The sequence below is a fragment of the Mustela nivalis genome (assembly GCF_964662115.1).
Source record: "Mustela nivalis genome assembly, chromosome: 2".
Classification (NCBI taxonomy): domain Eukaryota; kingdom Metazoa; phylum Chordata; class Mammalia; order Carnivora; family Mustelidae; genus Mustela; species Mustela nivalis.
The window spans coordinates 183,581,307-183,653,395 of record NC_139021.1 but is presented as its reverse complement, the minus strand read 5'-3'; positions in this window follow the sequence as shown (position 1 = coordinate 183,653,395).

Here is a 72,089-nt window from a genome sequence, read left to right as displayed (position 1 = left end):
CAAAGTACGAGAGGAGAGTCATTTAAGACACCGAACCTGGCACCCAGCAGATGCTCAGGCCCTGCTTCTCATGGTGATAACTCTTGCTATCGCTTTGTGTTCTTCAAACGGTCACTTTGTTTCTTGAATGTACATCTTGCCTCATTTTCTCCAGCATCAAGAATGTCCTCTTGTTTTGAATAACCTTTGAACAACCAGTGCCTCCAAGCAGGTCCCTTGCAGCCTGGGCTTAGGATTATCTAGTAGCTGGTAATAACGGGTCATGGACATCTATCCTAGGGGGTTGATTAACTGGGAATCAGCTGAGCATTTTGTATTTCTTTACTGTAAGGCTTTTTGGAGGTAATTCCAACCATCATTAGAAAGGCAAATTTGGCCGTCCACCAAGAACCTCTGCCAAAACCATCTTTTCCATCAGGACACTTTGCATGAGCCTGCATTGCTGTCTCCTGGGGGATGGGAGGAAGTCCCTCTGTGGGTCTCAGCTTAAGGTGAGGACCTAGTCACACGTGTGCACGTGTGAGTGTGAGTGTGAGTGAGAGCGCATGCGATTGTGGGTCTTCATAATGATCAGGGCTTGAGGAGTCTCATTTTCGTCCCTGTGTTCAGAAGCACCATTCTGCTGTATTCTGGAAACTTCCTCCTGGTGAACATGGAGGCAAATGCTCTCATTGTTAGGTTGAGCTCATGCGGATACCTTTCTCCCCAGGAAACCAGGACTCTTTCACTTTAAAACACCTACTTTTCTTCTGATACCCGGGACTGTGTCTTTAAGACAATAATTGCTGAATTGAAATTTGAGACTGTTATCTTAATAACCAATTACTCAAATAACTTTGAAATTGGCTTAAATTGGCTCGTCATGCTACATTTACCTGAATCTTTTTATGGGAAAGTTAGGAACAAGAAAAAAAAAAAAAATTCTTGGCGGTCTCATTTGTTTGGTACTGCTGAAGGGCCTTATTTGCAACAAGCAAGTGGTGCTGGGTGGCCTTGGCCCAGACCCCTGCCTCCTACGTGGGAGTCGACCCCGGTGGGTTCTTCTTCAAGCTCTGTCCACTCAGCGCGGCAGCCCCCGTGTGTTCTCATCGCCCTTTCTAAGCCAAGGCACAGTTAGCCGTGAGAGAAAAGATATTTACGGGTGTCATACTCATTAAATAAATTTTCCTCTTCTTTGCAAAAGATTTAAATTTTGTGGATTTCTTTTTCCTTTTGGAAAGTAATAGATGGGGTTGTGTAGCTCTAATTCTCTCCCTTCCAACAGTTATGAAAGCTTAAAGGTGAGAGTCACAATCTTTAAACTAAAAGAATTCACCATTTATTAGTGGCTTGAACAGAGGAGGATGGGTGGCTGGGAGCAGTGTACTAGGATTTTATATATAGCTATAAACCCAGTAATAGAATATTACATCTTTTGCTCTAATATCGTCTTATATGCCCTCATTTTTCTCATAGTCTAAACTCAAGTAATGGGAATTCGTGATGCTTTGCACGATCGTTCTACCCTTTTCTGCCCTGTTAAAAATCTTGCTTCTGCAAACATGCCGCTGATTATAAGTAATTCTGGCACAAGTAAAGGTAAAAGGGAATGGGGAAAAAATCAGGGACCAACCTTCTGGAAAGCCCAAGGACCAACTCTGTTTGACCGACTCCACGGACCCCGTCTCCTCGCTTTGATACCGGAAACCCCCAGTGGCTGGATGGAAATTTAGGACTCCCCACCCCCACCCCACTACCAGTCACAGACCAGCTTGTCCCCAACCTGGGTCTAAGGGTTTTGACTTAGCCTCTTCCTCCCTGACTACAGAGAGGCTGGACTTTTCACACTGGAAGTCACAACCTGGATGTGCTTTTATTTTAAGGTATCGGAAGAAAGGCAGGAAAAGCGCAAGGGATGATTTCCAGGCATGATATTGATCTCCACGCATGCTAAAACCGATGTCTCTGTCGACATGCCACTGTTCTCAGGGGCAGGAGAGATCAGAGTGGTGGAGTGCAGCAGGGAGCCGAGACTCTGGAGCCGTGGCCTTGGAGCTCGGGCCTGGGTTCCTGAGCTTCTACAAGTCACTGCCCAGGTGCTCCCGGTAGTGGTCCCAGGGATTTCTGGCTCTTGGAGTCCTTGTCTCCGACATAAGGGGCTGGATGAAGATATCTCAGCTTGTGTCTCCACTGAGAGTTGTGGGACAAATATTAGGAATTGGGGGAATGGCTGGCTAGTGGGCAGAGCACTGACCCCAAAACAGAGACCCATTACCTGAGGGACCCTGGCAAGACACTTGGTTGATTAGACTCTTTATTTCTTATCTATGTGGCAAAAAGTGGTATGTTTCCCACCTCCCCTCATGTGTTTGGGAGGATGAAATGAAAAAAGTATGAAATGGAGTTTGAAAATTGTAAAGCACTCTATATGAACATGAAATATTAGAGCTTTCATGATGCAACAAGATTTTCAACCTCATAATTTACGTCGAACTCCGGGAGGAAGTCACCTTGTCATAAAAACATCTTGAAATGGTAATCCATTATTTTCCTATACTGGGAGAACATTCAGAGAGGTTTCCAAAAGAACGAGATTATAAAACTGTAAAAGAATTTAAGTTCAAAAGCCCTTGGAAACTGCTGGACTGAGTCTTAATATTTAAACAATTCTGCCAAAGGTTTTCTTTCTCATGGAATAAAAATGTTTTTTTGACAAACCAGATAATGTGTCAGAAAAAGCTCGGGCGGGATCCAGAAAGCGCGGAGCCGAGCTTTCTCCCACTTGTGATGTTCCCTTCTGGGCGCCGGGCCGGGTTTCCAGGATGCGGGGGCCGCGGGGAGCGTTCAGCCGGCCCGAGTCTCCCCCCGGCCTTCCGTCAGACCCTCCTCATTCCCACATCTCTCCTCCTTCAGCTCCTCTCCCACCGCTTCCTCTTCTCTGGCTGATGTCATAGTTGCCCCGGGACCTTGTCCAGAAGGAGCTTTCCTGTGCCTTCTGCAGCCTCGTCTCTTCCTGCTCGGAGCCCGGGCGCCACGTCTCACCTGGAGACCCAACTCTGGGTGGCCTTGGTCGGGGGAGGGTCAGGGTTGAAGGCTGGGGAGGAACGGAGCTTAGGATTCTGGAGAGTAAGGCGATGTCAGAACACAAGGGCCTTCTCCAGGCCATTCTCATCATTTTGGCAATGCCGTAGTGACTTCAGTTTTGCAAGAGAACAGAATTCTTCTTTTTTTCCCTTGGAGTCATTTTAATGTAAGAAACAGGTTTCCAATTTAATCTACAATCCAAAAGGAAACCGAATATTCTGTAAGCTATGGCGGACACTTCCAAAGGATTTAGGCAAACACCGTATATCGTTTAAATATATTGTCATTTTTTTTTTCTATCCACAGGACAATGATATTGACTATACGTTCGTATTTATTAAAGTACCAAATCTTTTGTAGTTTTTGCTCGGGATTTGGCTAGGAAAAGTCAAATAACAGGCATAAAAACCTCAGAGGTCAGTTGTAAGAACTCTGCGTGGTGGACAAAAATGCTGCCAGAGAGGTGATATTCTATCAGGAGGAATTTTCAAGAGAAAACATGCAGAGATGAGTTCCATTTGATAGCTGGGAAGAGATAAGAAAACTTATCTGACTTCCTGATGTGTAGAGACGGAGTCCGCCCTGCTGTCCCCCGGCAGCAGCGTGGGCCTCCAGAATCCCAGGGCTAGCGTGGCTTCCAGAACCCCGGGCCCAGAAGGCTGACAACCTTGGACGGCCCCAACAGAGAGGCAAGTCTGAAGGCTGTGAGCTGAACGGGGTGCTGTGGGTGGCATGGTCTCTTTGCACCTGTGCCTGTGGTCCCACAGATCCCCAGAGAGTGCATGCTGGTTATAAAAACGTGGTTTTGGGAGAAATATAATTGTGCAATTTTATTTGTGTCCATGGCACAAATGTGAACTGTAAGAGTGATGAGGAATTTGCAGCAACCCCCTGGCATTCTGAAAGTTTACAGTGTTGCAAGGATGGAGTTCATCTTGATAATATTCCCCTTGTGTATTTCAGTCCCCACTGGGCACCCCCAATGCTGTGTCATTTTATGGCATATGGTATTTCTTCTCTGGGTCCCATTTGCACTTGTGTTGTACCATTGTGTTGTAGTCAAATCATTTTTAAGGAATGAACCAGTGGTTCAGGCGTCTCATTGAAATCTAAAACTAGTGACAGAAAAGAAAAAACACTCTTCAGAACCACCCCCCTCCCAGTGAAGAAAACAGGACAGGATCCCAGTTGCTGTTCCGCGGAAGCCTCGGGCCACCGGCCACAGAAGTAACAGCCATGTAGGTGGAATGTGCTCCTGGCACCTTTGCTACCACACACTTGGCCACAAGCTGCGAGACGGGACAGGAAGCCCATGCTGGGGATGCTTCCAGGCTGTGGGCGCAGGAGCTGTGACCCCGTTTTGCAGGTGGGTGGACCCATCTCAGGCAGAAATGCAAGAGAGGCACTCGTGGTTGGCGAGATATTCAGGACCGTTCACCGCGGCCCATCGATGCTCCTAGAGAGGAGACTTTTAATTTGGTCAATATTTACTTTGTAAATTGTGATTAGGTTGAAAAGCATGCTTTGTGATGAGACTTTTGAAGACCTGGTCCCTGCTTCATTCACTAAAGGCAGGCAGTCTGCACTCAGCCAAGGAGCGAGAGTCACGAATGCCGCGGGCACACACCCACTCTTGGGGCGCAGAGCAGGCAGAGCGGGGATGTCTCCCCAGGAATACTCTGAAAGGTGAGGGGGAAGGGGAAAGGGTGAGATCGCAGCACAGTGGTGTGAACTTGACAAAGGCTGCAAGGCCATCTAGGAGAGTGTCTCCAGGACATATTTGCTCTCTCGAGTCGCCTGAACCTGGCCTTGTAAACCAGGCAAGAGAAATGATTATATAGTATTGAGAATCCTCCAAAACCTCATCCAAATTCTGAAACAGAGTACAGCGTGTGTGTGCCTGTGTGTGTTTTCCCCAGAGCCAAATACCACCAAATAATGCATTAAAAATCCATTCCCCATCATCTCCCAAAATGAAAGATAATTTCACCTTCCAGCCGTGGCATGAACTAAACAGATCAAAGGCAAAACTGCAGAGCAACTCCGGTCTTCAGGGAGATGTTTCTTCAAAATTTCTGGGCCACATTCACACCAAATGTCCAGACCCCCAAATCTGATGATCCCAACAGCACCTAGTATTCAATTAAGATATTCTAACGTAGCAGTTTGGGGCACAGGGCGGGTGACAATGAGCTTGCTTCAGGCTTGTGCTCTCCACACGGAGTGAGGGGTTTCTTCCTAACAGATTATGGACAATAGGATTACTCTTACTGATCCAAAACAATTACTGTAACTGCTGCTTTGTAAAAATGTTGTGTTCAAATGGACACATCAGAACAGAGATCTGCAGGTGGGGAGTGATGAAGAAAAAGAAGCAACTGCCAGACACATCTTGTACCATGAGGTTAAATCTAAGTGAGTGATGGCAGATTGTCTGGAGACGCATGAGCTTCTTGAAACAGAAGAGACATAGTGCAAAGAAAATTCTAATAATAATCTCGAAATAAAGTAATAAATTACCTGGCAAACCTAGGAGCCAGTGGGAGCTGTGAAAGGGGGAAATAAGTCATTCCCAGGGCCTCATCTCGGGAGGAGAGGGTAGCGGAAGCAGTCGAGGGTCACAGAAGAGAGGGAGGGCTAGAATATCTTCCGGGGAAGGACGTAGAGTCTGTCTTGAGACCGCTGTAGAGAAATATTTGTCTGGTGATGGTTTCCAAAGATGGGAGGGTTCTCAGCCAGGCTCAGCAGGAAACAGAGGGCATACTCAAAGTGGGAACGTTGAGAGATGTCCGATGAGGGACAAGCAAGGATACGCAGGGCCCCGGGGAAGGCTAACTCCCATGCTGCTCCCCAGGCCAGACGTGAAGGACGAGGGAACAGGGTTAGCAGGACACGGGGCCAAACACAGAGCTGGGAGAGCAGAGTCTCCAACGTATGCAGGCTGCTTCCTGGCAGGAGCTGAGATCTTTCCTCAAAGGACTCCGGCTGCCTTTGGGCAGCTGCAGGTGGCGTGCGTGGAACCCATCCGCAGAGCATCTGCACCTCCCCCTCCAATTTCCAATATTCGGCCATTGCTTCCATTGCCCAGAGCCAACCAGAGGTCCTGGAGCAAAGAAGCATGATGCTGTGGTCCAGCCAGCTCAGCCCCTGGACACTCAGCGTGGGAATGGAGTCAGGCTGGGGGGCAGCACAAGATGCCCGGCACAGAAGGTGACCGACGGTTACATACAAATGGACCCAACGTCTGCATTATCAGCAGGAGAAGGAATGGCCAGTAACTTGATCAAAGCTGCAAAAATAAAGGAAAAGAAACAATGTAAATGTTTATATACAGACACACACACACACATATATGGGGTATGTACCTATGTATCTATGTCTTGAAACAGAAGAAAGGGTGCAAAGGAAATTCTAGTTATAATCTAGAAGTAAAGTAATCATACATTTAAATAAATATGCATATATTTACATATGCAATAAATTCAAGTAAATCATGCCACACAACATGCCAATAAACGGGATCTTCTCCCCTCAATGTAAGAAAAGCCCCATCGGGGGGTGGGAGGTTGGGGTACCAGGTGGTGGGTATTAGAGAGGGCACGGATTGCATGGAGCACTGAGTATGGTGCAAAAACAATGAATACTGTTATGCTGAAAATAAATAAATTAATAAAAAAATAAATAAAAAAATAAAAATGTCTCCACCACCTAAAAAAAAAAAAAAGAAAAGCCCTGTCTTCCAGGGTCAGTCCGACGAGCCTTCTCTTTGATGCCTCTGTCCTGCCCAGCCCGCGGTCTCCTCAAGGGTACTTTCACTTTTTGCCAAAACTGTACAGGGCCGGGCCCACATCTGTTTTCAAGGCGCATTTGAACAGAGTGTGCCTCTCCCTAGACCTTTGACCGCACCAAGGAGCCCCGGACTTTGGCAGTCAGCGCAGAGAATCCTGTACCCCCACGTGTTCTATGGGCTCTGGCAGTTTTTCTAAGAGAATCTCCCCCATGTCAGGATTTCTACATGGGGAGTAAGGAACTAGAGTGAACGAACACGTCCGTAGTTCACTCGACTATGAAGCTTCCTGGGAATCTGACACATTACAATTCCCGTGAAGAGGAATATCAATTTCTTTTATTTGTAAGTAATATGGCTTTGCTCATCACCCCTCATGCACTGATTAGCGGGGGTGGGGGAAGCAACAAGTAACCAGCTCAGTTTTAAGTTAATTCAGACCTCGTGGTTTAAAGGCGCTCCTCAGGCGGTTCTCCGGCGCTTGGAGAAGGGCCCATCATCACTCAGAGGCTGCGCTCTCCTCCTCCTCTCCCTCCCACTCGGGGTCTGCAGATGGCAGTGGTGGGAAGATTCGCGGCCTTGACCATGACCCACAGTCTGTGTGGTCTCTGGAGCATCTGGGCTTCGCCGAGTGTGGCCGTCGCGGTGAGGTTGTCTGAGTCTGGACGTTTGGCCCCACTTGGTTCCTGCTGGGGCCGAGCGGGTCCTGAGCTACGGGGTCCCCGGCAGCTCCCGCCCAGGGCCCCAAACAAGGCAGAGGGCTGGAGCCTTTTCTGCAACAGACTGATAGTTTTTTATTCTGCCAAATTCATACATTGAAGCCCAATCCCCTGTGGTTTGGTGTGAGGAGTTGAGATCTTTGGGAGGTGGTAGGTCGAGAGGATGGAGGCTCATGAGCGGAGTCAGTGCCATTATGAGAGAGACCCCGGAAAGCCTCCAGCAACTTCCGCCATGTGATGACACAGTGAGAAGTTGTGTGTCTGTGAACGGGGAAGAGGGCCTCACCAGACACCAGATCTGCCAGCACCTTGATCTTGGACTTCCCAGCCCCCAGAACTGGAGAAACACATTTTGGTTAGATAAGCCACCCAGTCTGTGGTACTTTTGTTATAGTAGCCTAAACTCGCTAAGATCTCTGCCTCCCGCAAGGTCCCTGAACTTCTCAGGGACGGAGATGGACACCTCCTGGAGCCGCTCTGCAGCCTTATCTCCCATCTGGCCCTCAGAGCTGGCAAGGGGCAGGGTTTCCTTCTGCTTTCCCTTCAGTGCACTCTCTCCGACCGGAGATGGGCTTGGATGGCTATGTGCCTCTGGCCACAGACTCAGGCTGAGACCCTCACGCTCAGTTTGGATAGGCTACCGGGAGTAATGGAAAGATCTGGCAGATGTGCCTCCCCCGCAGTTGCTCTACTAGCAGAGCTCTTGGCGGCGGACCTCACCTTCGCCTGCATGCCCAGACCTGGGAATGATGGGCTCTGCTTTCTCCACGCACCCCCACCCGCGACAGATCACAACGACTCATCAGGGAGGAGGGCACTCTAGGCAGCTACTGCAGATGTAAACAGATGAGACTAGCTGTCATACTGCCCTCTTTCAGCCGGGACTTGGGGCACACGGGCCTCCCCTCACATCACTACGTTCTGCCTCGTCCATTAATGGTTTGTAGACAGGTGTTGGGTGCATCCCCGTCAGAGAGTGGAAACTGGGGACCGGTCTGTGGTTCTCTCGAGCTGATTTCACCATCCTCACTTTCCTAGCCCCAAGTCCCTGGGAAGCACATCTTTGAGGCGGACTTGAAGTCGAGGGGAAATAGCTCTAATATCACAGCAGAGAGGTCAGGCTCAGCCTCCACGTCTGCAGATGCCGAGCAGCTCGCGCTCAAAGCAGGGGCCGTCTGCAGACCTCTGCAGGGATACGGGATGCAGACAGCTACACGAACTTCAGGTGGTGATATTCTCGGAAAAAAAAAATAAATAAATAAATACAACAAGGATGTTTGCTGTGTGTTAATTTGTAAGCCATGAACATGAGATTCTGTTATCGATTTAAAAAAGAAAGAAAGAAAGAAGAGGAAAAAAGCAAGGTGAAGGTGTGCAGGGGGAGAAGGGAGGCTGTGTCTCGGGACGTCGGAGTGGCGGCTAATAATGAGGGGATGGCATGTGGTGAATGTCAAGCAGCTCCCACTTGCCACGGGCTTTGATCTGTGCCGTGGCTTCAGTTTTGTTTTCTTTGTAAGCAAAAGGCCTCCACTCCCCGGTCCTCCGCAGTCCCCTCCGCTGTTGCAAGAGGCGTAATTGGCTCTTCACAGCACCGTCGGCATCACAGACATCAGCAGCAAGTGACACAATGTGGTATAAATAATACCCGTGTCCACCACACATCAGCTCCATCCACCTTTCTGCTGAGCTGGAAGCGCGGCCGTTCTGTGTCCCCCCAAAAGGGTCCGTGATGCTTCCTTTCAGGGACGCCAACTCCAAGCACCTGTGTTGGATTTGTACCCAGAGCGCCGTTTTCATCTCCGAGCTGCAAAACTTCCGTGCTCCTGGCCCCGACGATGTCAGAAATGCGCGGTGGCAGATTGGCATATCGAGCTATTAATAATTTGCTATATGTGTTACAGATGTTGCATAAATGAGTGGAGTTCTATCACTGTTTCTTGACATTGGGGCCCCTGGGGTGGCAGGCTAAGACCCAGATCTGTCTACAACCTGCCTGTTCTGGAAAGAAAAGGGGAGAAAAAAAAAAGTGGCCCCTTCGAGCAGAATCGCATTCCAGCTCCAAGAGCCAATTTTTCAGATGTTCTCTCTTTCCTGTTCCTTGTTCCTCCACTCAGACCTCATCTGGCCGTGATGAAAAATGATGTGAAGCCATTTTTTATTCCGCACTTGACACTCTTATGGAAGGCAGTGTGGTTCATTGATTCCAAACTCCGAAAAGGTCAAAAATGGGGAACACGATTTTTGGAAGCGGCCCAGGAAAAACTTTCAAGCCCAGGAAAACAAAACTGCTAATTGTTAGCCCTTCTGCTGCTATTAAGCCTCAGAGGAGCTCCGAGCCTGTTTCCCGGAGTGTGCAGTGTTACACTGAAACACCAGCGAGCCTCCAGGTGAAATGTGTATTAAGTACCCTGCTGAAAATGGACACTAGGTTTAAATTTTGACAGCAAACAGCTGTAGGATTTCTTAAACTTAATTCAAATAATGAAATCAATAGGTTATGCTACAGTTTCAAGTTTCCCCAAACAAATTTATATGAAAAATGATATTAATTTATCTGAGATTACTTCAGCCAAGAAATAGATTTTTCTCTGTCACTTCTGAAGGGTAGGGAGGGAATAAAAAAACTGAACTATTACAAAAAATGTAGCTGGGATAGTTGAGGGACCTAATAAACAAAATATGCCTTTTCAATTTAGATTAATCATGATCGCCCTGTTTACCCATTCTGTGGCCATGACGATTTTTGAAATGCTAATAAATTAGATCTCTTTTTATCCCCCAAGTTGGGAGAATGGTTCTTTCCAAACAAAATACATGTGTGGGCAACGTGCCCAAGCTTTTCTTCCTCTCTCGCGCTCATTTTTTTCATATAAACTTTTAAAAAATGCCACACAGCAGTGAGCCCTCTATAGAATAATTCCAGTATGACTAAAACCTGAAGGTTAGCAATCCAAGTTTAAGCCAAATGGTGCCGGATAAAATTCCAACTTAGACACGGTTCCAGCTCACACTGTTTTCAGCCCATAACCCTCCCCGCACAGTGCAGCCAAAAGATTTAATAGTGTCACCAGTAGGGCACACATAAATAGCAACTTTTATTGGTCACTATTTTGGAAATGTCAAGAGGGCTGCAATGTGGTTCTGGTTTGCGTTCAGCATTCGCTTTACACACCTCTCTGGATCTTGGGAAACGTTTTCGCACTGTGACATATTATCACGCCGTGTGAAAAAGTGTTTTCGCTCCGGAGACCTCTGATGTGGGATTTGGCAGAGCGCTTCCCTGTCGTGTCCACTAACCCACACCCACGGGCGAGTCCCACGTGGGCAGAACGCCTGGCCTCGTTCCAGCAGGACCCACCGGGCCCTGGTCCCTGAGAGAGGCTCACGGTCTAGGCGGAGAGGGGAGGACTGTCCCCGGAAGAGGTCAGGCAGGGCTCTCTGTCTGAATGGGGGGCTGGGGTCAAGGCAGATCTGAACACCTGAGAAATTAGACCCCTCGGGGCCCCGTGAGAAGGAGGGTGTGGCAGGTTGCAGGCCATAGGAAGGACAGTCAGGTGGGATGTTAGGTGGAGTGGGTGCTCTGTGCCACACAGTCCTGGTGAATCACCGCAGGTTTTCGTACAAGTCCTGGGATCTTATGGTGCGCATTCCTTTGGTAGGAGAAAGAAGCTACCGTCGCTCAGAAATTTTACTTCTGGAGACATGTTTAGCTCAGATTTTCTACTGTTTGCAGAGAGGCTATGATTTTGCTCCATGTTCTGAGCTACAGCAAGGTCCAGCAATGCAAGGATCGTGCCCAGGGTGTATTCACCTGTTACTGACCATGTCCTGGAAGGAGTTTCGGAGCCGGCCTCTGCGTGGATAAGCCCTGAGCCCAAGCTCTCTGCGAGCCATTGGTGGGGGTCTCGGGATCTCAGAGGGAGAGGGTCCTGCTGTTTTAGGCTCTGCTGAGTCCAGGAAGAGGCCAGAGTTTTTCCAGACTAAAGATTTCTCTACACTGTTGGAAGGGATCCTCACCTGAGAATTTACGTTCCCACCGCTGCTCATTGGGAACCCACTGAGTCGCACTCTCTGTAGGAATGTTCTTGAACCTCGGGACCTGTGCACGTGAACTGGAAGTGGGGGGCTGACAGTTCCGTCCACGCCGCCCAGCTGGCCCAGCGTCCCTGGGCTCCTCCAGTGCCTCACCCCGGAGGTCTCAGCCGGCCTGGTCCCCAGGTCTGATGGCAACAGCCCTCCCTCTTGGCGCCGGTTCAGCTGGGGTCGCTTGAGAGAAGGACGTGGGCTGAAAAAGCCCTCCCCCCGGGCCTGAATGGAAACAATCCCCCAAAGACAACCTCAAATATAAAACCGAACTAGAAGGAAGGCCTGTCTTGTTTAAGGAAACTTGAGAGCTTTTCCTATTGCAAAGCCAGCCCGGTTCCTTCTCTCTCATTTATTGGTGACTTTAACAAATGTTTTAAACCAAATTTAGAACAGCTGGTTTTCCAGAAACTGCTGGAACATAAAGAGAATGTTTCATTTGGTGCCATACCCAAATAAACAGGAGTTTGAACCTGAAGATTTGAAGAGCCTGGCCTCTGGCAGCTCTGGGGAGTGAAAAATTGGCCTTTGTTCAAGAGAGATGACGTGACCTTGCCAGGTTGTGCTATCTCGCGTGCATTTTGCAATGAATGCAGTCACACAGGTTGATACCATGTCTCTAAGACTTGGGTCATTTTCCTAAAATGTGCACATGGGCCCACGCATAAAAATGACACAGGTGGAAATTCGACAAGAGAAATCTCTCAGACAAAGGCCGGGTGTCAGTTACATACTCTTAAAAAAATTCCAAAATCTCTACTTCGACCAGGGTGTCATGCTGGGCTTTGTTTCTGTGTTGTCCTTGCCGTTTGAGCTGTGCCTGGTGTACAAGTCCTTTTCAGTCGTTCATGCCTTATGATTGTTTCCTTCTGCCTCATCAGAACATGCAGGTAGAGTTTGCTCCCAGAATTCAAACAAACAAAGGCTTCCGGCTCCTCGTTTTCACTGTGGGGGGGAGCTCCTGTGTCTGAGACACCCCCTTTCTCATGTGCCCGGGAGGGCGGAGCTCTTCGTGGCTTCTGTTTCTTATTTCAATAAAAAAGCCAGCTTGCAATTGCAAGAGGAAAAGGATCCTCCCTCAAATATGATTTCTGATGGGATAATTCTGGTTTCTATTCCCCTAGCAGCTCTCACTTGTTAATATGCCAGATATCAGGGAGCAGGGATCCCTGGAAACACGCTTATAAACAATATTAAACTCAGTGTGAGGACCCAGAGCCAACGCTCTGCTGGTCAGGAGGACCCAGTCTTCTAAATGAAGCACATGTCGCAGCCCGGGACACCCCCGAACCACAGAGGCAAGGGGCTGGGTCCGAGACACGCAGAAGAGCTCCGGCCGGGGGCGGGCATTGAAGATGCTCGCTTACACTGAAGTGGTAACTGGCGGTGTCGGGTGGACGGGGGACGCGGAGGCTCAGTCCCGGGCTTCAGAAGCATGCAGGGCATGGCACAGGCTGGGGCCCAGGCCCAGAGTCCTCTGTATTGGGTCACGTCCACGGATGGGATGTGCCCTGAAAGTGGTCACAGCTGCCCGAGCCCGGCCGGGACACCTGGCCTGACTGCTGCTTCTCACCTCCAGGCCTGGAATACAGGAGGATTCCCCAAAGCCTCTGTTTTCGTTCTGAAACATAAAAGCGAATCTCTCCAAACCCAAACTCCTTCACTTGGTGGACAGAAGTGTTTTACTCTGTCGACTTTCCCACAGTAGCAACAAGCTCGCTCTGCTAACCGGCTCTTTCCCAGGGGCTGGGGGTAAACATTCCCGTTTGGGGCAGAGCCACACTGCGGCTGGGAAACAGGACCATCTGCAGGTGGGCGGGAGTCGGGCCCAGCACAGGCGTGGTCACAGGGGACGGATGGGACAGTGCTTTACAGCTCCCTCACCTCCGACGAGCAGGTGGCTCTGGTCACCTAACCTTTTGATCACAGGTCTGTCAGTAAGACACTGTCCTCAGTATGGGGGTCTGAGTGTGTGTGTGTGTGTGTGTGTGTGTGTGTATGTATTTCTGCATGATATACAGTTTAGAACACACCAAAATAAAAAGACCCAAAGCATGAGTTGTAAAACTTATAAACAGTTTCTAATATCTTCTTCCTGTAGCCCATTGAATCATCTCGACGCTGACTTGGAGATGGTTATTCTAGATCACAGCAGTCGGAGCTCTGGTGTTTTTACACCACTACGTCCAGTCCGATGTTGTCAAGTGGCCGGTGCATCCTACCCCTCGAGGCCTCTATTTCCCTGTCTGTAAACTGAAGTAGTTGTGGGGGAGGAGAGAGCCAGGGCTTCAACAAGACCAGCCTTACTTTAAACTTGATTTGCTCGTCTGCCTTCCTTCCTCTTACTTTCTCTCTCTCTTTCTCTTTTTCTTCTCTTTCTCCCTATCTATCTACCTATCATCTATCTATCTATATTCAACATTTATCCAAGGAAATTTGTTTCCAAACTACGTTCAGCTACAGAAAAGAGATTAGTTTACAGATCATATGACTTAATCATCTCAAAGATTTTGAGGTTATACGACGGAATTCAAACAGTGGTTTCCAAAGGATCTGATTAAAGGATATCTGGAAAAAATTTCTCTGGAGGTGATTCCCAAAGGAGGCTCAGGATTGGAACTGACGAGAAGCTCTTTAGCTGCAAATGGCAGATACCCCCCCTCCCCAAGCAACTGAAGCCATGAGAGCTCTGAGGACTCAGGAACAGGGATGTGGTTGGACCTCTTGCGTGCTTGGAACCCTGGAGACTGTCTCCATCTGTCCCCTGTGCCCAGCCTTCCTGTTGTGAGTGCATCAGCCTCTTCTGTCTCTGTCAGTGGAGACAAGACATGACTGCCAACAGCTGCCAAATTTAACAACATACAGCTTCACACAGTGTTAAAGGATTGACTTACTTTTCCTGGGTCAAAAGTTCCCAGAAGAGGTCTGATTGGCTGTGGAGAGACTCAGCCTTGACCAGCCTTCTGTGTTCATGGTGGTTCTGTGGTAGCCATTCACGTGGATGTGGTGGGGGCCCTTCCTATAAGACCGATGATCCCCTACCAAGGGAACTTTGAAGAAGTGCACATTTCCAGGTTCCACTCCAGAAATTCTGATTCAGTCAACCTGGTGTTACCTGAAGATGGACAAGATAAAGACAGAGAGGAAGAGACCACAAAGAGAAAGAAAGAAGGAAGGTAGAGGTGACGGATGGATAATGATAGATGATGGATGGATGGATGGATGGATGGATGGATGGTGGATGGATGGATGGTGGATGGATGGATGGATGGATGGATGGAGGCAGAAGCAAAGATGTCACCACGTGACTCTAAGATGTAACCTGTAATTTTTAGGAACTAGGATGGAGCCAGCCCCACACAGGACTGCCAAATCATAATTAACGGTCCTGTTCCTACACCTTCTGCGTCTGAAACCACTAGGTCCCTGGCTGCTATTTGCCCATTGGTTTCCCTTTCCTCAGGCTCGAGGCCCATGACTGAGACCAGCCAAGGGGGTTGGCTTTTCCCATTCCATGAAGTTGCTCCCCAGTCTCACACTCTATGGTCTGCGGCAAGGCATCAAGCTGTGGATGGCGACATTGCACAGAATCGGGGTTAACCCTCACCCGGGACATGTGAGGTGATGGAGGACTCACCATGTGTCTATTTCACAGATAAGGAAACAGAGCTTCATGGGGTTGGATTATTTGTCTATGGCTACTGAGATCTTTCTTGACCTGCCCAAAGGATGCCTCCCATCTTTCTCAATGCCCATGCAGGTCTGGAGGGCTGTGTACTTCTGGGTAATTAGTCACTGCATGGCCATATGAAGATGACTTCAGCTAAGACTTCCTATTCTGCTGGTATTTGTCTCTCTTCCAGATTGTCACCTTCTTGGAACAAAGTCTGGTCCAGTTCAATTTTGGATCCCAGACCCCTCTCACCACCGCATGCTGGATAGAATCCAGAATCCTTCCATTCTGGATAGAGTTCCAGGTTTTGCTTGGGGTTGTGGAGGGTCACTGCTCTGCCAGGTTTTACCAACTGCCTGAAGTCCAAGTTTCTTAAAGTTCTCAGTAGGATCAAGTCAGTTATGAAACATCTGGAATGACCCAAGCACAAAGGCTCCCTCTAGGTCGAATCTGAATTGTGTGTCCAAGCAGGACATTCTAGCCCCATGCCCCCAAGCCACTGACACCCAGTGGTGCCAACCCTGGCAACCCAGGAGGCCCAGCCCTGGCCCAGCCTACTACAGGCTGGGTCATACTTTTCCTCACGACCTGGAGCCTCCACAGTGCCTTTCATGAAATAAGCAAATCAACACAGGGAATGGAAGTGACTGGATGGACTATGGACCTTTCCCTTCAGCTCTACAGCTGAAATAAATAATGAAATTCTTGTGATTACACTTGACAATTTAAACATTACAATTTTATAAAATTTTGCCTTGTCTTAAAAAGTTCAAATTCTATAACCTAAGCTATTGAAACAATTGGAAAAAGCACACCAGGGTCAAAGGGAAATGAAGGACAAGCACCATGCTTTTTCAGCTCTACCTTGGGAGCAGAGTGATTCTTTGTGTTCTTTGAACACATGCTTACTCAGAAAAGCCCCCAGTCCAAAAGCTTACTTCGAGTTCTGTCAAGACAGCAATCGGCCCACCCCATTTACCTGTATGAACCTCTACCTTCTTTCTAGGAGAAGGGGCCCCAAAGACTTTCTGCCCATCAAGGCTTCTAAAAGTCCAGGTGTCCCAGGCCAACGAATCTTCAGTGTGGCTGAGGTTGGTCACAGGGTGTGTGATCTAGTGCTGGGCCGACAGCGCCTGCTTTTGCAACTCGTTGGGGGACCATATATAGGGTGTAGAATGTTCTAGAGGCCCAAGGAAGAAGAGATTTGAGGCTTCAGAAGTGTGGGAGCTTACCTATACAGGCCACTTGGTAAATATTGACTTGGTAAGAGATACTGACAAGATACCAAAATGGAAACATTCTCCCTTCAGTTTCTTGGTAGACCTAAGATATTAAAGTGAGTATTGCTATGTGGAGAGCTCACAAAGGATGTGCTTAAGTCCAGATTCTACCCATCTTGGACACTTCAGCCAGATTAAGGATCTAGGACTGCATTAGGAGACTCCGCATTGGGAGTAGAGTTGCCCTAGGAAGAGCTGTTGCCCTTCAATGGGTCCTCTCTCCTCTGCTTCTCACAGGTAGGGATTGCTGCCCATTGAGGCGAGGCCCCTGCAGAGCTGCACAGACCCGGCACTGTGCGTGGTGGATGGCTGCCTGGTCCTTCCTGGGGAAGCTCAAGGGTGGCCAAGCCACCAAGCTGGGGAGGGGTGAGCAGAGAGCATGAACTGCTGCCTTGCTAGGAGTAACTGCCTCCCCTCCACTGTGGTGAGAGGCTGGGGCTCAGGGCACCAGATGCAGATTCCACAGAAGGAAAGAATTTGGGTCTGAGGTCCAACAGTGTCCTTTTCCAGGAGCTCTGCTCTGACAGGCAGCATGAGTCTGCTTGGGGTAGACTGCCAGAAAGTCCTTGGCTGAGGAGATCAGGAGCAGGTGGCATAGCACAGTCACTCACCCTCACCTCTGATTTCGGGTCGCAAGAGTGGCTCCTGTGGAAGCTAACAGTCACCAGGAGAGAGACAGGTGCTGGGGGTTAGAACACGCTCCATCAGCATTTCAGATGCAGGGACCAAATGATAGCCTGTGTGTGTGTGTGTGTGTGTGTGTGTGTGTGTGTGTACGGACATAAGCATGCATGTAACATACAAACATGTATCATCTCCACTCTTGCTCCTGGGTACCTCCCCATCTCCATAGAGGTGGGTGCGTTAATAAAGCTATCGTTTGGGTGAATATATCCATCTACACAGTTGTATCACCACCTTCAGCTGAAGACAACAGAAGGATGTTGGGAGTGGGGTGGGGGAAGTGGGAGGGGCCCAGAAAAAGCCAGCTGACAGAGGAACGTTGTGATGTAGACTGAAGTGTGGAGCCTTCCCCTTGGGTAAGAGATTTAGTCATTTTTCTCTTCCTGGGGTGGAGAGGGAGGCACACATGGAGATTTTTAATATAAATTTCCCTTACAAAAAGGGCTCTTTTTTAGCACTCCTCTTGTACCTGCATTTCCTCAAAATAATCAGCTCAAAATAATCCCTATACCAAAGAGGAATATCTTGGGGTGACATATTCTGCTGGCTTCACCGTCAAAAATAAAGTTCCGCAAGGGGAACTGTGATTTGGTTGTAATCTATGCAATGTGACCCATGATATAGACTGTAATGGGCGCACAGATACACAGTCATCAAATCCTTATTAATACATAATTTATATGTTAATGATATTTAAGTAATATAGTTAATTCAAGTTAAAATGCAGGCACCAGAAGAATGAGCTTAGAAATGGATTTCTAAAGAGCAAAGCTGACATTAGACCTGAGAAGGGGCATCAGTGTTCTTTAAATGAAGAAAATGGGATATGTAAAACCTCAGGACTCAAAAGAATTTGCAAAGTTTGGGAAACAGCAAATATTATCAATGTAAATACACTCCTTATTAATTACCAAGGTTGTATTTGGGACTGAGCCAGGAAGGGTCAGTTCGGGTCAGGGAAGTTTTGAGCTAGGAGTAGGCATGACTGAAGATCCTGGATGTGTGGATACAGAGCATTGCATTTAACTATTTATTGTGAAATAATTTTAAGTTCTCAGAAAGTTACAAAGATCATACAAGCGGTGGTGTGTAGGCTTCACCCAGGTCTAGCCAAAGGCAACGGCTTTTATGGTATGATGGCAAAACCAGAAAATGGACTTAGGTACAAGCCACCAACCCTTTGGGATTTTGTCTTATGAACACCTGTATGTGTGTGTTGAGGTCCCTGTACTTTTACCACATGTGTAGGTTGGTATGATCCCCACAGTCAAACACAGAACTCGTCCACCTCTACGAAGATCTCCTCTGTGCTGTGGCTTTATAACCACACCCATGCTCCCACCGCCTTCCCTACATAGCGCTAGTCTGGTCTCCACCCTACAATCTCCTGAGCTCAGAAATGGGCACTAAGTGGTTTCCTAGTGCATACAGCCTTTGGAGATTGGCTCCTCTCACTCTACACTCTGCCCTTGACATCCATGGGGGTTACTGCGGGTATAGACAGTCCACCCCTTTTTACTGCTGGGTAACATTCCGTGACACAGGTGTACTCCAGTTTATCTGATCATTCACCCACTGGGGACATTTGGGTTGTTTCCGGCATCTGGATGTTGTAAACCAAGCTGCCTGTCCAGGTTTGTGTGTAGACAGAGTTCTCATTTCTCTGGAATATATGGTCAGGAATGTGACTACGGGGTCAGCCGCTAAGATGTGAGTCTTACTTAAAAAACTGCCAAACTGTTTTCCAGAGTCCTTGGGAAAGGAAAGGTTAAGAGATCCAGCTTCTCCGCAGCCATGAGAGCAGGTGGCATCGGTGCCATTTTACTTTTAGCTATTCCCGTAGACATGCAGGAATTTCTCATCCTGGGTGTAGTGTGCATTTCCCAAATGTGTGATGATGTTACACGTATTTTAATGTGCTTATTTGCCATCCATACAGCCTCTGTGGTAAACTGCCTTTTGTCCATTTTCTATTTGAATTATTTGTATTTTTGACTGCTGAGTTTTGAGAATTCTTTAAGTCCTTTGTCAGATAGACGTTTTACAAATACTCTCTCTGTTTGTATCTTGATTTTCCATCTTCTTCAGAAAGTCTTCTGTAGGGTTAGAGTTTCAAATTTTTATAAAGTCGAATTTACCAAAATGTTTATTATGGTTATCCATGATTGACCATAATTTCAAAGATTACTCCTTTCCTGGTCCCGTGGCAAGAAAAGGCAAGTTTTTCTTTTCTTTTCTTTTCTTTTTTTTAAATTTTTTTGGTCTGTGTCTCTGAGGATTTCAGAATTGTGCTCATGTCTGGTGCTTAACTCAGGACAAATAGAAAATAAACAAAGAACCCAGGACACCCACCACTGTGCTGCCTCTCAAAGCCCAGTTGTCCGGCCAGTTATGCTGTTCCTTACACCATTCGGTCATATGCTTATTTGATATATCATGTCTGTGGATGTTAGCTATGCCTAGTGGAGGGGATCAGAGAGAAATATATCTCTTCCATCTTGTCCAGAACCACAGGTTGGTTTATAATATTTTGATTCTCTTGTTGTGTCCTCATAGTTTCCATTCTCGAAATATTTGCACAGCATTTTATAAAGGCAAATATTTGAAAGAAATCACATCAACATTGCTTTTTGTGGAGAAAATATTTTCTGGCATGAATCTGGTGAGATCAATTTAAAATAAAAATAGAAACACTTGAAATATTTAGCTTGGGTATAAAGTTGATCAAAGAATTATTTAGCAAAATTATTTTCATCAAGATTAATTCTCAAGTCAAATTTGCAGCTAGGATTCACAGATCAGTATTTTTGTTCATATATATAGATAGATATAGATATATTACTAATTTTAGTTTTTGCCAGTGTACACTTTCTGTTTTCAGTCCTATTTTTCTTTTTTTTTTTTTTTTTAGTCCGATTTTTCAATTTCAGTATTTTCTGGATCATTTTTACAGACTTGGGTCTGCCAAAAGATTTCAGTTCTTCTGACAGCTTCGCCAGACACATTTTAGCCACTGTCACTTTTATTTCGTGCTGATTTGTTTCTGCCATAGGAATCCTCACGACTGAATGAAGCGTTGGTCTCTCATGCTTATTTCTTACCGGGTACTTGAGAGAAGAATTCCCTCCAAGTACTCCAGGATGGTTTGACTGCTCAGACCAGACAGGTTGTGTTTTGACTATCTAGATCAACACAGATGCAGCCCGCGTCCTCGGCATCTGCAGGAAGCGTGTACTTCCCCCCACCCCCACCTGGTGACAGCACCTCTGGGCTCCACCGCAGGCAGGATGACCCAGGTCTGAGTGGGGGAGGAACACTGGACTCAAAGAAGGGCCAGCCTGGGGGACGCCCTGCTACCCTCGCCCTGAGGGACGAGAAGCTCAGGTCCCGGAAGGGGCTGCTGTAAAGAGTGGAGAAAGGTCTGGAAGGGGTGTGGGAGGGGTTGGTGTCAGGGAGGACATGAGCATCTCCAGGAGCAGGTGAACTGAGGGTCCTGGCTTCATGGAGGCACTCTGGCAACATGGGGCATTCCCAACTGGTGTGCTTGGGCTTAGCTTTTCCTTGAATGCCCAGCCTCCTCTCCAGAGGTGTCCTTGCGAGGGATGCACACCCCAGGTGTATCCTGTCATCACACTGCGGCCATGTCGTGGCGGTGTGTCACTCGGAGGGGGGCCTCTCCGTGTCCCTCTCATCCAGACAGCGCCTTCCTCCAGGAGGCCAATCGCCTCTGATGGCAGCGGCTTCTGAAGAGCGAAGCTCTGGTTGCCAGGAGCAATGTCGCCTATTGACATTTTCCTGGCAGAGCCTCCACGATTGTCAGCGGGGCTGCCTGGCGGGGTCCGTGGGCTGGCAGCAGAGGACTCCTCTGACATGTGCTCACTGGGTGGAGGCCCTTCTCCCAGGGTGATGAGGGCTGAGGAAGAGGAGGTGTTCCCTGAGCAAGAACAAGGCCGCGGCGGGCAGGCTTCCCCCAGGACGCACTGCCCAGCTGTCCCCCACCTTCCTTTTGCTAAAGCAGCTTGGGCCCAACTCAGCCAAAAGAACCTGGAGGTTCCAGAGGCCAGAGGTCCCTCGAGGACGTGTTCTCGCTTGCTTGTGTTTATAAGGCTCCCACAGTGGCGGGGGTTGTCTGAGACCGAGGAGGCGAGGTGGGGCCGTGGAAGCCAGCAGCTCTCCAACTCCCCTCTCGGGGCCCCGCTGTGAACGTGAGCTCCAGCGGCGCCTCCAGCTGCAGGCCCGGGGATTGCTGGCTTTGGGTAGGCGCCTCCAGGACCCAAAGGGTGATGCCGTGATGCTTGGCTTTCCCACATTTGAATTGCAAGGAAAAGGGTAGACTCTTCCTGGGGCCTCTCGGACTCCTGGCCAGCTCCCTGCCCCAGTGTCCCTCAGGACCTCTGGCCAGCTCTGGCTCTGTCCCCTCCGACGGCTCAAGCCCTGGCTCTGCCCCTCCGACGGCTCAAGCTCTGGCTCTGCCCCTCCGACGGCTCAAGCCCTGGCTCTGCCCCTCCGACGGCTCAGCAGGGGCCGTGCGTCTCCTCTTCTCCCTCTGCACCCTGCTCTTAGGGAGCCCTCTGCTGCCTCCTCTTGAGGGAGACCCGCCTGGCCCTCAGTTCCAGATGCGAATGCCCCCCCAGATGTTCTTTGGGGGCCTCACAGTCAACACCAAAGGCCCTGCCTATGACTCTTCCCCACTAGCCCATTATATCCTGGGAAATCTGATTCCTTCGAGTCTCTCCTCTCCAGGCGGTGCAGAGCCTGGCCTCCATGTCCCCCAAACCAGGAATCTCTCCATGGGCTCTTCCTCTGAGACTTCTAGGGTCAGGCCTCCTGCCCGGGCCTGCAGCCCCAGCTTTAGTGACTCGCCGTTTTCTTACTTGGTTTTCTCTTCCTTCTGGGCCTTTCTCTGTGGCTGCACCTGGTCTCCTGCCTCCCTCTGGCAGAGGGACAGTCCGTAGACACATATCTGAATGTGGAGCCACCACATTGCCTTAGTCCTTGGTGGCTCACCACTGCCCAGAAAGGGACCCCAGATGCTGACGTTCTAATTGCCATGTCTGACTAAGGTCACCCGAGGGTCGCCGGCTGTCCACCCTCCTTGAGATTTGCCTTTGCTTTTGGTCAAAAACACTGTGGATTTGAATTGTCCGTGAAGTCGGGCTCCCTCCCGGAGGACCTCCAGGGCCCCCGGGGGCGGACGCCTCCTGTCTTTGGCTCCCTGCCCCACCCCCAGACCTCCCAGCACAGCACTTCCTGCTGACACAGGTGCGGATGCGCAGCCCAGGAGGGACACGGGCCTTAGGACACAGTGTCCAGCCTACTTGGCTGGAGCTTTAGGGATGACTTAGAGGCAAGATGATTCTGCAATGAGGAAAACAAAAGACTTCAGACTGCACACGGGATCCTTCAGGGATGCCCTGCTCCGGGGCCTTTCCCAGCAGTGCCATGGTGACCGTGACTGTGGGCTGGCAGCAGCCCCAGAGCGGAGCCATCAGGCCGAGTTCATGTCCTGCTGCTGAACTTCATGGCTGTGCGCATTTCCGTATTCTTCACTTCCTCACCTGAGAAATGGGAATCATCAGCCCCTGCGCACTGCCGGGAGTTATGGAAACAAATGGGAAAGCCGAGGCAGCCGATACAAATCAGATGAGGGGTGTGTGCTCCCCAGTTTCTGAAGGAGATGCAGTGAGGGCTGAGGGGCAGGCCAGACCCTCCTCCTCACAGCCACGCAATCCAACCCTAAGACCACAGTGAGTCTAAGACATTAAGAATTTAGGAAATGCCTTTTCAGTACGGTGAAGAGCAGAGGGACGGCCCAGGGCACCAGCTTTGTTGAGGAGCCCACCAGGGAGGGGAAACCACCATCCCAGGTCCGGTGATCAATGTATCTGGGGCCTCACAATCTGGGGGGAATCGACTTAGCCCACTTCACCTGGAGAGCAAAGCCGTGGTGAGTGTGTGTGCTTCCAGGACCAGCCTGGGCACACAGCTCACAGGTGTAAATGCACACACCCCACACCCACCCAGAGACTCTCTCGGGAAAGGTGCCGGGAGGGGGGGTTACCTGTGACCCCTTCATCCCATGGCTGCTGGAGTCAGAGCCTGACTGGCAGCAGCCCAGGGTCAGAGAGGAGATGTTGCCAACTCCACAGCAATACTCGTGGACCCTGAGACTGAGGCCAAGGCCGTCTCAGGCAGTCATGTGCTCAGTGGCCCACAGCGTGGCGACTTTGTCAAAGGGCTGGGTGTCCGATGGCTTCGTCAAAGCCGACCTAGTGCACGTGGCCACGGAAAGAGCCCCTGCCGGGAAGAGGAGAGAAGAGGCGCCGTCCCCGGCCCTGGCTTTCCCTGCATCAGGCTTGCTGGCCTGCCGCTTAATGAAGGTGCTCCCTTCCTTACCTTTTCTCCCTCTGACTTCATTTAAATGAAGAATGTTGACTTGCTGCCAAAGTCCACAGGAACATTCTCAGCCAAGTGTAATAAGAGGAAGATCAACTTTGACCCTGATGACTTCATGAAAGTCTCTTACAAACAGGCTTTCAAGCTCCTGATATGGCCTCCTTCCTGCTGTGAATGTTTATTAGCAACCTGCCAAGGAGGTGGAAGCTCTTTCTCCGGGAGCAGACGGGACGTCTCTGCGTGGGTCCCCGTGCCAGCCCAGAAGTGCCTCCAGGTGGTGGGGGGGGAACGGTACCGCCGAGCCTCAACCCTACAGAAGCCACCTTCCTCCCGGAGTGCCGCCCGCGAGGACCGGCCTGGGCTCTGCCACCCCCGGCTGCGCGGGGACACGGAAGCCGAGAAGACAAGCGGGGATAAAAATAGCAGGCTCGGGAATAGAGTTCATTAAGCATTCGATTGTCTTTGCCCCAAATTATATTCCTGGGAATTTCACTTAAAATCATTTTGTACTGTATTTTAAAACAAAGCAAAACAAAACAACCAAACCTCAGACTCATCTCAACCGATTGCTCCTGGCAGATGTCAGTATTTTAATTCAGCATGGAGTGCAGGGGACTGAATTCTAAATTGGTTTGTAGCAGGATATATTCATAAATCAGTCTTAAAATATGGATGCTTTGTTCCCTAATATGAATGAACCAGTTAGAACTCAAGAAATCAGAAACAAAAACCAAATAGCCTGAGACATTTGTTGAAGAGTCTGGCACGACCATAGTATAAGTTCCCTTAAATTCAGGGAAAATGCACTCAAATTAGTACGCAGCATATGCATATTTTAGGGCCCCTCTGCTTTCCTGTAAACCCCGCAGCCAACGCTGTGCCTGCTCCCCCATCCCGTTGCCTCCCACACATGCACACACTGAGATTTTGAAATAAAAAATCTGCTCAAGGAGAAACAGCTTTTATGTACAAATTATCGTCCTTTTCACTCTTACAAAATTTGGGGGGCACACCCTGAAAGAAAGGATGCTAAAGGCCCCCTGCACTGCTTTGGGGGAGGACCCAGAACCACCACCACTCCCCTTGGGCCAGTTGGCTCTAAGCCCACACCCTCTGCGGGCTCTTGCTCTCCTCCTGGAGGGTTTGAGGAAGGACGAAGCAACCGCTCCAGCCTCCTCGGCTCCCACTGCTTGTCCTTTTCCATCTTTGTGCTTTGCGGTAGACGGCCGTTCACCCTGCACTCCCTCCCCAGCCTGGAGGGTTGATTCAAAGACTTTCTCATGGAGTTGGCCTAGCAAGAGTGTATCTTGAACACCGGACACAGGTTCATGTCTCCTTGGGGCAGCAATACATTACTGCAAAATACTACTACAATCCAAGAAGGACCGATTTTTTTTTTTTTAAGATTTTATTTGAGAGAGAGAGAGAATGAGACAGAGAGAGAGAGAGAGTGAGAGAGAGCAGGAGAGCATGAGAAGGGGAAGGTCAGAGGGAGAAGCAGACTTTCTGCCAAGCAGGGATCCCGATGCGGGGCTCGATCTCAGGACTCCAGATCATGAGCCTAAGGCAGTCGCTTAACCAACTGAGCCACCCAAGTGCCTTAAGGACAAACTTTCAAGTTCAAATCCATAGGCTTCTCAGAAAAGAGAGGTAAGGGGCTTGACAACTAGGTAACTGTTTTTTCCTCTTGAATTGAGAGAACGTGGAACCAGAGTCTGGCACCAGGCAGAACAAGCAGCTTGGGAGGGAACACCTCAAACATGTCCTGTGCTTGTGGCTCCCTGCCATTTGGCCTCTCTGACCCTCTATCTCCTCATCTGAAGGAGCGGAGTAGTCATAACCATCAGACTCCCCTCCCAAGCTAGTTATAAGGACTAAAATAGTCTCATTTTGGTCCACTGTCCTTATTCCTCGCAATATTATTGGAAAATATTTGAAAACAAATGGAAAATTTACCGATAATTTCTGTTGAAACCAACTGAAGTCAGTCACAATGGCCAGCCCCCCTGTGAAGAAAGACCTAATGTTGTCACTCGCTCAAGGATCTTTTGACAGACGAGGCACTCTCAAGCCTTAGTTTGGCTCCTTGTTTGGCCCATTATAGGAGAAGACCCCAGACCAGTGAGTCATTAACCAGAACTTCTGCCATTGCATTTAGAAGCACCGTAATTCTCTAGAGCAGAGAGAGACTTCCGGCCATAGACAGCTGGAAGATTTCATTTATAGAGGCACAGGTACAGAAGGACAGAAAGCAGGCATGGTACCCCCAAGGTCATTCAGCTGCTTAGTTGAAAAGGAAGGTGATAGCAAGAGGTCAAGAGGTCAATCCAGCTCTACAAGCATGAGAAACTCAAACTCCCCTATGGAGGCTGGGCGTGGAGCTCTGGGTGAGGTCCCTTCACCAGACAGAAGGCAGGTGGAAGGTTACATCACCCTCCCTGATTCCTTTATCCTTACTGTCACCTTCTGGGGACTTCCCCAAACTCCCCATGCCCTCCTGTCTTCTGCCTGGCTTTCAGAACTCTTGCAGTATTTGGTTTGGAACATCTCCTGCTCACCAACAGGGAATAAGTATGAGAATTCCAAGGGAGCAGTTTCCATGGCAACAACAAGCTCATGGAAGGTTTTAGAACTTTTACCTCCTACTCATGGTACTGCGGAAATTCAGAGAGCAGAAGGCATAAAGACAAGTGCTAATTATCGGACCTGAATTTGCTGCGGTGGGCAGAAGAAAGACAAATGCACTGCAGTCTGGCAGACATTCCTCATCGGCACATATCCAAATTATTTCTTGGAAGTGAATCATGGTCATATTATTGTAATTTTTTTTTTTTTTTTTTTGTTAGAGGTGGCACCAGGTATCAAAGAGAGGGTCATTTGTCTCACACAGTGAGAAGCTCAGCCTCATGCTTTTGAGGGTGCCCAGTTGTTTTCTGGGACTGTCTTTTGGTCAACGTGGCAGAAGTGATAAGCACATTGATGCTGATATCTCACATCTGGGAGGTCGGTGCAGGGGCACAACAGCCCACAACAATCAGTATTCAAATGCAGATCACTGTGGTCTTAAGCACTTGGTCTTTGAAGTCTGAGCCCAAGTCCTGATTAGGCAGATGGGCTTTGTATCATCACCTGAAGGGTTTCCCCTAGTGAAGAAACCCAGGTGTGAGGGGGGCTTGGCTCCACGCTGGGAGCACTTTGACCAATGGGAGGCAAGGACAAGTCCTTCTGCATCGCTCCCTGCAGCAGACACTATTCTGGGCATGGTTTTTCCATACAGTCCATCTGGTAACATCTCATTAGTCTGAGCAGGTGCACCTGCCAAGCTTCGGTTGGTTAGCAAAGCAGGGCCAGGGAGGGAACGCATCACCTCATGTTTGCTTCCCACCCTTCCTCAATCCCTCTCTCCTCACTCTTACTGCCCCAGAGCGTCACCTTTCCGTAGGACGTTGGCACCTACATGAGCCTTGCCTCAACTGTTTTCTAGGAAATCGAAGCTAACACGAGACTTCCTGTGCCAGGCAGAGATGGAAGCCTTGGTGTGGATGGGTCAACATGAAAAGAAGGTCCATCATCTCATGAACTTGACATCTCACAGAGCTGACAATGGACTTTCTTAAGTGAAAACAAGCTGGGATTTATTATCGCTGATGCAAAGAGATGGATAATTTTAAGTGGTTGAAGAGAAATTAAGAGACAAAAGCAACTGTCACCTTTCCAGTATTTTGACATCTGATGTCAGCACGCAAGCCGGTGATCCCATGAGGTGAAGGGTGGGGCTAAGGAAGCTACTCCAGACTCCGGAACTGCATTTTACAAGGGTGGATGCTGCTGCCTCAGTGTGGCCGTGGCAAGATCCCCAGGGCAATATTTTTATAGGTAAAATTTTTGAAATCATTCAGAGGCTATTTCGGAAGCTAGAATGGAACACCCTCTGCCCTTTCTCTGATTTTGCCGGCACACACACGATATTAGGTACTTATCCAGTATTATGGTGGTCCTGTCAACCCCCTCACACTACTAGTTGCCTTCATGGCACAATCCCTTGGAGACAGAGTCACCAGGTAAAAGGGGTTGCCTGTTAGATGAGGCTTGAGGATGAGAGGTCACCTCTACCCATTGTGATCAGAAGGACTTGGATTACCAAGGCACAAGGAAGACATGCCTTCATTGTTTAAGTTAGTGAGGCGAGCTTCTCATCCATAAATGTAATACCAGAGGATTCCAGAGCCTTCTCCCACCATGTGTCACTCAACATCAGCACCCTAAACTTCAGAAGTTTGTTTACAAAGATGCTTCTGGTAGAGTAGAGATAGAACCTCCAGTAGTCCCTCTAATGATGATGAAAGTGTAGTTCAGAGTACAAGCCTGGGGATCCTTTTGGACCCTGCCCAGTTGTACCCTTTGGTGACATTAACAAAGAGATCTGTTCTATCCAGACAAGCAGAAACTGAGGCACTAGAGCTCCCAGAAGCAATTCTTGCTTTACCAATTAGCCTAACTTTGCAGACCCAACAAATCATGAGGTAGAAATGACTCTATTGTAAGGTCTTAACCTTTTCGGTTGACATTAAATTGGAAGAAACCGCTTGTGTTAGAAATAATTACTGCTGATAATGAATACAATTAAGCATAAAAGAATCTTTATAACTCTAGTACCATTTGTGCACTTAGAAATCGGCTCATATTTTTCCCTTCACAGATGTTACAATAATGGTGTCAACACTTTTATTTCTTTGTCCATAAGCTGAAAATTATGGCTGTTCCATAAATTGGTAACGTGCTCAGAAGATGGAGGCCCAGCTGCAAAGCACATGAGTTCAGGCTCCTGCCCCAGCCTCATGTTTCATGATGACCTCAGCTTCCTGTGTCAATGGGAACCCATGCGAGTAAGTACTTGTAAACCTGGTTTTGAAGAGTGAAGTTATGAGGAGGGGCTGCGGTGTCAAACATCTGCTTCATCCATTACCCTCGAATGGGAGCCGAAATGTACAGTAGGGGCAAGAAGCATCAATAAATTAAAATTCTCCTGTGAGTACACTTTCCATGCCTGTGCCAATTTGAACCATGAAAAAAAAAAAAAAAAGATACTGAACAAAAGAAGAGAGTTTTGGGGCAGTGTTAATGAGAATCTTATTTTTTCTTGTGCAGCTGGTGGGCTTTGTCAAAATACAAGTATTTTCATAATGGCCTCAGATGATGAGGGTTCTGCTTCCTTTGGAAACCAAGTTCTCCCCGCTCCCCACTATCTTATATTTTTCATTAGAATATTGGGAGGATGAAGGAAATAAACAAAATGTCATTCTAGTTAAGGGTGTAGGTTTCAGATGACCCAAATACTCAAATAATTGTTTGTTATACTTGGAATGTAATACTGTTAACTGGTTAAGTTGTGTTGGCATACCTGTAACACACATTTTTGTCGAAACTAACGTATGTATTAATTATGAAAGAAAAATATAAAGAAATTTAATTAAGTTTTAAAGTTTTTAAGTGGGTTGCTTCAGGCTGATATTCTAACTGAGCAGTTCAGTTGACAGACACCTTCCTGCCCTTTCTCGCACGTGTGCACAAACCTCCACAACCCATCTAAAGCCAAGCCCATCTTTGCTGCCAGAGGAGGGAGGCCAGAAGTCGGAGATGGAATGCTCAGTAACCCTTGGAACCCACCCTGTACAGTCTTCTTCCTTCTCACATCATATATCAGAGACAGTCCAGACTGTTCACAGCCTCACATCAGTCCTGGGACCGGAGGCCAGGTCTCGGACTGCACTGTGGGGTGGGATGGGGGTATGTGCCTGGCGATAGGAAACACATGCAAGGCTGTTAGTACAACCAGGAGCAGACGTGGAGGGTGTGGCTTGCAGTGGGGAGATTCAGAGTGTGCCCTGGCTGGGTCACCTGAAGCTTCCTGCTGGGATGACCCGGTGCCTAGCGAGTCCTTTCTAGGATGTCCAGAAGAAGTGGACAGAAGAGCTGCACCCCCTGCCCCACAGCATTTAGCATGCTCATATCCAAAAGCACCCATTGCCCTCAAACCACAATCCTTCAGTCCCCAAACTCTGGGCTTTGCCTCATTTATCCCCTAAATAAACAAGTGATAGTGGAAAAATGGTGCCTCCCCACCTTAGTTTCTCTTATTGATTCACGAGGACTAAATTCAATCTTTGCATCTCCTTTTAAAAATTCTAATTATAATCTGACATATGAATTAGAAGGCTTATTTGCCTTATGCAAAATTATTCAAAACAGATGGTGAAGTCAATTTAAAGGCTACATATTTTTTTTTTTTTTTCCTATCTCTGAGAACAAGTGCTGTTTGGGGAAGGCAAAAGAGTAGATTTTAATCTATTTGCCCTTTGAAATGACTATCAGCAACCTCCTTCCAGTGACCTGTGTCTACTGATCCTGGTCCTGGGGGATGGCTTCATGAGTTAGAGGGTGTTGGCATTGCCACCACACTATTCATAAAGACTCTGTTAGCCCATGTGACTTCATAGTTTCTAATTGGTTTCTTGAGCAAAGGGAATATTCAGTAAATATTTGGCTTCAAAGTCAATGTCCTTAACTGTCATCCTCAAGTGAGATTTGCTCATTCAGGCAAACTTGGGTTTGAATCTCAACTTTACCATTTACCAATGCAGGGACCTGAACAAGCAGTGTGTAAATTCCCAAGCCTCAAGATCTCCATTCCAAAAATGAGGCTAATTGTGCTCAAAGGACTGTGGACAGGATGGTTGGAGTCAATACAGAGTTATTTGCATTGTTCTTGGAACCTGGAGGCACTTTCTAATAGTGCCTGTTGTTACTGTTGTTATTACTAATATTTTAATCATGAGTTAATGAACAATTTCTTGCCAATTTTCTACTTTCCTTCTCTCTTTTGTCCACCTGCCTTGCTGTGACTATGGTTAAACCAATGTGTCTCAGAGAGTTAAAGACAGATATGAGGCTTAACATGAGGGCTGTGTAGTACTTTGATTTTGTCTAGATTATTTTATGTGTTATTATTAATCATCTCAAACTGGGTAATGCATAGTTCATTCTCAGCATCCTTTATAACGATTTAAGGCACATGATGGTTAAATGGGAGCCAATGTCTTCTGAAGTTACTATGGCCCAGAAAAATCCTGGAAAAACCAGGGTCTGCATGGTCCTGATGTTTTCCCACATGGAACCCCGTGCCTCCCTGCTCTAACATTGATTAGAGTTCTACACATACAACCGAAGAGTCAGACATACAAAATATGAGGGGTACCTTTGTCCCCAACAGGACTATAAGCTCTCAAGAGTGTAGAATGAATAGATACTTTTTAATAATATTTTAAATTTGAAATTTCCAACTATAATTGTGAATTTTAAATTTCTCCTTCCAGTTTTAAAATTTTTATGTATTTTGAAGCCCTATAATTAATCACATGCACACTTTTTTTTTTTTAAAGATTTTATTTATTTATTTGACAGAGAGAAATCACAAGCAGGCAGAGAGGCAGGCAGAGAGAGAGAGAGAGGAGGAAGCAGGCTCCCTGCTGAGCAGAGAGCCCGATGTGGGACTCGATCCCAGGACCCTGAGATCATGACCTGAGCCGAAGGCAGCGGCTTAACCACTGAGCCACCCAGGCGCCCAATCACATGCACACTTAATAAAATTTTATCTTCTTGATGAAGTCATCTCTTTACTAATATCTAAAACTCCATCTAAAACTTAATCTCTGTCCCTAGTAACATTCCTTATCAAACTTTATTTTACCCAATATTAACATTGCCACACCAGGCTTATTTTGTATTTTTTTTTTAAATTACTGTTTCTTGATATTTATGTTCCATTCTTTTACTTTAACCTTTATATCTCTTTATATTTAAAATGGACTTTTTCTTTAACTATAGCATAAGCTTAGGTCTTGCTTTTTTTTAAAATCCATTTTGATGATCTCTGCCTTTTAATTGGGGTGTATAAACCATTTATATTTAATGCAATTACTGATAATATTGAGTAAAGAACTAATATGGTTGAGTGCTTTTAGTTTTCTATTTATCCTGCCTATTTTTGTTTCCCTTTTCCTCATTTCCTGTCTTCTTCTGGATTGAATATTTTTTATGATTTAGATTAATCTCACAGTGGTCTGTTAGTTACATATATTTTTTATGATTTAGATTAATCTCACAGTGGTCTGTTAGTTACACCACTTTAATATTTTTTATGGGCTGCTGTAGGTTTTGTGATATTTACCTTACCCCAATCACCTTGAAATACTATTATACCATTTCAAATAGAGAAATCTCATCTTACACCATCAAACTTTCATTTCTTCTCTCCCATTCCTTGTGCCATGTTGTTAAACAATGTATTCTATATATGTTGTAAACACACAATATGTTTTATTCCTTGCCTTAGACAATCAGATATCCTTTGAATAAATTAGAAATATGAAAAATTATGTTATATTTACCTACATTGTTACCAACATTTTTGAGGAGGTCTGCATGCCTTTGTGTAGAACTGTATTTTTCCCTAGTGTCATACTGCTTCTATCTGAAAAACTTCTTTTAAATTATCTGTCTGTCTATCTATCTATCTACCTACCTATATATTTTTGTGGTGTAGTTCTGATAATGGATTTGCTCAGCTTTTTTTTCTATGAAATAGGCTTTGTTTTGCTGTCCTTCTGAAAGGCATTTTTACTGGCCATAAAATTATTGGTTAGCAGCTTTTTGTTTGTTTGTTTGTTTTTCTTCATTACTTTAAAAATGTCACTGCTGTTTTCTGGCTTTCTGATATTTCTCATCTTTGTTTCTCTGTATGTAAGGTTTCTTTTGTCTTCAAGATTTTTACTGTTTTTGTTTGTTGGTTTGTTTGTTTTATTTTGACCATGATCTGTCAAAGTATTTGTGTATGTGTGTTTACTTATTTTAATTTTCTTAGAGTTCTTTGTTTTGCTTATCTTTTATGAATTTTGGGAAACGCTTGGTCATTACCTCTTAAAATATTTCTTTTGCCACATTCACTTTTTAATCTTCTGGGATTGTATGAATGTGTTAGAATATTTGATATTATCCTACAGGTCTTGGGAGTTCTATTGTGTTTCTCTTCCCTGCCTCCACTGCCTTTATTTTATTTTTGTTTGTTTGTTTTTAAGTTTGGATATTCTCAACTGATTTAGCTTAAAATTCACTAGTTTTTTTTTTAAATTATTATTATTACTATCATTTTTACTGTCTAGTCTGCCTTTGTGTCAATTGAAAGAATTCTTTATTTATAATATTATATTTTCTATTTCTACCATTTCCATTGGGCTTGTTTCCTGGTCTCCATCACACAGCTGGGTTTACCTCATTATTCATGCAAATTGTCTACTTTTCTATTAGATCCTTAATGTATTGAATATAGTTATTTTGAAGCTGCTTCCTATTAATTTCAACATTTGGTTCATCTCTTGGTCTATTTCTATTGACTACCTTACCTCTTGAAGGGTTTTTTTTTCCCTCTCTTCCCTGTACATGTGCATATGTGTACATACATGAGTTCACAAAAGCTTGCACATGTGTTTTGTAATTTTTGATTGAATGAAGGGCATTAAATGTAGGAGAAGAGTGGATACATAATATCCAAAAAATATTTATGCTTAAAATGGACATATACCCCCCATCCCGCTACATCATTATTGTGTCAATCTAGTCACTAGCTTAGTTGTATTTGGGTTTTATTGTTGCTATAGTTATATTTAGTGCACAATGGACTAGAAATTCCTTCATTGATAGGCTGGTACAATCTTTTTCCTTATCAAGGGTTTGGATGATGAAGGATGTTTCACTGTTCCTGTCACGTCTTCAGGTTTCAGCAATTTTTATGCTCCATAGTTCAGGAGGACTACTATTGGCATAAGGCTCAGGGCTAGAGTAGGGGTGATTCTCAGCTCTCCTAGCTGAGCCTCAGTCTTAGGAAGGCTCTGTATATGTATACTTTAAATGGGATTCCTTAGTGTTTCTGCCTCTTTTCACTGGGCAGCCAAATTTTGCTGTATATCTATAAGAGGGTCTTTGGTAGAGAGTGTTTCCTTCCCCTCTTTGAGAAGCAGACTTCCAGGTTCCTATCTGAATCATAAGAGCTATGTTTTGTCTCTACCTCCTCTGTAGAGACAGTAGGTCTTTGCTCATGTCCTTGGGGGATGTTGGGGCTTCCTGTACCTTCCACAATGATTTAAGACTTTACCTTAATATGAGAGAAAGTTCTAGGAAGTAGAGTTTAGTGCATATGTGCTGATGAGGACCCATATAGTTCTTCTCTCTTCCCCAGGCTTTCTTGCAAGCACCTAATAGTGGCTTGTGGAAAGAGTTTGTGAGGGCTTGTGGACTTCATTTGTGTCCAAGGCCGTCAAGGATTTAAAATTCTAATTTTAGCCCATCCTTGATTTTTAAGTGTTGTTAAAATTATAGTTTTTCTCTTTTTACTTACTTTCATGGTGTCTGCCTCTTTTATCCATACACTGCCAAAGGGAAAACCATTAGTATTTTTTATGTTTCTGAGGAGAGTCTTGTCACCATTCAGAATTCAATCTATCTAGTTGTCTCATGACATCAGCTCAAGAAAATGTAAGACTTATAGATTATACATTTTTCCCTCATTGTTTGGGTGGAAGCAAAGAACTATTAAAGCTTTCCATAACCTAAATGGAAGCAGAACTCCTGGGCAAAGGAAACTGGTAAAGTGACTTGTGAAGACTTATCTCAAGCTCTGGAATGTGAGAAGGGCAATGACTCGGTTGGGAGTCTTGAGTTGTGCATTTAGATTATTTCTGTCTCATCTTTTCTGTGCTTTTCCAAACTCACTCCTCTCTTATGTTTATTTTTACTATGTCCTCTCTTCTGGGGGTCCTTCTAATAATGAAAGTTTTAATAAAATCAGATCACCAGACAAATGATGCCAATAAAGGGTGCATTTTTAATAGTTTCTTCTTAATTAAAAAAAATCAAGTCCTATATTATAAATTATTCTCAATTGTCTTTTTTTTGGTGGTACCTGCTTTGTTCGCTATTCTAGGGGAACAAATATTTGGCTTGGCTTTTGAAAAGAACAGAGAATTGTCATAAAACTTACTCTGTAAATATGCTAAAAGGTGACAGGTTTGCTTAGCAAACACATGGTAGTTTTCAATGATGATAGTATCCCAGGAAAGAGATGAGTAACAGCATTACACAATAGTTGTTGGATAATTATTTGCAGATAATCCATACTACCATCTCTGGAAGACATTATTATGTTCAGAAGAAAATTTGGAATATCCAGTACTTACTATTGGTGTAAATTTTGTGCTTTTGTCCTATTACATTAAAAATTCAAATTGGAACTTGAATGAATAGACTGAGAGGAATTTGGGTTCCCATATGGATGGATGAAGTAGGCGACTAGACACCCCTGTAGTATCTGTACCTTTGCTGTTCAGTGAGTTTAGCTATGTCTTTTGGTTTTTTAGCAGTAAAATGCTTACTGGAAATTTGAGAGAAATATATATATTTGTATTTTGGCATTTTAATGGTGAAAACTGTACATTGAAGGCTTGGTATAGATATGCCAATGGTCATGATAACATGGAGTTCCCCACAGAGCTTGATGGTCACTTTTCTCAAGCCCCTCTCTCTCCCTACATCTCACCTGACCATCATCCCTAAACATCTTTTCTTCCTTGATTCCCCACCTTGGCATGCAGCAATGGTGTCTACCAGGTCCTCTCCTGGAACTAAGAGGTCTCTTTTGCTCTTAATTGCCTCCTTCCTCAACAGTTGCACCAGCAGCCAATTCTTACTGATGTTCTTTTCTCTTCTTAAAATCTATGATCTCTCCCTTGTCCCACCCATAGTTCAAATTATTACCCTTCTCATGTGTGGATAGAATGGCCTTCTAATCAGTCTGCCTTCCTTACATCTCAGACTTCTCCAAATCTCCCTCCCTCAAATCCCCAAAAGACCTTTCAAAACTGCAAACCTAACCATTCTGTCACCTTGCCTAATTCTTTGGTATCTCTCCCTTGATTACAAGGTAAAGTTTAAATTTTCTCTTGGCATAAATGTTCCTTATAATTTGGCCCCTGAGCATATTCTCAGCATCTTCTCTTACCAGGACCTCCACCCCCCCACCTTGAACCCCAGATAAGGTCCAGCTAAAGAACTTGGCTGTTTTACATCTCCATGGCTTTGTTCCTGCTGTCCTCTGATCTGCTCTCCCACCTTTCATCTGCCTGTTGAATTCCTGCTTTCTTCATGGACCTGTTCTACCCTCTTGCTCTGAGAGGCTCTCCATGTCCTCCTCTCTTTCTTTCCCATCCCCTACTGTTAACACTCTATTGTGAGCCACCAATGCAATGTGCATGCCCACTGTTATAAGTGGATCACTACAATTTATTGCATTTATTGGTTTGATGTCCATTGTCTCCTGGTATGTGTAAATCTCTGTCCCTTTGCAGCAGGCAGAAGAGTGGAGTTGAAGACAAGGCCTGTATCTTTTCACATTTTGTATCAATAACTTGTCATGATACTTCACGTTTTATTCCTCCTTTTATGGGATGTTTCTGGGTCGTTTCGTTCCTTTGAAGACTTTGGCTGTGCTTGACGTGCTTACAAATGCCACATATTTCTCTCTGGACCCCAGTCCTTCCTCAGAGTCATTTCAACCCTTCAGGGGTTTCCTGGACAACTCCACTCAGATGGATCATACAGGTACCTTGACTGTGAAGATGCTGAAGTCACTTCCTCTGCCTTTCTCATCCCCTGCCCTTCATATCTTCCTCAGGGGGGTTTGCACCATGGTGGAGGCAATGTCATCATCATTAACTTTCTGGTGTTTTCTAGACCCCTCAGGCTTCCTTGGTATTTCCTTTAAGCCCTTCTCCACTGTTCACTGGTCACTGAGTCATGTCCATTCACCTCTGAAGCCTCTTATATCTGCCCCTTCCTTGCTTAGATGTTCACAATAAATTCCTGGCAGGTGATATTATTTCTGGTCCTCCCACTCCTCCAGCCTCCTCCCAGCCATCTATTAGTACCATCCAAGGGACATAAGGAGCCCAGACTCCTCCAGGAATACACAGACATTTATAGGTGGCCACACTGGGTTTGTTCCCTACTTCTCTGCACTGCAGGTGCTAAGCTTTGGTCTTGCAGGACTCTCTTTCTCCTAAACACAATATGAGCTGCCCAGACCCATCATCTGCATTGGCTGTGCCTTGTTCCTATGCCTAAAACACTTTCTTCTCATTTCTCTCCCTTGAAAACTGTGACCTCATATTTAATATCCTGTTAAAATATCACCCCTCCCCCATGAAATCATCTCTAAGTTCTCCAATAAAGTCAGTGCTTTTCCTCTCTAGGTGTCGGGGAGCTTGAGTCTATACCTCCGGTGAGAACATATCACACAGTATCACGATTTCTCTCGCTGGCCCAGGAGGTGCCTGGGGATGGAGACTGTGTCTTGCTCACCCACCACTCTCAGTGCCTTGCACATGCCTGGAATCACAGGTACTCAAATATCGAACACAAGTGTGAATTAGTGAGATCAAGGACGGTGGGGTTGGCAGTTGCAGGAAGGAAAGGGGGTGGTGGTGAGGAGGAGAAAGTGCAAGAACCGATGAGGGCAGAACTTGCACTGAGGCGTTTGTTTATTTGTTTTTGGTCATAAAACCTTGGGAATAGGAGTGAAAAGAGAACATTGTCCTTCACTAGTTACATTTTTCTGTTATTCCTCTTCCTGGGGAAGGAGCCAAAATATATTTAGAAGGAATCTAAGTTTCCCAGGTGAAGTTTAAGATTCTAGGACAAATCAGGTAGGTTTTGGCATTGCATGCATTTTTTTTTTTCTTGGCATGTGGTGTAACAATTACACTCTGTGGACCCACAAGGACTCTTACGGTTTCAAGATTCTGCAAAATAGTCTCAAGTCAGTCTTTGAAATAGGAAGTCCAAGACAAGATGTCCCTCTTCAAGGTGTAAGGGGATCCATACAAACGTATCCTGTGTATGCGGTTACCGGGATTGCTCACTACAAGCCCGTCACTGGCTGATAAACTTCATTCACGGCACCAGAGTGGGGTGGAGAAGGGAAGCGAAGCCAAGGTAGGCAGGTTGTGCAGTCTGGAATCAAAGTCAACAGCAAAAGAAAAATCTGAAAAGAATAACATCCTAGCTGCTCATTTCTTTTCCTTTCAGGCTTTATGGCACCTTTGAAGAAACAAAAGCTTTACAGAGAAAAGGCTGGTTTGGCATAGGAGCCTGGCTTCCCCCCTTCAGCCCACTCTCCTGTGTTCCTGGAGCTTTTCTCTGTTTCAACAAACAAAAAACACTTATAGGTGCTGCATGGAGGCTGTGATTCCAGTTCTCTTTCCTCTCTCCTTGCTTCTCTCCCCAGCCCTTGAATAGTTCTGGAACACAGAAAATTTACAAAAGCACCGCGCTAGGCCTGCTGCTTGTCAGCTCCCCGTTCTCCCCTCCCTCCTCTCGTCCCGCCCTCTCGCCCTCTCGCCCTCTCTCCTCTTTTCCCCTCCCCCCCGCCCCCCCCCCCCAGTCTCTGCTCTCTCTCCCCCTCCCTGTTTCTCCGGGATGTAATGTCTCTGAATTTGTCTGGCTCCAGCTGTCCTCCCCTGGAAAGGGGGGACGGTCAGTGTGAGAAGACAATCTTGACGTTATTCATAAGACCCCATTTTGTTCCAGCAGCTTTGTCGGACCCGTGATAGGATAGTGCAGGTCTTCAATAGATTCTCTCGCTTGGAGGATCAAATTTACGGTTCTTCATGGTGAGACATTTGCAATCCACAGGCGGACAGAGCCAACTGGGCAGAAAGTCCGAAATTCTGAAATGCTGCTGAATCAAGTCAGGGACTAGCCTAGCTAATTTGCTGGTTTACTCGACTTGACCCAAATGAATTTCTGTGTAAACGAAACTTATGAAGAAGTCTCTGAATAATTCTACTAAACAAAATGCCAGGTTTTTATTTTCCATTTTATGACATTTCCTGAACACTGTGCATTCCAATCATATTGAAACATTTTGTTTTCAGGCTCTGTAGAAAGTGCTGAGGGTTGAACCTCAAAAGAATTGAAGGGTTAGTTCATAAATGAATAAAAAGACAGCGGCATTTACCCAAAGTTTGTTTAACTGTCCTAACCTCATGGGCCTGTAAAAATTCAACTGAAAATCATTGAGAAGAGGTCCTCCCATGAGATCCCTGGCACTTTCTGCTTCTGCTTGGATCAAAAATAACATGAGAGTCTCTCTCTCTTTTCTTTCTTTCTTTCTTTCTTTCTTTCTTTCTTTCTTTCTTTCTTTCTTTCTTTCTTTCTTTCTTTCTTTCTTTCTTTCTCCCCCCCCTTTTTTTTACTTGCAACATTTCAACACTCCTGGTTCCATTTGCAGATGGGGAAGGAGAAGAGTAGAAGGGTGGGGAATGGTAGAAAAACATGGTTGAACTTCCCTTAACCTAGAGGTTCTTGCAGCTTTTACATGGAAATGCAGGCCGGGATGCCACTCGCTGAGGACAGTTTTCTCTACCTGGGAAATAGATGGGCATGCCCACCACGGAAGTTCTGGTAGAAGGCGGCCATTTCAGATAAAGTCTAGGATAGCTGACAATGGAATGTGGGCTCTGGTCTTAGCACCCATTAGCTTAACCTCCCTGAGGCAACAGAAACAGAAACTGGGTTATTTATCCAACTAGATCAGAGTTCTCTGGTTCATGGAATAGCATATTTCATCTCAGTCCTGTGGAAGGGGAGGTTGTGTGGGTAGATGGATTGCAAAAATAGCCACAGCCCTCATATCCATGGAGATGGAAAGTAGATTAGTGGTTGCCTAGGAGGGGGGGCGAGGGGACGTTGGAGGGAAATGGGGAGTGATTGCTGGTGGGTACGGGATTGCTGTCTGGGGTTAAGAAAATATTCTAAAACTGATTGTGGTGATGATTGCACAATTCTGTAAATATACCAGAAACCATTGAATTGTACCCTTTAAATGGGTGAATTGTGTGGTGTGTGAATTATATCTCAATAAAGCTGTTATATTGAGAACAATAACCACAATCTTCCACTTGTCTCTGGATCCGTGCCCTTTGCAATGTGACTTTGCAGCTCTTCCCACCAAGGAATGGAGTCTGTTTTCCCAACTGTTGACGCTGGGCTCCTGATAATGATGGAGAGGCCACAGAACGTGGCGGAAGTGACGGCACGCCGGTTCTGAGCTTGAGTTCTATAGAGATTCTGCGTGCTTGCTACTCCCTCTTCCTCTGCTGTCTTCATTATGAAGACTTCATAGGCCAGCACCCCGGAAGGTGAGGGACCTGTATAGCAGAGCTATGTCATCCCCGTGAAATCCAGGTCAGCCCACCTGCCAGCTGCCTACAGATACACAAGCAAGCCCAGCTGAGTGAGGCAGGCATGCCCAAAGCAACTGGACCCCTGACTGAGCCAGAGACTCCTGAGACACAAAAACGTCTGTTGTATTTATCACACGCATTGGGACAATGCCCGACAGACGTCCGTGGCAAGCTCTCTGAGAAGTATGGGGGAGGGATATGGGCACAGTTGCACTGGTTACGCACTAGGCCAATAACTTCACTCATTTTCCAGGCTCCAACCAGGGCTTTCATTTTTCCTGCTGAGTCTCCTTGAAATGATAATGAAACTCATCTTTGCTTGGTAAGAGCTGGTGATCATTAGACATTTGCTCTCAGATGGCATGAGTGTTGCACTAACCTTCAGGAGCTTCTGAAGAGGAATGTGCAGAGCTGGCTGTAGCCCCTGGCCCTGTCTGTTCACCTGGGGGAGGCCACGAGACAGGGTCATCACATCCGCAGGGACACACACTGGTCATGCCTATAGCATCCTGATACATCTGATGTGGTTCACTTTTGGAGACTGGGGAGAAAGCGGCTTGAATAAATGTAAGGAAGGTCTGTGACCCTCACGCGGGACATGCGTCGTGAAAGCCGCCTTGCCATGAAGCACCACCAGACGGCTAGAGAAGTAGAGGCAGAGGCCATGTGCTGCAAGGGCAGGGCCACGGGACAGCTCAGGTGAGGAGTGTGAGAAACAAGGAGAAGGAGGGAGAGGTCAGACGCTGCCTTGCAGAGGAGGCATAAGGTTTTAAGTTTTGTGAGGGCTATGGTGGAAGTGGCATGAGCCACGTTCTCCAGATAAGACTGAAGCACCCACGTGTGTTCTGACATCTCCCCACCTCTGCGCGGCCCCACAGAACTTTCTGCTTAGTTGGTGTGGCTGCCGAACACCAGGAATGTGGCTGGTCTAACTACAGAATCAAATTTTAAATTTATTTACTTGTAACTAATTTCATAAAACCACTGGCTAGTATATGGGACAGTGTAGTCTAGGCAAGGCATAGACGCACATTTTTAAATTTTTATTTTTTACTCTAACAAATATCACAGAGACCGTTTTTTACCAGAGAAACACTGCACTGTTGTTCAGTTATAACTATTGCCTCTATACCCAGCTGCTCAGATCTCTCCTGTATAACCAGGTAAGCTTCTTCCTGGTCAGTGAGACCCGGCCCTCACATGTTCAAACAATACTTACTAGACACCCACTGTGTACAAGATTTCCTACTGGACAAAAACACAATGAAAACAAGGGAAAATTGATATGCAGCTTCTCTGAGCATCTCTGCTTAAAGTTGCAATGTTCGAATGCAAGGATGGCTTTGAAAATGTTTGGGCGTAAAATTATTTAAATTAGAAAATTATGAATTTACAACAAAAAGTAAATCAAGTGCATTTGGAGAAGGCTCTTCTTAATTCTATAGGCTGGCAAGTTTGATTCCTCTTGTCACTGAAGATGATGTAATTGTGTCTTAATAAGCAAAATTATTAAAGGGTTCATCAGCTTTCATTTGCAAAACCCAGGGAGAAAAGGTCAACAGGAATTTCCCCTACAAATCTCTAAAGAATTTGAATTCAAAATGAATCTCGTTCTACAGGGAAAAACGTGAAATCAGAAAGGCAGAAACCAACCAAAAAAAAAAAAAAAAAGGAAAAAAAACCCTTAATTTATGTTGACTTTATTATTCTCTAGATTAAAAGCAACTCAACATAAAATGAGGACTTGGAGTTCAAACTTTTAAGGAATTCGCATATTTGCATCAATTTTTAAAAGGTTTTATAACTAATGAACTTGGATTTCTTTTGGCATGGCATAAAATCCATTTGTACAGTTTTTAATTAAGAATGCAGCCTATGCAATTAAAATTAAGGGTAGGGACTTCAGCGGATGTCCTATGAGAACTCCAGTCGAAAAAATTATGGTAATGCTGTGTGTCCTAAAAGCCTTCTCTGAGTGCCACAAACACGTGGCAAGGAATTAGCCCTGCTGCATGATGAGGATTTGTTTAAAGTTGGTAATTAGGAACATTTAATTTTGATGTGTTAGGGTCTTGTTTACCACTAATCTCCCTGGCATTTGCTGTGGGTTTGAGAACGGCACGAGGATCATCTAAAATTGAGCTCAGAAAGTGGAGACTGGGTCAAACTCACAATCCATAATGCAAATACTGCAGTTTTTACACAGGCAGGGGAATTCCTAATGTGGGTTTTAATATTTAAAGTTACCAGTGCCATTATTGAGAATATTAAGATGCTTTCATTTCGAACTGATTAAAATTACATTTAGAATAATGAATGACATGTAATGTACAAATACCCGCCTACTTCCTTTTTTTTTTTCTTTAAGTATAAACAACCCTAATGGAAAATCTTCCAGAGTATTCTTGGGGGAAACTTGGAGCTACAGGACAGAAACCCAGGGCCAGGATGTCCCATGAGGAGGTCTGCGGCAAGCCTGTGACTCAGGGATCACCAGAAACAAAATTCGACGAAAAAGAGAATTCCTCCAGAACTCAGGATTCCTTTCCTTCCAATCCCTGGAAGACCGAAGGAGCCTGTTAAAATAGGACTTCCTATCTGGCAGGGGCAGGGAGTACTGCCCAGGTCTGGTGGCTTTGAGCGCTGTTCATTTCTTGAAGCATTTAGGGCACCGTGCTCTGCGTTGTACGGGGCTGTTCCCTCTTGCCAAGGCTAAATCCCTGCCAATACCGTCTTGGTTCCATTCTTTCTCCCAGGGCACAGGTCACACTCAATTTGGTGCTTCTGGCATTTGTCCTCAGAACTCAGAGGTAGGTAGCCCTCCCAGTGAGCACCGTTAGCTGAGACCCAAGCCCGACAAGGCTTCCAGTCCTGTGTGCGGCGCCTGTGAAGAGCCTTCCTTGAGCGTCAGTGTCAACAGCTCACCAACCCACACTAGTCCCCCAGCCAAAGCACCGAGAACCACCTGCCGGTCCTCTCTCTGTCCCTCTCCCCTGCTCTCCTGAAAGAGGTCTAGAGTAGGTCGGAATGAGCACGGCGTAGGAAAAGAAGATGTCTCCGCACCCTCCCCTCCTCCACACCCTCCTCAGCCTCCCTTATAGCACCAGAACAACCTTTTTCATTGTTATTCAGAGTGCATTTTTAGAGAAAAGTTTTAGATTTACAGAGAAATGACTGAAAAATCCAGAGTTCCCATACACTCCCTCAGCTTTGGCTCCACTCCCCCATCTTTCTATAAGAAACACTTTGCATTAATGTGGAATATTTGTGAGAACTGAGGAACCAGTATGGACACATTGGGCTCCGTCATGGCACCCTACATTCTGTGGAGTTAGTGAGACAAATGGGGAACGGTGGGTGGCCGCCATGAAGCCATCTCAGGCAATCGTTTCCTGCCCTAAAAATCCCCTCTACTCCACCTAGTCACACCTCCCTCCCCCTAAAAACTCGACTCTTGTTCCCCTGTTAAAATTATTAAATAAAACAACTCCCCAGCACCTCTCCACCCCCGCAGGCACAAGCTTTTTTATTCCTCTCCAGCCCTCCTTCACCTGAAGTTATTATAGAAATTATTACACAAAGCCCCGAGTCCTCAGCTGAGGGCACTATAAACCTTCATGCTCTTACGGACCTCATGCCTGGTTCCCGGCCAGCTGCCGGGCCCCATCAACCCCACACCCTCACAGGGAACGAAATGTCATGGATGAGGACATGGACTTTTCTCTAGGACACACCTGGGCTGGAACCCACGTCCCCCACCCTCCAGCTGCCTGACCTTGAAAGGATGAACTCCACGGACATGATGAAAGCCCAATCACATACCGGGAAACTACGTGCAACGAAACAGCAAATGTATCCTAATCGTGTAAGCAGTTTGTACATGTTTCTTTATTCCTCTAACAAGGCTTGAAAAGTGCCTGCTAATATGCCAGGACATCAGCATTCAAGCTTTAAGATGTTACGATCACACTCATGTCTCAGAAAGTTCACTTTCCCATTAACTCGTAGAAATAAAAGCAAATGTTTACTTACAAGTTGCCTTCTAGAAGAGCCATACCAATAGAAGTCTCTGCGGAGGGAGGACTTGAGTGCTGTCTTATAGCCCAGTTATCAGCCCTGAGTTCTGTCATTTGATTTTTGCCAATCTGACATGCGAGGCAGTGTTTTGTTTTGACTTATATTTATCAGATTATGAAGGATTTTTATGATTCTTGCCCATTGTTTTCTCCTATGAATTACAATTGCATGGACACTACCTGCAAATAGAGCCCTTTTTAGTCTTTCCCACATTTTAAAACTTTGTTTTATCCATATTGCATTGACTAATGTCCCAGCACAGTGCTCAAGACCTGGGTGTCCTCTCCTTGTAACTGGTTACAAAGGAAGGGCTGATAAAATGTCCCCTTTCAGGATTATGCTTGCTTTCTGTTTGGGCGTGGTCTCGTTCATTAGGTTAAGAAAGGTTCTGCCCGTGTCCTGTTGGTTAAGAGTTGTTTGGTTAACATGGGTAGTGGTTTTATTCAGTGCTTTCTGAATCTACTACAAGGATCACATCTAAAGCAAGGTTTTTTTTCCCTCTTAACTCATTGACATGGCATAGATGTAGTTCTGTTTTATCATTCCTGGAAAAAACCTGACTTGGCTAGATGTTGGATTATTTTCTAGTTTTTATGACTATATGAACTTGGAATTATCTGTTCTTCAATGTTTGGAAAAATTTACCTGCAAGACTGCTTTGCCTCTTAAGTATCTGAAGGAGTGTATTTTTTTTTTTTTAATAATAAGCTTCTTTCTATTTATTTTTTTAAATTTACTAACTTTTCTTTCCTAAACTTTTATTGGTAATTCAATTTATTTAGTGAGTATAGGATTATTCATATTTTCTATATTTTATTAATAAGATATATTTTATTAATGTATTGATATTTTCTAGAAAGTTATACATTTTATCTAACTTTTTGTATTTATTGACTAAGTTCAAAGTATTTGTCTACTTGAGCCTTTTCATTCTTTTTTTATAAAAGATTTTATTTATTTATTTGACAGAGGATGACAAGTAGGCAGAGAGGCAGGCTCCCTGCTGAGCAGAGAGCCCGATGCAGGACTCAGTCCCAGGACCCTGAGATCATGACCTGAGCCAAAGACAGATGGTTAACCCACTGAGCCACCCAGGCACCCAGAGCCTCTTCATTCTTAATGTCTTTAATTTTTTTGCATTTTTTCTTTCCTTTTCTCTTGTTCATTCTCTTTAGAGTTGTTGCTTTTTTTTCTAGTTAGTTAGTCTTTCTAAAGAGCCATCTTTAGATCTCTGTGTTTACTTTCAGTTACTTTTGCTCTTGATATTCCTAGTCCTTTTTTTGATTTTATAAATTTATTTTACTATTTCTTTCTCTTAATAAATGTATTTTAAGGCTGTATTATCTCCAAATACCATTCTAGATACATTCCAAAAGTATGTGTATGATCTTATCACATAGGATTCTGTTTTTACCTTCAATTTTTATATTTTTTGTAATAATACTACTAAAAGAATTTTCTTTCAGTCCCTGAGATATGTTTTTTCATTGAAAATATATTTGCTCTATTTTAGACATATATTTCATAAGAACTATATATATATATAACACAGATATATATATATATATGTATATATATATATCTAATTTTTAAATTTTAGCGTGTAAGTTTAATCTTTATACTCTTTGCAAAAGGGACACATTTAGAATTATGACTCTTACTTCTTCAACTTCTTTATCAATTTATTTTTGTGTGCTTTCTCCTTTCGATTTTTTCTGAGGGATTTTAATTTTTTTTTCTATATCCTTTGTATTCTTCTCTTCTGGAACCCATGTATAGATTGCAATCCTATGCCCATGGTTATATCTTTAAATTTTGTGTCCATGCTGCCTGAACACAGATGTCCGAGCTATCACATATCTCCACCTCCATCCCCAGCGGGACAAACGCTGCCATGCATTTTCACACCCAACAATGACTTCCTGCCCCCTTCCTCACTAAGGTTGTCTGAGGTTGAGTTCACTGTACAAAACACACACAATTAATTATTATTTCTCATTGTCAATAATTAATTAAATTTACCACGTATTTTATCAATATTTCCTACACCCACGTCTTCCCTCTGGGCTTGCCTTTATTCTTGCTGAAGTAAGACTTCTAGCAGCTTTCTATGAGGGTCTTTGAGTGGCAAACGTCAGCCTTTGTTTACCTGAAAATATATTTATTTTTCCTTCACTCTTGAATCCCACTTAGCTGGGTGCAGAACTCTAGATTGACAAATGATTTCTCGCAACCGTTTGGAGACAGGCCTCCAGGAGTCTCAGGCCTCTTTCCCTTAGTCCGTTACATTTTTAAGATTTCCAACCAGCTCTTTTGTTCATGGACACTTAGTCTTGATGGAAGTTTTCCTTTATGTTTCATATTTTCTGTCCTCTAAGAATAGGTATCTTTTTCCTTACTTGAGGATTCTAAACATATTTATCTTTAGGTCATTTTTCATATAATTCTGTTGTTCTAATTTCATCTAGAACAAATGCATCTTCACGTTAATGACTGTGTTGGTTGCTTCTGTCAGCACGGAGCATATGCAAACGCTTCTTGGGATTTTGTATTTGTGGGTCTTGAGAGGGAAGAGTTCTCTGTCCCTGTGCCTGTTTCTGCCCATGCCAGCAGCTTGCCTGTTGCTGCCCTTTGGCACTCCTGGACCTCACTGCAACACGAGGCCCACCCAGGTCAGTGCACCCACTGGAGTTCAGCTCAGTTACAGGCACAGGCTAGGTGTGGATTTTCCCCTTCCTCCTGTGCCCAGTTTTCAGCAGGGGTGTCTGTGGGCCATGGGCTTGCCTCCCTGAGACTTCTAGCAGCTCCCTCTCCGCCAGGTATGGGGGCTACAGCCTAAATCTATTTCACTGCTTCGTGTTCCCCTTCTCCTGGGTCCTAGGAGGCATGGACCTGGTTTTGTGTGCCTGTGGCTTTTTTATGTCATTATTACATCTTGGAACGGGGGGAGTGGTCTCAAATAGGTACATGAGATATAATATCCAATGACTATAAAAAATGTGTTATATTGTAATCCTTATCTATCACTTGCACTTCACATAACTCTTTAAATTATAAATAACATCATACTGATTATATTCTCTACAATTTTATCTATACTTTAGGATAAATTTCTTGGAAGAATAAAATACCATGTCTGCAGACACAAACATTTTTTTAAAGTGTCCTTGGTACACTGAATTTTTTTTTTTCAAAAATATACTAAGTGGGGTGTGGATGTGTGGTGTAAGTGCAGGTGTGCGCAGAGGAGTGGGAGTATAGGGTACAGGTGTGTGTGGGCCTGGAGGTGTGGGTGTGGGAGAACGCTGACCGATTACAAGACAGCATAACATGCTGCAGAATTAAAAAGAAAAACAGTTTAGACTAGGGTTTTCTTTTGTTACATATTTGTTTCCTCTACATTTTTAGCATTTCCTTCTGGTATAAAATCATAAAATAATGCAGTAAAAGATCATATTTGATCCTCGCCTTTGCTATTTACATGTTTACTATCCATGCCATCCTGTTTCATGTGTCTTGTTGATGTGTACTGATATGCACTTATCAAACTAAGCTTTACGTTTACATTTATTTAAATAATATTAGGTGTTATGTGTTGGGTCTTTATTTTGCTTTTTTTCCTTCAACCTGTCATGATCATTTTCCTAGATCACTAAAAGTTTTCTGAAAAGATGCCCCATGGCAGGCTACTTTCCCATCTTATGGGTGCATTATAATCTACTCATTTTCTGGCCATTGGCTATTCAGCCATTTTCAGTTCTAAGACACCTACAATGCATTTTGTGGAACATTTTTGGGATCCGTGGTTCCACACTGTTGAGTGCCCTTGGTTCCTTCGTGGAACTGACATACCAAACACTCCTTCTTCAGGGTCTGGTCAGTACAGGCTCTGGTCGGTACCCGTCAGCCTCAGCCTCCAGGAACCCGTGGTGAGTGGCACCACAAGGAGCTGAGGAATGGCCCAAGGACAGGTGCAGGGTATAGGGACAGGAAGCTTAGCCTGGCCTGCCCGGACAGCCTGGGGAGCCTCACCTGGGAGTCACCTGTCAGCTGTGCACTAGGAGATGAACAGGGCTGGGAGGGATGGCCTCGTGTGTGTCTCTGTGTGTGCGCATGTATGTGCACATGCATGTGTCCCAGGCTGACAGTTCTGATGGTGAAAATGTGCAGAGCAGGTAGAGGACACCCACCAGCCTGCAGGACCTTGCAGACCGGGCTGAGGACTGCGGTCGGGGTGTGCAGTGAAGGGCCACCCCTGAAAGTTGCGGGGGTCATGCTGCAGGCTGGAACTCCCGCTCCTGAGTCAGGACACCTTGTGCACACAGGTGGTGGGGGGGGGGCAGAGGGACATGGGGACTGTAAAGGAAGCCCGGCGCCCTGCGGTGACAGGTTGGTGGTGGGCAGAGCCGCCCACCATCCGAGTCTGCAGACCTTTGCAGGGCTTGTCTCCCAGCACTCACTCACTGGAGGGAAGCAGCAGAGGACAGGGAGGGCCCAGATTGCTGACTGGTGGCTGGTGGGGCACATGGAAGAAGGGGGTGTTGGGACATTCGAGCTTTGAGATTAAGAGGAAATGTGGAGGGACATTCGATTCCGTGACTCTGTTATTTCAAAGACGGGCTATGACTGGGACTCTGTGGCTTCTGCAGTCATGGGCCTGAAATGTCATGGGGCTGTGACAGGAGAAGACAGACATACCGGGGGAACCCGGGGGAAGTAGGGGCAGTAGGAGGGGCTGCTGGGAAGGGGTTCCGTGCGGAGTCCCAGCGTCCGGGCAGAGGAAGTTTCCCCTGGAAGAGCTTCTGCTGAGAGGACTGGGCGTCCAGGCTGAAGAGTGTGCGGGCACCTGGGGACCCAGATGCTCTCAGGGACATTCGCACAAGCCAGTCTTGGAGCTTGGAGAGCGGACAGGCGTGGGTGGCGGGGACGGGGATGAAGGGAGTGCAGAAAAGACTCCAGAAGCCCGTCTGCAAAGGGCAAATCGGGTGTCAGAGCCTCCCACCTGGGTCCTCCAGGGCCCCCGGACCAGGCCGCCCCCCCAGGGCCAGCAGCTGTGGCTCGCCTCGACCCACCCGGGGGCGGGGGGAAGCCGTGGGGGGCTCCCGTGCGCCTGGGGCGATGGGGCTTCCAGGCAGAGGTCGGTCTGATGGAATCACTTCAGCGTTCTAAATCCTCGCACTCTCTGACCCCGACTGTCATTCCGCGGACACCACGGAGCTGCCTCCGCGTCAGTCCGTCGAAGGCGCTGAGTTACAGCAGCTCGTATGCTCTGAGAGCCTGGCCTCCCTCTGGAAGGTAACTCACAGGCTGGAGGGAAGGTACTGCTAGCGACACTGCGGGGACAGTTGGGGCTCGGCGGCCGGTGCGCCCCGCCCTGGGGCAATGACTCTGGCACCTGCCCGTGGGCCTGAGAGCTGCACCTGTGCGGGACCCAGCTCTCCATCCCGCGGAGGCTCCGTGCTCGAGGCCGGGACCCTCGGCCTGGGCTTCCCCTCGTTGTGGTGGGAGCAGAGCTCGCTGCCGCGCGGAAATGCATGTCAGCTGTAAACCCAAAGCAGAAAACATGAAGAGATGGTGCACGCATCATCTCTTGGGCTCCTTATAATATCATTAACTATGGGAACCAAGTTGGAGCCAAGGAGGGTCAGTGCCCCCTTGAGAAAATGCCGCATGTTTGTCAGGCTGACCTCATGAAGCCCTGGGCGGGAGGTGGCGGGGTCACCCGAGGCCATCGGGAAGGGAAACACTTGTGTTGGAGGTAACCTTCACTTTTGCAAAAATACTTCCTTTTTCTGACACGGAGCCGCCTGTCTATTCCTTTACTTTCTTTCCTAGAATGGATTTTTCAAGGCCCCACTCTCCTCGTGCTCTGGGAGAAACATACCTTAGGGTTACGGAGATCCTGCTCTAGGCATGCGTCCTGGTGACTCATGGATCAGAACCAATGTGGGACACCTGGGGGGCCACATTACTATTCTTTTAGCTAAAGAAGCTGCTTGGAGAGTCGTTAGTCAATTTGCAAGGGGTCCCCCCAGCTCACCTGTGAAGGATCCTCAAGCCCCACCAGTTCAAAGTACAGCCCTCAAAAAAAAGGGCCCCTCAGTCCATTCTGGGGCCATTCTCCTTGAGCATGGGGTCCCACACCCTCTGCAAGAAGCACACGGACTTCAAACCCAAAGCCTAGACTTTGTAGTTCCTGCCACAGAGTCAATGTGGGTTTTGACGCAGTTCAGGGGAACAGCCTTTGTTGAGCTGAAATGTCTGTGGTGAGCTCTTCAGAGTAAGCACAAGCATGCGGACAGATCTGATTTATACTTTTCTCCAGGTATTTGGAGGAATGTATTTACCTGCGGGGAGGAAGGTTCAAGAGGACGGGCTCCGTATCTGCCTGATTTCTTTCCCGTCACACATCCTGATGACATCCTTGCTTGGCGAGTCAGAAACCAGCGTTTCTGGTGCATTTCTTATTTATTTACTTATTTGAGAGAAAGAGAGAGAACGAGGGAGGGAGAGGAAGAGGGCGAGAGAATCCCAAGCCGACTTCCTGCTGAGTGAGGAGCCCACAGGAGGGCTTGACCCCAGGCCCCTGAGATCGTGACCTGAGCTGAAAGCAGGGGTCAGGTGCTCCGCTGACTGAGCCATCCAGCCATGCCTTCTGGTGCATTTCTGACTTTTTCTTTCTGTCCTACCAGGGTGGTGGTGGATGTCAGAACATAAATCTATGGACATATAAATTTATAAAACATGCAAATGCAGGAAATACATACGCATCTATGTCTCATATATGAAATTTACATTGTTTTCATAATTACAGGCTTTTATAGTTTTAGGTTATGTGTAATCATAGATTGATAGTAACAGCTGACACTGCTTGGAATGCCCTTTAGTGTCATGACATAGTTGCTCTATTTCCTTTGTGCCTGCATACGATTTGACCCCCAACACCACTCTCTCCCACCCCCAGATTTAGGACGTTTATGCCCAGCCCTCCTCCCATGGATGAGCTGACCGTTCCCCCTTGGCTTCGACAGGGATCAACTGCTCAGGCTTCAGACACGTCTCCTTCTCAAGCTCCAGACCCCATCCTCTGGTTCTCGGGCAGACGCTTCCAGTGAGGATCCCGCAGAAACATGACTTCCAGCTCCCGCCCCGCATCTATGGCTCCTCCTTTCAGTTCTGGGTGCCACAGTCTCCCTGGCCACCCAAGGCAGGAACTTGGGAGATATCTTAGCTTCTGTTTTTTTTTTGTGTGTGGGTTTTTGTTTGTTTGTTTACTTTTACTACCTATATATTATTAGTCCACAAACGTCTGCTGGCCAGTATCCTGCAGGCGGATGACACATCCAGAGGTGGCCTCCTCCTTCTCTCCCATGATTCTGTCCCTGGCTTGGTGGAGTTACCACGTGCCTGTCCTCCAAGCTAGAAGTCTGCAGCCCATCCTTGACCTCCACCGTTCCCTATGTCCCAACCTCAGTTATCCCTTGTTCGGTGAAATCCAAGCTCGGAAGCCGAGCTGCCCGAGTCCCGCCCAGACCACCGTCGGACCTCATGGTGGTGTTCCTTACATGCAGCTGGCCCTCCTCAAGCTGACCCCCCACACTAATGTTCTCGGGGCATTCTCCATCGTCACCTCTTGCCTCGCACGGCCTTCAGTAACACTGCAGGGCTTACAGGGCTTTGAGCAAACTTGGCACCTTCCATGCCGTCTCTTAGGGTTGGCGTATCGTTTCTACATCCCTGGCCACCTGGCTTCCCCCTCGGCATCATTTATGACAGGTACAATGCCAGCCCTCTCTGGGACCCGGACGTTCGTGTGCATACTTAGCTCATTTCACGGGCTACATTGAATTGTGCCCGTTTTTTTTGTTTGTTTGTTTGTTTTTACATTCCTATCTCCCCATTGGGGCAGCAATGGGTTTGGGGGCTGTGTTTTAATCATTTTCGTATCTCCTAGCCTGAGTCAGTGCTCAGCATATAGTAAACATCAGTAACTAATCACGGACTGGATCAATGAACGAATTCAGGGTGTTTTCTGGGCCTAGTTCAACCCAAATGCCTTCCCAGGGGGAGAAAGACACTGGAATTGGTCTCTTCTAGCATTTTCGGCGTATCTCCCACAGCTCTCCAGCAACTATCCTACATTGCCAGGGACTGAGTGGTCATTCTGTCTTATATTTTCTCCCTCAGTAATCTCATCCACAATCTTGGCTTTGATTTCTACCTATTCTTGGATGCGTCTCAAAGGTGCATCTCTAGCCAGACTTCTCCTCCGAGCTCCACATCTGTTTAGCCAGCTGCCTGTTTGGAGTTCCCTCTGGCAACCACAAGCCAGCACGCCTCACCCCTCTCCTACCCTCTTGCAGGCTCCTCTGCCCCGTAAATGGTCCCACCACCTGCTCCTGGGAGCAAGTAGAAACAGGAGTCATTCTGAGCCCCTTTCTCCAAATCCCCCTCCCCACCTCCCATCCATCACCAACTCTGCAAGAATCACCTCTCATTTGTTCACCCCACAGATACTTATGAGACACCACTTATGTGCTGGGCTTTCCTCTGCGCCTTGGAAATTCAGTGGTGAACAAGACAAGAAAGCCCTCCATCTCTTGGCGTTTACGTGAGGGAGACATGGTTAACAAACAGGTCTGCAATTAGGTAGTAGTAAATATTATCAGTATGGTTTACTCTAGTGACCAGAAGAGAAGGGTGATGTGACAAAACTGCTCAGTGCCCACCCAATGACCACGCCCCCTTTCTAACTTATGAATCAAAAATCTAATTTTATGCGGGGCAACAGTGTGCCTAGCCAAAAAACAGCAACAAAACAAAACAAAAATAAATAAATAAAAAAGCAAAGCCCTTTCCTTCCGGCATCCCTCTCCAGAAGTGTGGTCATTTGATGCCATTCTGGCCAAAGAGCCCCAAGAGTTGCTGATTTGGGGCATCTGAGAAATGTCCTCTTTCCAGAGACAGGTGCCTTCCAATTCTGGAATGCAAGCAAGAGATTTACTCTGCGGCATCCTCTGGTAGCCAGGAGTGGCTGAGAGAATGAAGGTCTTTGCCAAAGGTTGTAGAGCAAGAGGCTGACGACCAGAGATGGGCTAGACACCAGCCCTGGGAGGGCGGTCAACAGTTTCTTGTTTCATGAGAAACACATGGCCCGACCCCACTCTGTTGAGACTTTCTTCCACCTATATGGCCTGGAGCAATCCCAGGTGGACAGGCAGAGTCGCTCCTAAGTATCATAAGACACATGTAGATGTCTTCTTCCCCAGTTACTAGCAGATGATGGCAGTGGCCTCCTGTCTGCTGAGCCAGTGTCCATGTGGACCTTCTGCAATTTCTCCCCCACACCACCACTTGTATGCAACAAACTGAATCCATCTTTGAGCTTTCTGTAGTTCTTAACACAAAGACAGAGAGGGCCTTCAAGTGGCCTGCAAGGCCCTCTTGGGCCTACTAGCCTCTGTCCTCACCTTGCCCAGATCCCCAGTCTCCCCTCTCAGTCTCCCTGGCCTCTTCCCAGTCCTTGCTCCTGCTGGTTTTCTATTCTGGCTTCTCCTGTCCTCTCAACCGCGTCTGGCTCTCTCCTTTCCTCCTTTATATCTTAGCTTCACTGCTGTTGCCCGGACTGGGTTCAGTCTCCCCCACAGTCTCTGTGCCAGGTCCTACAGCCCTCCCAAACAGAGCCTGTAGACAGGGTGTTTGAGTGATGATTTGAGTAAGTGTTGAATCACTTGAATAACTTGCTTTGATCAAGAGTGTTTTTGTTCCTATTATAATCCCAGAACCTAGTGCAATATCCCACACCTAGGATGTCTGTGGTACAAATAGATGAATGTACCCACGAAGGCTTTGTTCTTCTCTGGACGTGCTCCTTCGGCCTTTCATTTCTTTCTCTTCCTGGGGATCGATACATCCTTTAAAATGTAGAGATTCGGTAGATGATGTTTTGGCAAATTAAATGAGATAGTGTCAGTACATAATCAGGGCCGAAGTCTGAAAATAAGCCCTCAGTGGTAGCCATTGCCTTGAGTTTGAGTCCTTTCCTTCTGGGCAGAATTAGTCTTTCAGCTTCTGTGTTTCTGAAAGTCCTGGTCTCTACCCCTATTTGTAGAATGTGTACACATCAGGAAGTGTTTGCAGGAACGCACTACCCCTCTCTCCACCACACTGTGAATGCCTCAAAGGGACATGGCCATATTTCGTGTGCTTGGTTCTACATCAGCCTTTCGAGCCCATCAGACATGCCTTAAAATCATTGGCGTCGATGAATTTTACCAAACAGAAGACTGCAGTTTTGAGGGGCCGAGTCCTCCCCCAGCTGGGGAGAAGTGAGGAAGCCGGACTGAAGCTCCAGCATACTGACCCGGTTCTGGTCCTTGTCTTTGCATGTTGGTTCTCCAGCATTCCGGTTTCTACGCTGCACGTATTTTTAAGAACTCTCATGACTCACACGGACAGCAACTGCAGGTGTCTACGCAAAAATCTCGATCTTTGTAATATCTCCCAGAAGATAATGAATTCCTGCATCTCTCAGTGAGCTCAATCCTTTGTAATTATATAAAGAATTAAATTACTGGTCTATCTGAAAACACACTTTTCCCCAATGGTATCAATTCTCTAATGAGTCACAATCCTTTTAAAGTAATCCTGGCATGGCGTGTGTAGGACAAAAGTAGTCGTGAAATTCAAACATCCTGTGATTTCTCTCATTTCCTTCGAGTCGGTATGAGTACCTCTCCCTCAACAGAAATCCATTTAACAGAATTCCGTGCAGGGGGAGTGGAGGAGTCAAGCCACCTGGTGGAACAGCCTTCCTTGGCCTGCGGGCGCCATGGAGCGTTGTGCTGCCATCTTGAGCCCACCTCCGTGTCCCTGCTGCCGTTGCCAGTTTGAACGGCTCACTCCTGTTTCTGAATGAGTTCTGACTAAACGCCATCAACCATATGACAGGGTCTAACAAATATCAGCGCTCTGCCAGGTTCAATAAACACCCTTTTCAGGGTAATGGTCCTTAATGAGGACACCAGCCATCAGTTAGGTTGGGAACACGCCGCAATTATTACTGGGCAAAGATGTCTGGAGAGAGACCTGCAAGTGTAAGGGTTGGAGAATGAGGGGGATGGGAGCTCATAAAAAAAAAAAATCACTCTAAACTTTGTGCTGGGGGGAGAAAAAAAATGACTCAAGTTTTAGGGATTATGTCCAAAACAATGTCAACAATTTATCCGGGGATCTCGGGGTTAAATAGCCACTCATGTAATCCGTGCCAAATTTTATGTATCTATAATTAAGTCGATGAGAGAATCAGAAACTTGCTTGATGGAGCACTTGGCTAAATTGGGTCTATTACATGGAGCAAGGCGCACCTTCCATCAGAATAATCCTTTAGGGTCTGCCATGAATGTCATGGATGCTTCCATCATAGCAGCTGAGACAGCCTTTGCCCCCAAGGAGCTCAGTATATTATGGCTGTGTTTGTGTGGAGCTCATCTCCCCAATTATAAGACCGAAAGCCTTCGACACCGCCTTAAAGGTGCAGAAAAATGGTGCACCCGAGCTCGGAGGAGGGCAAGAGTGCTTTTGGATGGGAGGGGTTGGAACGGTTCCTTGGAAGAGGTTGCATTTTAGCTCATTTATTCATTTAAGGCTAATTTGTTGAGTGCACACTCTGTTCCGGTTGGCCCTGGAGATTCATAGGCGGCTGAGACAGGGCCCCGCTCGAACACTGACAACGTGGAGTGCGGGAGACTTAATACGTAGGTCCTGAAGGGCACTGGGGGTTTTGACAGGTGAATGAGGGTGGGGGAAGGGTGTTCTATAAAGGGACACAGGTTGAGTGACTGCCATGAGAGCAGAGTGGACATTCAGGAGATTGTCAGTACTGAACACAGAAGGTAACTTTTACTGAGCAGCTACTGTGTACTAAGCACTGCCTCCAACTTTACATATTTTACCTTATTGAAGCTCCAATAGGCTTTCGAAGTAGAAACTATGTTCAGCACAGCTTTATTCTATACATGCACAAATGGAATCTTAGGGGGTTTCATTCATGCGAGTCGCGGGACTGGTAAGGGTTGGGTGGTTCCTGTTTTCGTCTTTGTTGTGGTTCTTCTACCTCCACCGATGGCATAGAACACAGCGTGTACGTAAGGGAAGAGGAGGCAGCAAGCCTGAGGAGGAAATGCGCTGGGCTGTGGACATCCCTGTCCCTCTGAGGTCCCGTCCCAACAGATGAGCTGCGTGCTCTGTAAAAGAGCTGCATGAGCTAATGGGGATGGTTGAAGGGGTGCGGGGCATGAGACGGGCAAGGCTTCTGACCGGGCCTACGTAGAGCCGGCTGGCGACCCGGAGGGAAGGCATGAATGCGTGGACACGGGGAGCACAGCCAAAGGGCATTGGGCTCCGGATCTCCTTCCTTCCCAGGAGAGGGAAATGGACCCAAGGACTGGATGAATCTGTCTTGGAGCATGGGGAAGTGAAAAGCTTACCGCATTTTTGAGGACGTCCCAAGTACAAATGCAACACTGCTGTGGGAGCCCCCTGGGCCCTGCTAGGGGCCCACACAAGTGCAAGCCCAGAAATTTCAGAGTTGATCGTGAATCTCCGTCTGATTTCGGGCATGTGTCTGTGGAAGCTGATGTGCCACAACCAGACGGAGGCTGCCTCTGGTTGAGAGCCTGGAGCAGCCTTCCTCTGGAACCCATTTCTAGAACTATGATTCCCTAACAGAATTCACTGTGGTCCACTCCCGATCCTGTATCTGAATTATCCACATGAAAATATCAAGCTTTCTTCCCTTCGACTCCTTGCCTGTTGCTGGGCTTTCTTCCAACATGGTGCACACTCAGGAGATGGCAAACAATTTTAATATTAATCAAAGCCAAGCATAATCAGGAAAATAAATCTGCTTCAAAAAATGCCATGTAATATATTCTAAACTCCAGTGGAAAATACAGACGAGTCCTTTGGATTTCAGGTGAAAAGGAAAGACAGAATTGTCACACACACAGTCAGTTCTGGGTAGACCACACAAACGCGCCCTGAAGAAAGAATCTTCGTCTGGGCACGAGCCCTCACTCAGTACTTCATGCAGACGTGAGAACAATAGTTTACTTTCTGTTTTTGTCAACTCAGACATTTTTAATCAGCATGAACGTTAAGAATCCAGTTTTGCAATACAAAACAGGAATGCTGGTGATCAGTTACCACAACCTTTGCAATTTGGGTGACAACATAGTACAAAAGACAGTCTCACCGTGACTATTTTCTGTGCCAACTCAGCAATGGCCAACTAGTTAAAGGTAATGAAAACAGAGTCCCCTTTCTATCCACATGCTAATTTGACATTGAAATCAGCATGCTTCCTGGGAATGCGTGTCCACGTTATGGCAAACAGAGGAACGTAGTCTTCTCAGAGAATCTTAACAAGGTGCCTCACAAGAAATGTCTTCTTGACAGAATGTTCCCGCCATTCTTTTTTTTTTTTTTTTTAAGATTTTATTCATTCATTTGACAGAGAGAGAGAGAGATCACAAGTAGGCAGAGAGGCAGGCAGAGAGAGGGGGAAGCAGGCTCACCACCCAGCAGAGAGCCCGATGTGGGGCTCAATCCCAGGACCCCGAGATCATGACCTGAGCCGAAAGCAGAGACTTAACCCACTGAGCCACCCAGGTGCCCCGTTCCCGCCATTCTAATCAATGATGCTATGATATTTTTAACATACCAATTTTTTAGAGGAGCTGTTTCTTACTGATGACATATCGATTAACTTTTTCTTGTACTTGGGATTCTGCATATGATTTTACTTATACTAACATTGGGAAATTAATTCTCTTCCTTTCTTGTGCAGAAAGAATTCTCCTATTGGGTAAACCCTGCCATTTCCCTTAATTATTTTTGACGTCACACCAATAATTGTTATCTTTCCTATCATTAAGAGCAAAACAAGTTTCTGCCAAAGGAAAAGCATTACAGAATGCAACAGAGATAGTATGCGTTATTGTGCTCGAAACTGCTAGAGGAGTCAGATCGAGAAGGAAAGTGTTTAAGTAATTTATGGGAAAAAAGGTTTAATTATCAAGATTTCTAAAAGAGATGATGATGTGCTCAGTATGGCACCTAAAAGACAGAGATTGATTTCTTTCTGAAGCAGATATCCAGAACTAAACATCAGGAGCAATTAAAAATGGTGGTCGTTTGTAAATTACTCCCAGAAGAAATCTTGGAAATCTTTCATTTTAGTCATTTCGGTCCAGTGAACCATAAAGCCATTATGAAGGAACAAAAATACTAGGGAGAAAATTGAAATACAACAGTAATTAACAATATGAATATATCAAAATAAAAATGAATTGGAAAGATAATGGTCATCACATATGCAACATAAAACGAAAACATTAAAATCTTCCCCAAATCAAATCTGAAGCTAAAAGACACTCAAGGCAAGCATAGATCACACTGGGCGCTGTTTTCCAAGACTGAAACCGAAGGACTGTTCATAGCATCTCTCAAAATGCACAATGGAGGGGTCTTCAAAGGTTCACTTTCCTTATTTTCTAAAATGACTCCTAGTTTTTCTAGAGTACTCCAACACATGTGTGGTACATTTTCTATTTACTTTAGAATCATAGTTAATAACCCCCATCTTAGATTTTCACTTTTCCTTCCATATGCTAAATGCCAACAAAGAATAATAGAGGGAAAGTATGGGGAATGTGCTGCTATCACAAACACAGATTTCCCTATGGGTTCTCTAATACTTTACAGACAAATGTTAAAGATTTATTGCACATGAACATCAAACATGGTTTTACTACAGTTCTCATTTGGATCAAATTGACACATTTTACATTCATTTTAGTCTAATGAGATTCTTTCACTACACATTATATTGTGAGTGACCCCGTACATTAAATTTGTGGCATGGAACAAACCCATTGATATAACAAAGCCCCATTCTTACTGGTTTCTTAATTTACAAAAGAGAGAAAACAGTTTAGCAAAATCATAAATCTTGAACAAATGAATGTTTTAATCGGTACTCAACAGAGAATACAAATACTATGTAGATAGCTGTGTTATGCATGAGGTTCATTTGCAGCATTGATAGCTAAACTCTTCTAGACTCGGATTATAATCTGAATATTCAACAGTTCAGGCATATTTCATAATTCAAATCGAGGGACTTAGTATAGACAAGTTACAATCTTAACAAGGTTGGAAAATTAGATTTGCAATTCATTTTTAAATCATCGCTAACGGGCTGCTGCGATTCAATATTTACCTTGCACAATTACTTATTTTTAAAAAACCAGTCCTCTCCAAGAGTCTTGTGCCTTAATCCGGATGGTAAGGACGGCGAGGCAAGTGTGTAGAGCGGCGGCAGCCGGAATGCCTTTCCTCAGAGAGGGAGGAGGTGACCTTGAGAAGAGGTGAAAGGAAACTAGAAAATGTTAATTAAAATTATTAGTGCTGTTTGAGGTGCTTATCTTGTTTACTGCGAAGGTGTTGCTCCCTTCTGCATAATTAGGGGTAATTTTACTTACTTTCAAGTCTGTAATTTTAAATATCACAAAGTTTTATCTTCCGGCATGAAGTAATTCATTATTGGTTTGTATGTAACTGCTTGATGTTTTTATCAATATATGCAACTTCCAACAAGGCGGTGACAATTTACCTAGAGGTTTCAGATATTTTTTGGAGTGGCGTACTGCACACGGCACACGGATTGAGATCTTTTTGTTGTTAGGATTTCAACATCGCTCCTGGGTTTTTGATGTGGGGAGAGATTTTTACTTGATCTGTCTTTTTGGATTTCTTTACACCCAAGATTTTACCAGCCACACAATATTGGCAAAACAAACTTCTCTGAATCTAGTCTTTCTGGAAACAAAAAACCCTTCTGTCACTTAATCCAAGAAACACACACACACACACACAACACATGCAAAATATTTGTACACTCTACAAAAAATAAACATCTTACCAGTTATTGATACGTTTTAATCTACGTGGTCTCTTTAGCTGTTGTTTCCAATGTGCAGATGCAGCCAAATGTCATATTAAAATTAATTACCGAAGGTCTCCATGTTTAGGAAGCGACCAGATGACATGACTTACTGGAGACTTTTATGCGTAATTATGACACCTTAGAAATAAACCTATTTTTTTCTGCAAAATCGTCCATTCTTTTAGAAGTTTTTATCAGTGGAAAGTGGATAAATGTCTACGCTTGAGTTTTCTCTCTTGGATGAACTGACAAATGGAGGTTAATTGTTTTTGTAAAACAGAGATTTGGTCAAGGCACAAAATTGCAACATGTCTTTCGTTAAATTGCAACAAGGAACTGTCGGGTATTACAATCAAAGGACATCTTTAATTGATGATTATTCTTTAGCTCAGTGATTTGCCTAAAGGGTTGAATGGAAACCAGCCTTAGAAGTACCAAGTGGCGTTTTAAAGGTGTGTGACCTGTGTTCCTGAGAACATCATCCCTTCTTCTGTGTAGAAGGGCATGATAGTGAATTTCAAAATCGAATATTCTAGAACAGGTTAGAGTTTAACATTCACCAGTTCTACAGGGAATGAAGCTATTGCTTATCCAGGATAAACAAGAACTGAACGAGGTCATGCCCTCAGCCAGAGCCTGGTTCTGCGGATTATTCCCCAAGGGTGCCGAACGGGTCCCTCGTGGCTCCACAGTGTTCAGTTGCCTGAACCTGGCAAAAACACGGTCCTAAATTAAGATCTCCACCCTGGTGTTCCCAACCCAGTTGCTCCGTAATTAGTAGGCCCTGAGCAACCCCACCAGCATGACGAGAGGAGCCTTTTGCGATATGCTAATGAGGCTTGCATCTCCCCGTGGGGGCCTTGCTCTGACCTCCGAGCGCTCCTTCCTCCAACTTTGTCTCCTTGAAGCTGCTGGTCTCCCTCAGGCTCTGCCGCCGTGTCCTCCGTCTGGACCCCAGCCGCTGTCCCCCGACCGTGCGCCCCGCAGTGCCCGCAGAGACCCAGGCTTTGCCATGTCAATGCTTAGAGCAGTCCGTGGCCGCCATCACACTGGGCGCACAAGCAAACCCCTCCTGGCCCATCCCTCCATCTTGTGCTCCCAACAGCCCCCACCTCACTTGTCTTCCTCCTGCACCTCAGAGAGTCAGGCTGTCGCCACTGCCCCGTCCCCTGCCCCACAGAGCACCAGACTTTTCTAGACATTCAGGCGTCAGGAGAGGGTCCCCACACGAGCTGAGCAGGGCCCTGGCAACTGGCCGGCCGCTCGTTCCTGGCTTCATGGCCATCTCCACACTCGGGTCCCACGGATGCTTCACTGATGTGCTTCCTCAGTGGCTCGGTGCCTCCCGGCCTTCCCCACCCGCTCAACCAGCCCCAAGGATGGCCTGTCCCGCCCCGTTCTCCACTCTGTTCCCTCCACCTGAAAAGGCAGGGAGGGAGAGCTGCAAGCTGGCAGGATGTGGTGCGCCGTCCGGCAGAGACAAGGCCTCTGCGTCTGCCTCCCCGCTGGGGCCGTGCAGCTGGAGTCCTGGCCAGTCTAGGCTGTGACTTCTGAAGAAATCGCCTTTCTTCCTGCTTCCAAAGTCCATTCCCCTATCTGCGTGTGGGGGCCGCTCAGCCAAGGCTGTGTTCCCTCTGAGGAGCCTCTCGGCATTCCTCGGTCGTCACACTGGAAGACACTGGGGGACTTTGCCAAGTCACAGCATCTGGATTTCCTGCACCAGAAACGGTGGCATTGCACAAGGTAGACACCAGCACTTGCCCTACTGGTGCATGGGTCTCAATGGGACTCCCCCAGTAGGAAGGATCAGGGTGTGCTACACAGAACTGAGGCCCGCAGCCCTGGGTTGGGCGGATGAGCGCAGGGCTGGGGGAAGGGCACCGAATGCTTTCTGCAGGAATGGGGACACTTGGTGCCGTTGCTGGAGTGATTCCCTGGCTTCGAGGACAGGTGGCTGTCAGGGTTCAGTCGCAGCCCTGACCCAGGCATTGCTCTGGACCCAGCGAGCTCACGTGGGCCTCCATGGCCTCCTGTAGGTCTGTCGGAACTGCGGAACTCTGCCTGACGCTTTGCGGGATGTCGGCAGCGCCTGTCCCACACGAGAAGCCTCCCCTTGGTCCCCTCTGAGGGAACGCCGTGCTGTGACGCTAGGTGGTGTCCAGTTTTAATTCCAAGTGCCCTTTTCCGCTACGATTAGTCCCTTTCCCACCACCAAACATTATCCTTGGAAAAATGTTCACTGTTAGAAAACTTTTGAAGAACGAGTAGTTGTGTTCTGTGAGTAAAGGGACCATTTGGAGGCTAGGAGTTCTGAAGACTCCAGCTTCTACTGGTACCAGTGATACCGAGACTGAGCGTGACAGTGGAGGGGGCAGTTGGAGTCACAGGAGCCCTGACGTCTCTCTCCGTTTCGTAGATACACGCTCGGACTGCGGAGGTCAGGGAGCTTGTTCACAGCTATGCTGCTGGCAGGTTCCAAGCTGGGACCCGAAGCCACACCCTTCCCCCCACAAGTACCATCTTGTTAATTGAAGGCAGATCAGGCAATACTAAAGGAAATGCCCTTAAAAAAAAAAACACTTATGTTCTGGGACACATTTCCTCTTTCCAGTTTTCTAAACCTTCTGTAGATTGAACATTTGTCAAGGTGATGGCAGTAGATCAGACACGAGAAAGGCTGGCTAGATAAAACCAAGTTCATTTTTGAATGTGTGGTATGTTTGCTCAGAGCCAAAGGCCAAGGGGATTTATAGGGTTGTTGGAAGTATTTTCCCCGAGGAGTTAAAAAATATTCTGCAATAGCTAGTTTTTAATAAACTCTGAGATTGATTTGCTTCCAACGTGCTCCCTGCTTATCTAACTGGTTCACTGTTAAGCGTCCCCCAGGACTTGAGGAAGGTTGAGGAAGAGTGGGTGGTGGAGACAGTGGGGCGTTTCAGAGGGAGAGAGCGATGACCCAGACCTACGGCACTGAGAACACTCGGAGAAGTAATGCTTCCCGACCCGGCCTCGTTCAACTTCCCCTTCTCTCCTCCCCCGGCCTCGCTGTGGCTGCCAACCACCACGACAATACTCTCCCAGAACAAAACAGACCCATCTTTTTCCGACAAGAAAACTGGCTTTCTCCTCATACCAGTGGTGAACTCTGTCAATGAGAAATTTCAAGAGTGATGGTGGCCTTCTAGATGACCGTCTTCCGTCCCGGGCCATCACTCAGTGGTGGCTCAGAGGCATCTTTGTGTGCAAAGAACAAGGCCCCCGGAAGGAGATCAGAAAGAATCGTGAGCACTTCGGCTGGAAGGGAGTCTTGGCATCACCCACGGACAAACTCTCCATCTTCAGATGGAGAACAGAGTAGGGACTTGCCCAGGGTCAGAGGCCAGGATTCTGTTTCCTTTACGAATAGAGGCTAGTTCTTTTCCTAAGACATCTCCTCTGCATCCGCCTGCTCATTTTGAACGCTCTAGTCCAGCGGCCCCTGTGCGTGTAGACCCAGCCTGGCTCCTCCGCGGAGGTCTACCTGCCTGCCCCACGGGTCCTGAGCAGGAAGTCTCAACACGCACTTTCCTCTCTAGAAGAACGTTTCTCCTGTCCCACTCTCCCCCACTGAGTAAACGCAGCATCATTACTCTGTTGTTCAGGCCTAAAAGTCAGAAGGCATTTGTGACTTCAGTCCCACTGTAAGAGCGGGTCCTGGTCACCTCCATGTGCATGGTGATCTGGGCCTTGAACCACCCCAGGCTCACCAGCACTCAGAGAGGGGCCTCTGGAACACTCTCTCCTTCTACCCTTACCCCTGACTGCCGACCCTGCGCACACCCTGCTTCCCAGAATGACCTCTTCCTAGCAAGAAGTCTATCCTAGAAGCTCCTGCCCAACACTCCCTCGGGCCCCCGTGGCTCCGCAGTGATGCCCAGCATGCCAGGACTCGTACCCAGGCCCCTGGCCTCCTCTGGGGCCACGGCCCAGGGCCCAGCATGCTCTCACTCAGTGACCTCCCCTTTGTCCTTCACACACGCCAAGTATGTGTTTTTCCATCAACTCAAAGCACTCAGTTGTCATTTCTCGTGTGTTTCTTTGGCTCATAGAATTCCTTTCCAGACGCAGGGAGGGATTCTTTCCATGGCTGGTCCTCTTCACATTCCTGGGATCTCAGAACTAGGGCACCTCCCGGCCGGGGGCCTTGCTGTCCATAATGTTCTAAGAGCAGGCCTCAGCCACATGCCCTCTGTTTTCCTTCTTATCGAGACCTTTTCAGAAACCAATGCACCCAGAGATTAGTGCCATTGACCTACGAGAAGTCAAGGGTCTTGATTCCTTCGCCACCAGGGCCAGGCTCCACAAAGGGGTGTGAAATCAGTATTAAAAACTCTAAGACACCTGGGGCGCCTGGGAGGCTCAGTTGGTTAAGCAGCTGCCTTCGGCTCAGGTCATGATCCCGGGCTCCCGGGATCAAGTCCTGAATCCGGCTCCTTGCTCGGTAGGGAGCCTGCTTCTCTCTCTGCCTCTGCCTGCCTCTCTGCCTGCTTGTGTGTACTCTCTCTCTCTCTCTCTCTCTCTCTCTGGCAAATAAATAAAAATCTTTAAAAACTATAAGACACCTAACAACGTGACTATACTTAATGCCGTGGAATTGGATGTTTAAAAATGGTTAACGTGCGAAATTTTACATGATGTAGATCTTACTTCAGTTAAAAACAAAACAAAACCAGTTTGATTCCTTCCTCGTGGTCTATCCTGGAAAAGCTCAGAAAGTCAGCAGTCGGAAGGAGAAGTGGAGCCACAGAGAGGGACCTGGTCCGCACAACAGTGGAATTTGACGCAAAGAACTTCATCTGTTGCTAAGCGATGGTGAAGTCACAGCTGGGCGGTATCTGAGACAATAAAGTATTTCCAACAGAAAACGGCAAACAGGCCATGTGTGTTATACGGACACGTAGCCCATGTTGGCTTTCAGACTTAACATCTCACACCATTTCAGTACCGCCGAGGAATGTATCGTTTGCCCAGAAGTGACCCCTGACAGCACGGGGAGCAATAAGCCTCACCTGCAGGTGGCAGAGCTCCCGTCTCTCTCCACAGGACCACGGTGTCCCCTGCATCGCCGCAGAGCAAGGGCGGGAGAAGGGGCACAGTGCGGTAGGGGAGGCGCCGTCTAAGCGGAGGCGGACAGCGACGAGGAAGGGACCCGTCCTCACGCCATCAGCCCCTCGGATCCCCCCAGCGTCGCTCTGCCCTGAAGTTCCTATCGGTCACTTGGAACCGTGGAAGAGGGGAAGATATCAAGCCTTTTATGTTACTTTGAATTTGTTTTCACATGCTTAAACAATTTTCGGAGTTGGGGCACCTGGGAGGCTTACTCGGTTAAGTGACCCACTCTTGATTTCAGCCCAGGTCATGATCCAAGAGTCCAGGGATTGGGCCCTGCAGGGGGCTCGGTGCTCAGCATGGGGGCTGCTGGTCCCTCTCCTTCTGCTCCTCCTCCCACTCATGCTCGCTCGCTCGCTCGCTCGCTCTCAAATAAATAAAATCTAAAAAAAAAAAAAAAAATCAGGAGTTGTATACACTGCATTTTCGAGAGAGTTCTGCACGGTCCCAGGGGACAATGAGATTAGAACCAGCAGCTGGTCCCCGTACTAAGTAGCAAAGAGGAAGCTTTCTGAAGGAAAATGTTCCTGTGTACAGCAGTCGTCCCCTGGGGAAACCCTGGAACGCAGACTTAAAGCAGCCGACTGGAGACAAGTAGTTCCAGGTGATGGAGGAAGCTAGAAAGTGCCCGAGTCTCATAAGCAGCACACTTCGGAGTCCCTCCCCTCCAGCCACATCCCTGAGCCTTCGGAGACCGAGAGCTCCCTGGACTCGGAGCTTCCCGTCACAAAAGATTCTTTGCAAATTAGATTAAAATTGGGACATCTATTTAGATGTCTGGTAGAAATGTCTTAGGAATAAAAGCCTGTTTCAGTCACGTTTGAGCTCTGACTATTGTTGTTCCTGGCACCAGATATGGCTGAACATTGTTCGTCTTTTCAGATACTGTTGAAAACCTCCCGAAATACGGAAAACTCAACTTTGACGTGAATACAAAATCGCAGCTCAGCCTCTGCTTGGGAGACCCAGAGAATTGTCTTTTTGTCTTTCCTTTAGGTTGGTTTATGAAATAATTGTTTCAGTTTTTGTGAGAGCATTACCTTCCTTTTTCCTTTTCCTTGTAACACATTTTAGTTCCAAGGTGGGTGCCGGGCGTGTGCTGGGGGCGGCGAGCTCTGACGTTCTCTGTGGGGTCTTTGTCTTGGTGCTGTTTGAAGGACACAAAGCGGGTGGTTTTCTTCCCCAGCTCTTGAAATACTAGTTGATTAAACACTGAATCCTAGAAGCTGAAAAAACAAACAAACAAACAAACAAACAAAACAAAACAAACAAAACAAAAGCCAAGACTTTCCTATGCAAATACCAACCAAGAACTCGGATTGTTTTCATTCAGCTTCCCAGTGAAGGCCTGTTCCAAATCCCCCCCTGCTCCCTGTCAGAAAGACTTGCCTAATGAAGGGGCTTTTCATTTAGGAAGAAGAGATGCTGCCCTAGGGAAGGCAAGGGTTAAGAGCAAGGAGCAGCCGCGCTCATTTAGGGCCTATTTTCATGGGCTGAAACCGCCTCACACGATCTGTGACATTTGGCCACAATGGAGGGAATTTGGAGAGCGAGTGAGGTCAGGTGGGCGTCTTGGGAGAAAAACACAGAGAAATACTATAAAATATGTGCAGTTAAGCGGAAAAATCAGCATCTGCCAGGTTTTTGTTTTCTTTCTTGTTTTTTGGATTCACAGGAAATCGTGTGTGCGCACACGTGTGTGTGTGCGTGCGTGTATGTGTGTGTGTATGTGTGTGTGTGTGAGTGTGTGTGTGTGACTTCAGCTCTGGAAACGGGAGAGGAAGCAGAAAAGGAGCAGGACATCTCAGAACGGGTGTTGAAGAGCAGGACCGATTAAAGCAAGCGCTCCCTCCCGCCTTTGAACTTGCAAAGGCACAGAACACAAGCTGTAACCTCAAGAGGGAAAGTTTTTTGACCTTTGGTTTTCTCCCCTTTCGGGTTTGCCTAGGAAAAGGGAGGGCCAGCCCTGGCTGGGTAGAGGCCATCAGGGAAGGGCTGAGATCCCAGGACTCAGGGCTTAGGATCCGACAGGGCTCTGCCCTCAAGTGGGCACCGAGGGCACAGGGGCTTCCTTAGGGAACCTCTGCACCGTTCCAGGATTGTGTGCACGGAAAGAAAGCAAGTACACAACTTCCAATGAGGGGGTCTCTTCCTTGTCTTCTGGTCTTTGTTTTCTTAAGAACAGCCCTAGGATGTCCGAGTTTACTCCTGTGAGCGACAGGAACATGGTGGCGTTCAGTCTGCTCAGATTGGTTCTTGCTCCTTTCCATCTGAAGTCTGTGTCCCCTGGAAGCCGGTGCTGGCAGAAAAGGAGCTGGGATGTGCCTGGGGAGGTGGCACATTTGTTAGGGACTGACCTTTCTCAAAGGATGGAGAAGAAGCAGGTCCAGAAAGAAGGCAAAGTGGAATGCAACGGAGGCCGGACGGGACCTCAGGCACCACCCTGGGGAGCTCTGACAGCCCTCCTGAGCCGGACCATGACGCCCAGGCCTTCACATCCCCACTGAGATCAGGGCCCCTCCACCCCCGGCACTGTCCAGGGCCACAGCAAGTATTCACTGACACGTCCTCCATTGCCCATCCTAGAGCTCCTTGGCTAGCCCAGCTGCCAGCCTTGTGGCTGGCCTGATGGTGTGCCCCAGCTCACGACGGGGCCAAGGCCCTGGGCTCCATGCCCTTCTCAGACCAGCCGGGCCCTTGTTGTCTTACCCTCAACTGGGCAAAGGAGCACCAACAAGAGCCCAGCTGGACCCGTGTGGGCTCCCCTGGATCACAGTAGACCGACGTCATCCTGGGGACCAGGGTCATATCTCTTGCCAAGATGATGAGCATCTTCCTGCCCGCTGATCTCTGGGTGTCCGAAGGTGGCAGACACAGCCGAGAGAGCAAAGGGGCTGTACTGTATCCCACTGAGAAAGTTGCCTCCTTTGGAGACCAAGACTCTACCAGCACAGGGTGTGAGGACTGAACACACAAAGCGTCCTGGCAGGTCGCTGGGAGTCATGGCCGTGGGGCCACTCTTCCTCACTTTCCATGCTTCCTGGCTCAGGGATTCTTCTCGTCGGGGACGCAGCTTCCTGGAGCTCACTCCGTCCTCATGGAACACGGTTTCCCAGTGAGTGCCAGCACTCCTGCCGGTCGGTGATGCTGGGGGTCCTTGTCTGATATCCTGGGCTGCCCTCACAGCCAGTCTGTGCAGCATGAGGTGGGATCAAGCAGGGGATCCCACCCTCGCGAACTCTGGTAGTGGGGCTGCCTGGGGCCCCGCGGGCATGAAAGGGAAAGCCACTCCCAGCCTGCTGGAAGAAAGATACCTGGCCTTTCTGCATGAAAGCGACCCAGTGAAGCCAACTTGTCACCAAGTAATGTGACGGTGTCCTTCTCGAGGAAGAGTGCCTTGTGGGGAGCTGAGGTTGGACATCTGGGTCCAGCATTTTGCTCACCTTGGGTAGAAACAAACAAACAAAACAGACAAACAAACAAACCATGCTCTCATTTTACCCTGGCTACCTACTTACAACCTCTGTCCCCAGGGATGCCTGGGTGGCTCGTTGGGTTAAGCATCTGACTCTTGGTTCCAGCTCAGGTCCTGATCTCAAGGTGGTGCGGTCAAGCTCCCTGTCAGGCTCGGCACTGGGCGGAGAGTCTGCTTGTCCTCCTCCCTCTCCTACCGTCTTTCTCTCTCTCTCTGTCAAATGAATAAAGAAAGAAAATCATTAAAAACGAACACGCTCTGTCTCCAGATGCAGTTGCACGCTGTGGGCCTCGGTGTTAAGACCTCCACACGTGAATTTTAGAGAAGACGTAGTTCAGTCCACGAGAGCTCCTTCAAATTTCCCGATTTCTTTTCTGCCTCCGCTTCCAGGCCTTGTGTTTGGGAATGTCCTCCTCTCCGCCTCGCATCTCCACTCCCTCCTCACCATGACCATTGCATCCCGTGGCCGGCCTCCTGCCCCACCCCGAGCCGCTCGTGGAGGTCACGCTTGTGGCCACGTTCAGATCTGAGTGCACGTTTGCTGTCATATTAATATTGCAACAAGAGCAGAGCAGAGGTGAGCACGGGGTAGGAAACTACAGGGTTTGGGAGGAGGGATGCTGTCCTTGGGTGCCCCGGTGGCAGAGCTCTCAAAATCACAGGCACATCTTGGCTTAGGGTACGGAAGCGGGTGCTCGGAATGTTAACGAACCCACGGCATAATTAATGGACACTTAGGAAGCGGGAGTCACTGTGCCGTGCAGCAGCTTCGGCAGCCCTGGATGACGGCTTTGCCCTCAGAAGGATTTTTAAATTGGGTGAGAAGCCGAGGAGCAGGGCTAGTTGGCACATCCAGGTCCCGGAGAGCCATCTCCTGCCTTTGTCCTCTGGACCGCCCTGCCTGCATCCCTGCCGCGGCCTCCTGCACACCTGACTCCCCCCGCCCCACCTGCTGGTCTGCACGCAAGCCTAGAGCTCATTCACGGACATCACCCACTGCCTCCTCGGTTAAGGGGAACTGCTGGGAATGCTCGGGGTACCCTGGGACACAGGACGCAGCATGGGGGTAGGCTGGGTTGCACAGGGACCCCGAAACTCTCTCGTCGAATTTTCTCTTTCCAACCTCCTGCTCTGGGCTCGACTACCGTCTCCACGGATTTCCTAAGTGGTTCCTGCCTCTTCAGTTTCTTATTCCATCCCCGTCCTAAATCTTACTGATGAATCTTTTACACTGGAATTGAAACGTGAACACGGACACATGCTGGGAAGTCAAGCCACCGCAAAGAGCGTGTCTGCACCCAGCTCCCCTGCCCCGCTCCTGGGAGCTCGTGGTCTGCTCCTTCCACAACCCCATCTTCGTTGCCGGCTTCAGCCCTGCTTGCTGAGCTCGATCTTCTGCATGGGGGCCCGTGAGGCCCCTCCGACCAAGCAGAGGGTGGCCTTCACCGTCCCCCAGGAGGTGCTGCGCCCCCAGGCCTGGCGCAGGTGGGCGGCCCAGGCGTGTACGCAGAGCGGTCTCTGCCTCCCTCTGCCTCCTGCGTCCTCCCCCTCTTGAGCCCGATGTCCGCAGCGTCTGTCCTTGTCACCCCGCTCTGCTCCGCCTCCCCGCGTCACCTTCCTCGTCTGCTGCTGGGCATTGTGTGAGGGCGTCCCGTGTCCCCACTCCCCGGGGTCCATGCGCTCCCACTTCCATGGATGCCCGGCTTGTGTGACTCACCCCGTGAAAGGCTTGGTGACCCAAGGCCCGGGGCCTCCTGCCACGGACAGGACGCTCCACACTTTCTTACCATCCCTTCCAGCCCAAGCCACCCACACTGCCCCTTCATTTCATGGCCGAGGAAGTGGGAGCTCGGCCATTTAAGTGACAGCTTAAATGACCTGGTGAAGATTCGGATGGGGGTCTGGGTCCCGGGGCCACGAGGCTGCAGAGAAAGCCGACCGTTGGCAGCTCGTGGAGGAAAACGGCTCTGTGCCCGGATGGCGGCCTGGTAGTTCTTGCCAGGCACCAGTGTGGGTGGTGTTCCAAGCAGAGAGAAGCAGGAGAGGGCCACGGTGGGGTCCCCAGCAGGGGAGCTGTTACAGGGCTGACACCCGCAGACACCAACATGCCAGCCAGGTGGGCGAGCAGGGGAACCTGGGGCTTCTCCCTCTGAGGACTGGGCGCCGGGTGCTGGCTGCAAACACCACAGAGTGAGCTGAGCCCCGCCCCCAGTGGCCAGGGCTCCCCCAGCTGATGGTGGAGGAGAGTCCACATCCGTAGCATAAGCCTCAAAAGCAACGGGGCCCAGGAGAAGCCCAAAGCTGAGGACGCCACCCCCTGACAAAGACCAAGCCTGAGTCAGGCTCCCCTGAGCAAGCCGCTTCTCAAGTAGGCTTTGACCTTGGCCCCAGCTGTCTTCCACCTGCCCAGCGGGGTCTTAGCAAGATGCCTGTGATGTCGGTGTCTCCAGACTCAGCAGCCCCCATGTCCTCCCCCCGGTGTCGGTGTCCTTGCGCCACAGCGGAAAGACTTCCCCGGGCCTTGGTGTCCTCTCCTGGCACCGCTCCCCCGCTGACCCTCCCTCTGCTCCTTGGCCATCCATTGCTGTGGTCCTCGCTGTGTTGGGATCTGAGCCCGTTCTCACTCCGTGTTGCAATGGAGTGGACCCTTCTGGCGATAATCTTGAATAAACTCTTCCTTGCATTTTAGCAAGTGTTAGACTAGTTTCATCTTTTACACCCCAGAAGGGGCTTTGGGGAGTGAGGGACCCTGGGACAGGTGGTGACTCAGGCAGGGTACCAGAAGCACTTACTGGTGATGGGTGGGCACAGGGTCCCGGGGCTGCCCTAACGGAGTGCCGCAGGCTGGGGTCGTCGAGAGCAGGAATTAGCCCTCACAGCGCTCTGGAGACCAGAAGTCTGACATCAGGGTGTCGGAAGGTGGGTTCTTTCTGGAGGCTCTGAGGGAACATCTGTCCTGGGCCCCTCTCCCAGCCTTGGGTGGCTTCCAGCAGTCCTTGGCCTCCCTTGACTGGCAGTTACAACATTTCAATTTGCGAAGACAGACACTTAGCTGTGAATTCCTTAAACCACGGAAGGCTGGGTGGATTCCGTACGGCACAGCCTGAAGAGGAAAAGGTACCAAAGAGCTGGCTGCCCCAGGAAGGCTGGAGCAGAACGCCTCACGCGAAGGCTGAACAAGAGTCACCGTGTGCCTGCGCAAAATTCACACGCGTGAGAATCAGGAAGGGGCTGGAATCCTCATCGAAGCGTCCTCCCCCTTGGGAATATTCACGCCAGGTCTTAAGTAGGAAGAATCGAAATCGGGGCGCTGGTGTCAACTGACATGGTTTCAGGAAACGAT